A 68,358-nucleotide genomic window follows, 5' to 3' on the forward strand; every position below is an offset into this window, starting at 1 on the left:
AATGCTTGCAGGATATTAGTTCCCTGACCAGGGATTGAACCTGGGCCCTGGCAGTGAAAGTGCTGAGTTCTAACCACTAGACCACCAGGAAGTTCCTAAAACATCCTTCCTTTAAAGAAAATAGTGTCAGTTACAGGAAAGAGTGAAGGCATGAGCAGTTCAGGTGATGGTAAAACCCAGGAATCTGGGCAGTGGGTTAAATCAACCAGCCTGTAGGAGCACAGCCTTGTAGTTTGTCTTCTCAGCCAGGGCCTGGCTTTCAGCAGATCTCCAGTCACACTGCCTGAGTAGTGATCAGAGAAGAGGTGGCGTCTTGCTCCGCTGCTTTGCATTCAGACATCTCTCTGGGATTCTGACAATCTGCTGTAGCCTCTTCTGCCATTCCTGAGCCCTGTTGGACAAGGAAATTCAGAGATTTGTGAGGTTTCTTCTGGTCCAGGGGCCCCTCTGGTCTAGAGAGATCTAAGTGGGGGGACTTCCCTGGTGGTCCAGGGGTTACGATTCTGAGCTTCCACTGAGCGGGGCCAGGATTCGATCCCTGGTTGGGGAACAAAAGTCCCACATGCCACGGGCCAAAAAAAAAAAAAAAAAAAAAAAAAAGAGAGAGGTCTAAGGCGGAGGAAGGTGAACTGAGATAGATTCCAGTGGGGCCATGGGATGAGGGTTGGTGTGCACAGGGGATTTTAGTAGATCAGAGATTTCTGGGGTCCAGGGGCTGGGTGTGGGGCAGGGGAGATGAGAGGAGGAAGGACTTGCAGATGGGCAATAGAAAGGAGTTCTGAGACAGGCGAGCTTGGGAAGTATTATACTTGGGAATGGGAGCTGGAAAGAGAGGGTGGGGCCTAGCCTCAGCCTGGCCTATTGGATATATTCTCTGGGCCTGGAGTTCTCAACCTGAGTCAGAATCATCAGGCCGGATTAAATATTTAACTTGGAGGAAGGTGTGTGGCAGGTGAGACAGTTCCCCACAGCCTGATGAAATGTAGTCATTCTGTGAAGGAGGGGGCAAAAAACAAAACCCCTTTCCCTTTGGTGGTTAGATGGGAACTTCTGCAAGATCCAGTGAAGCATTTCAAAGTTCAGAGACACCAGAGAGAGGGGTGGCTGCTGGGGAAGGGAGCCTGCGGCCTCTGAATGTTGGGGGCTCTGGCCTTTTCCCAGGTCACTTGGCTGCCCCAGGACAAAGTCCTGTAACAGTCCTGAAACCCCATTTGGGGACAGGGCCAAGCCCTCAGGGCAGAGGGACCCAGGGTCAGGCAGGAAGGAGCCTCATAATTTCTTCCATCATGTGATTTCTATCACCACGATTGGCTTCTTGCTTGTTCATTCACTCAAGAAACATTCATAAGCACATACAACGTCTCCAGCTGGGTGTCTGGCTGTTAGCTGATGGCTGTTAGTGAGAGAGGCTTAGGCCACGGGCTCTCGGGACATCTCAGCGTGGTGGGGAAACAGTTCGGATAGAGCCCAGATATTCTTGGCGCAGAATGATACTTGCTTAGAGAGATAGCATTCTGCACATGTATCCTACTGCCTGGCCCTTCGGTGTCCTACCCTTGCCTGGCTAACTCTTTACAGCCCAGTAAACAGAACTTTCGCTGTCCTTCTGCCCTAGCTCTGATTACAGAAAGCTGGGAGTGACGAGATCCCGGTGTGGCGGATGGAGAGATATCTCCCGTACCAGACCTGGAGAGCTGATGGAGCACCCATTAGGAGCCAAACGCAAGTTTGTTGCGAGAATGAATTAATAACAGCTGACGCTGAGCGCCTGCGCGCGGCGGGGGCGTGGCCCGGGGCAGGGGCGTGGCCCGGGGCGGGAGGGAAGGAGGCGGGAGGCCGCCGCGGCGCGCGCAGGCGTTACTGGTCGCGCCGGGTCACGTGAGCACGCAGGCGCAGCGCCGCGCAGCCCGCTCGCTCACACAAAGCCCAGACGCGGAGAAAATGGCGGCAGGGGTCGAAGCAGCGGCTGAGGTGGCGGCGACGGAGCCCAAAATGGAGGAGGAGAGCGGCGCGCCCGGCGTGCCGAGTGGCAACGGAGCTCCGGGCCCGAAGGGGTGAGTATTCCGCGGCTCCTTGTCCCAGGCCGGGCACTTTCGCGGCGGCCGGCGGCAGCTCCGTCAGATCCGTTGGCGGCCTCCCACCGGCTCGGCCTCGGCCGGGCTTTCCCCCGAAGGGTCTCCAGAGGGTGGGGGCGGCCCAGGCCCTGAGGGTGAAGCCGGGCGGCTCCGGGAGCGCTTGTGGGACCGCTTCCTCCTCCCAGGCCTCGGGCCTCAACTCCCCCGGTCCTTCCAGGCCGAGTCCGACCCCGATGCCGAGGCCTGAGGCCGGGCCTTTGCGCGCGGTGATAATGGCGCGCGGGCCCCGGAGCCGAAGAGCCCCGGAATCCGCGACCCGCTCGCCTGCCGGGTGACCTTGGTTGGGCGCGTGGTTTCACGTCTCTGGGCCATCGCCGGGGGCCTCAGTTTCCCGATCCGTAAAGTGGGGGGAGGGGAGGGAGTGCGCACGCAGGACCTCGCGCGCAGGCGGTCCTGGTAAACGGTAGCGGAGGCGGGTAGGTATCGGGAAGGACCGCGAGGCCGGCTCCGGGCGCCTCTCCCCCCTCCCCCGCCCTCCCCGCCGGGTGCGCGCCGTCTCCCCCCCCCCCCCCCCCAGCCCCGGCCCCGCGGGAAGTGCCTCGGTCGGAACCGCCCCTCGCCCCACGCTCCGGTCACAGCTCAAGTCCCTCACCTCCTCCCCAGGTGCGCAGTACGTATTTGTGGAGAGATCGGACCTGCTGCTCAGTGTTCAGCCGCAGAAAGTGGAGGGGAGGGAGTAAAAAAAAAAAAAAGGAAACGTTCTCTTCCGTGTTCCAGGGGAAGAGTTTCCATCATTAGGCGGGTTCCCCTGTTTCTGAAGTCCGTCACTGTTTCGAGTCCTGTTTGGAATTCTGTCTCGGGTCTTAGGTTTTCAAAGTTTACTTAAAAGCTTTAAAGTATCATCTTGTGTCCACGTGAACCCCACTCATTCTGATTACAGCCGTCCGGCAGCTGTCGGGGAAGGAGAGGGGAAGGCTGGGCACACGCACATTTGATTGCCTAGCCACGTATTTTAAAAATTGTGGTAACATACGTAAGGTGAAATTTACAGTTTTAGCCGTTTTTAAGTATGCGATTCAGTAGCATCAAGTGCTTTCGCGGTGTTGTGCAGCCATCACCACTATCCACGTCCAGAACTTTTTCATCATCCTAAACAGAAACTGTAGCCATTAAACGATAACTTGCCATTCTCCGCCTCTCCTTGGTTACCTGTGTCATACGTTCTGCCTCCTGTGAATTTGCCTTCCCACAAATTCTTAACGCGCATAGAGTTCGTGGGGATTAAAAGTGAATGTAGTTAAAGCGCTTTTATTAGTGAAGTCACTAAACAATAGCTATATTGTTAAACTTTTTCTCTTAGGTGGGAAGGAACAAAATACTGTGGTTACTGGTCCTTGGAAATCAAGAGAAAGGCGTCTTAGAAGTATTCCCAACCCTTTATTATTAAAAACTCTGGAAAGAGACGTGTTCATTTAGACTTTTTTTCATTACCTGTGTGAGGGAGCCTGGTAGGATTTTTGAGGGCCATATTTGGAGGTCTTTAAGATACATTTGTTTGCTTTATTTCTTTTTTCTTTCAAAGCAGTTATCACAGGATGGAGTGCTGCTAGAATCGTGCTAGGTGAGAATTTGTGAGTTATAGATTATAGCATCTGGGGTACATTTTTGAAATTTCCCATTTTCCACTGTCCATTTCCCAGTGATCTTTGTGACTGATTCATTTGACAAACATAATACACGGACTATTAGAATCTGAAGGTTTTAGAGCTAAAAGAGCCCTTGTTGGAAAGAACCTCACTCTAGGATTGCTTAATAGAGAATATTTTAGGAAGTTAGGAACACTTAGATATGTTTCCTAGGGCCATTGGAAAAGTTTGTGTTGGGTTTTTTTTTTTGTTTTTTTCTTAATCACCAAACTTTTAAAGCAGAGTTCTTTAGAAAATGAAGTTGACCCCCCCCCCGGGGGGGGGCCTGCACGCTCACGGGGGGAGGCCAACGAATATTTTTGTAGTAAAATAATTGTGCTGTGGTGGAACTGAAAGGAATTATTAGGCAGGGTGCATGGAGGGGCTCCGGTCCCCCCAACCTAACCTGCTGTGGGTGGCCGGGAGGTGTTCCCCCAGGAGGAGGATGAATGATGATTGGAGAGAGGCAGAGAGGAGTATCCGAAGTCTAGGGATTTTGATGTATCTGATATAAGTTTATAAAGAACTGAAACTGCTGGAGCGCTGGGGGCCAGCTGGTGGGCAATGAATTCCAGACTAAGGAATTTAGATTTTTATCTTGAAAGCCTTTGAGGGATGGGAAATGAGGCTGGATTCTTCTTAGCTTTGTCTCCACCAGTAGTGGAGTGTGCTGTAAACCAAAAAGGCATTCAGACAGCAACTTTGATGAGGACCCCAGATAGGATAGCTTGTTTTGCAGTTCCTTTTCTGCTGGGTGTAAGAGAAGGATTAGTTTTATTTTGATGAGAAATCTATTCCATCTAAAGACAGTCAAGATTCAGTGAGTATATTAGTCGGGGGTAAAAAAGTTCATTTTATATGACTATGTAGGCTTAGGTTTGATTTTTTTTTTTTTTTTAAACTTTAAACTTTATTTTTTTTAAAATGAAGGTTGCACTGTACGTTTAAAGTCAGTGACTTTTAACCTACTCCACTTTCAGGTTAACCTGTGGCTGAATCAGAAAATTGAGAGATTGGCTGTTTTAAAAATAAAAATTCGTATTTAGTATAAATTCCTGGGGATGTAACGTTAGTGTTAACACTGTTTTACAGTCAAGAAAAACTTCTTGTTTTTTTTTTTTTTTTAATTGAGAAAACTCACCTTAAGGAAATTGACCCAAAGAATCTGGGGGAGGCCATCTTGACTCCAAGGCCTTTGCTGCTTCCATAAACACCACCCTAGTAACCTCTCACTAAACACAGTTATTTGAAGCGGGTTTTGTTTTGTTTTAAAAAAACAGATTCTCTGTGTTTTGCAATGGTTGGAGCGTTTGCTGTATTTTAAGAACTGATTGTATACTTGATAATAATTTTGAGGCACATTGGATTGTGAGCTCAGGATTAGAATAGGGGCTCTTCGATTGTTTGAATGCATGCTGCCAGCTCTTTGCTTTCACTTCGTTCTTTGATTTTATTGAAGGCTAGGCAGGGAGATACTAGTCTGCAAAGATCAGGTTGCTTGTTTCACTTAGGAGTTCTCAGATGGGCTCTCCCATTACCATGTTTTACAGTCATAGAGGTGAATGCCGAATTGCTCGTTTGGTAGTCTGTAATGAACACAGTGCCTAGGTTTCCTCAGCCACCGCCCGAGTGGGCTTATTTTAAAGCCTGATCAGTATGTATGGTGGTGGAAGACAAGGAGTGACTCATTCTCCAGAAAATTTTTGGTTCAAAAATATATCGTTGTCACAGTTACTGTGCCAAGTCTCTCCTTTAAACTTGTGAGTGTGGATAGTAACCTCCTTTCACAGATGAAGGAACTGGGGCCTGGCAAAGAGCTGGTGACATTGGGTTTCAGACCTAGATAACTCTACCTCCTAGTCACCTGTAGCACCGCTTCCCTAGATAACTGCAGTTAACATTTACCAAGCTGCTTTTTGTTAGGCAGATTGTTGATTCTCACAACATTCCTTTGAGCTATATGGATACAGGTTATGCTGGTTTTGCTGATAAAGAATGAGAGGTAAAGAGCTTGAGTCACGTGGGTAGTTAAGTGGTGGACCTGGAGCTAGAATAGTGCTATGAATAGTGCTCTCCACTTCTTAAATGCATTAGGGGAAGCTCAGGATTGAAAGGATTTCTGTGAAGAATCATTTTACATAAGGGATGGTTCTCAAGGGAATATGGGAGTGGGGGAGTCTTTTCCCTCAGGAGATGTGGTCAGAATTTCAAAGTACTGGGGTTGCCATTTCAAACTACGCTTGATTGAAAAACTCAGAGTAATGAGAGTATTATACATGGGAATGCCGTGAAGGCGTAAGAGAGAGGTAGGGGTTCACTGTTTTACATAGTTTCAGCCTTTTGTAGAATAGGCACTCAATCCTTTTTTTTTTAGTTGTGATCTTTATGTACAGTATAATTCTAGTATGGTGGAGCAGTGGCATGGTAAATTGTCAGTTTTCAAAGAATTCAGTCAGTGAAACAATTCTAATGCCATATTAAATGTAATTAATCTTATTTTAATGACTTGCAAGGTTCTTTCAGATATTCTGGGCTTATCTTTATCGATGTGTTATGAATTAGGTTGATAGAATGTCAGGAAAAGTTTTTAACCGTACTGGGTCTATTTAGAACTTCAGGTGGGTGATGGGGTGCCAGAATCAGATGGGGTGTTCATTGGGAATGGGAGCCAGTTAGCAAGGCATTTAGTCGGGCTCAGGTAGCTTCAGTTTCTTTGCAAGATTACAGATTTCTTACTTTATATAGGAGTTAGAAGTCAGGTTATATTGGGGTTAGGTTTGAATTTTAAGATAGGAGTGGAAACTTTAGAAATGTGTTATTGGGAAACTTTAAAAATGTGTAATTGGCACAGTAAACTGCACAAGTAGAAGTGTACAATTTGATACCCTCACTGAATCAAGATAATGTAATCATGACCCCCGTAAATTTTTGCTGCCCCTTTGTAATCCTCTGAGTCCGCCTTTTCCCCCACGCCCTGGCAACCGTCGGTTTGTTTTCTGGCAGTATGCATCAGTGGTTCTCAGTGGGGTGATTTGTTCTTTCACTTCAGGGATATTTGGAAATGTCTTGGAGATATGTTTGATCTTCAAGTCTGAGGAATGGGGCTGCTACGGGCCTCTCTTGGGTAGAGGTCAGGGATGCTGCTGAACATCCTGCAGTGCACAGGGCAGCCTCCCACAACAAAAGCATTATCTGGCCCCAAATGTGAATAGTGTTGAGATTGAGAAAACCTGCCATAGGTTAGTTTGTCAGATTAGATTTTCTCAAATATAGTTTTATATGATGAAATCATACCATATGCACTCCTTTTTAATCTGGTTTCTTTGAGTCTAATTATTTTGAGGTTCATCCATGTTATGTGTAGTTCATTACTTTCTGTTGAGTAGTATTTCAGTGAATGGATATACTACAGTTTGTTCATTTACCTGTTAGTAGACATTTAGATTTCCAATTTTGAGATATTACAAATAATGTTGCTGTGAACATTCATGTATAAGTTTTTGTATGGGTATATTTATTTTCTTCTGGATAACTATCTAGTTGTGGATAATGTAGGTGTGTTTTAACATTTTAAGTTCTATAATCTAAATTGGGTATTTAGGATAAAGTAGTTTATTTCATCAATGTAGCTAAATTATAATCTACCTGTAAAAAGGTGCTTATAAAAGGTTTTCACGGGGCTTCCTAGGTGGCGCAGTGGTTAAGAATCTGCCTGCCAATGCAGAGGTCACGGGTTCGATCCCAGCTCCAGGAAGATCCCACGTGCCGCGGAGCAACTAAGCCCGTGTGCCTAAAAAAAAAGGTTTTCACTTAACTGTACATATATTTTAGGGCTACAAGGATATTCCCCTAATTTTATCCAGAAGATAAGTGAGAAAATTGAATTGAACATTTTAAAAAATGGGCTTTTTTTTTTTTAAAGGCTGCATTGGGACTTTGTTCCTGCCCGAGGGCTTTCTCTAGATGTGGCAAGTGGGGGGGGGGGGCTACACTTCGTTGTGGTGCAGGCTTCTCATTGCAGTGGCTTCAGTACTTGCAGCACATGGGCTCAGTAGTTGTGGCACATGGGCTCTAGGGTGCACCGGCTTAGTTGCTCCATTGCATGTGGAATCTTCCCAGCCCAGGGATCGAACCCATGTCCCCTGCATTGGCAGGCAGATTCTTAACCACTGCACCACCAGGGAAGTCCCCCCAAATGGGCTTTTCTTAAACTGTGACATCATTTATACTTGGATATGTGTCATGTGAGGTTTCTTTGAGGGTGGTTCTCTACAGTTCTGTCAAGAATAGAGTTGATGGTGATTATTAGATTTATGAAAAGTTCAGTTTTTTAAGAAACTGAAAGTGACCCCTTTCAGGGATAGTTCTTACCCCCTTTTACTTGGGAGGAAACTTCTCAGAGAGAGGAAATGATTAACCAGAGAAGGATTTGGGTACAGTAGTGCAGTGCTCACACCTTGAGCATAACCCATATGAGCCATGTGATGTGGATTAACCCCAAACCAAATCCCCAGCTTCTGTGGTTAGATTGGGTACTTTATTCTTAGCAGTAATAATGCAGGGCAGAATATGCCGTAGACACTTTGTTACCTGCTTTGTCTTGTGATTAGTTATTTATACATTTGTAACTAATAAGGTGAACTGAGCAGTGTGTGAAAACACAGGCTGGAACCATTACTGTGTCATGGACCCTGTGTCAATGTTTTTTTTCTCTCTCTTTTTTTTTATCTCTTTATTGGAATATAATTGCTTTACACTCTTGTACCAGTTTTTGAGGTGAATCAGCTGTATTTATACATATATCCCCATATCCCCTCCCTCCCGTGACTGCCTCCCACCCTCCCTGTCCTGGCCCTCTAAGGCATCACCCATCATTGAGTTGATCTCCTTTGGTTATACAGCAACTTCCCACTAGCCATCTTACAGTTGGTAGTGTATATATGTCTGTGCTACTCTCTCACTTCGTCCCAGCTTCCCCTTCGCGCACCCCCCCCCCAACCCTGTGTCCTCCAGTCCATTCTCTGCATCCTTATTCTTTCCCTGTCACTGGGTTCGTCAGTACCATTTTTTTAGAATCCGTATATATGAGTTAGCATACGATGTTTGTTTTTCTCTTTCTGGCTTACATCGCTCTGTATGACAGTTTTTAGGTCTATCCACCTCATTACATATAGCTCAATTTCATTCCTTTTTATGGCTGAGTAATAGAATGTTTTTCAGTGTAGATTGTAGACTATTTGGGTTTCAAGAGAAACCAGTTCTAAAATGTATTCCTACCCACAGACCCTCTGTAGGCTAATGAAATGTAGATTGATTTACGTTTTATGAATTGTTGTAACACTTCCTCCTCATCTGCCGAGGGTAAGATGCATGCTCTGTTTGGTGGACTGGTGCAGGGCTTTCACATGGCGTAGACGGGTGGACTGTGCTTGTGGTGTGCAGTCAGTCTGAGGAGGGTGTGTTGGGAGCCTGGGTAGACAGAGTAAAGAGTTTTAGGAATCTGGGGATCGATGTGGCCCTATTCCCCCTCCCCTGTCGGCCAGCCTGTTTATTGCATGTTGGCATAGTTCAGCTCATGCTTTGCCTAGGGTGATAACTTCACTGGGTTACCACTTGGCGCACTTGTGTTTGGATATGAGGGGCCAGTAAAAAAAAAATACTTTGGAGACTACCAAAAGTTGCTAACTTTAATTTTCCAAGTGCACTGGAAGTCCTTCAGCTGCCATTGATATTTGAACACCCCAACACAGGGAAGACTTATCCTAGAATAAAGATCAACGCTTTACTTTAAAAAAGGTGGTCTTATAAATCAGTATTGTAATGTTGACTTTTTGTTTTCTTTCCGTTTTTTGTCGTGAATCACAAAGTCTCAGCTAGAATCTTTAGTTTGGTTGTCCCTGGATTCTCACTGGTGGAAAGCATAGGTCTTGGGAATCAGAAAGTGCTGGACTTAGTGCCCTGAGAGGACTTCCTGTGGCTCCTGGCTCCCCAGTTGTTCCTGGTCAGGTCTCACAGGTCTGTGGTCAGAGGGGGCTCAGTGTACAGCCTCACTCAGCCAGTGCAGGAACTTGCCCTGCTGTGCACACGCTGGCTGGTTCCTGGGCTGTGTGGCCTGGGCTGTCAGCCTGTCTGTTTCTGTGCTTTGGAAGCCTGCATTTCTTGTGAAACTTTTTTCATGCCCAAGCTAAACCAGATTTGTTACTTAGAAATGTTACTCCATGGAGGAACCTAACACACAAAGGTAAATAAAAGAGTGTTACAGGAAAGGCCATGCCAAAAAAAACCCACCCTTCTTTGCCAAAGGTGGAATTGTTTGCATGCTGTCTTTTACCTACCAGGGTTGCTCAGACTTCCTTTCCCTAGCCTCAGAGTAATAGGGTTGAGTAGTAGAAAAATGGTTTCTTTCCCTTAAATTTTTAAAAAATTTGTGGTAAAATATATGTAAATTTTGTCATCTTAAAATGATTACGTGTACAGTTTAGTGGCATTAGGTACAGTGTTGTACACTATGGCAGTAGCCACTTGCCATTTCCAGAACTTTTTTTTTTATCATCTGAAACAGAAACTCTGTAGCCGTTAAACAGTAACTCCCCTGTTCCCACCTCCCCCCAGTCCCCCGTAACCTCTATTCTTTTTTTCTCTATGTATGGCTTATTTCATTTAGCATAATGTTTTCAAAGTTCATCTGTGCTGCAGCATGCGTCAGCCCTTCATTCCTTTTTTTATGGCTGAATAAATAGTATTCCATTGTATGGATCTACCACATTTTATTTCATTCATCTGTTGGTGAACACTAGGGTTGTTTTCACCTTGAGTAATGCTGCTAATGGTGTACAAGTACCTGAGTCCTTGCTTTCAGTTCTTCATACCGTAGGAGTGGAATTGCTAGGTCCTATGGTAATTATATGTTCTAACTTTAAAAAAAAAATTTTATTTATTTATTTATTTATTTGGCTGCGTTACGTCTTTGTTGCTGCACACGGGCTTTCTCTAGTTACAGTGAGCGGGGGCTACTCTTCATTGTGGTGTGCGGGCTTCTCATTGTGGTGGCCTCTCTTGTTGCAGAGCACGGACTCTAGACGTGTGGGCTTCAGTAGTTGCAGCACATGGGCTCAATAGTTGTGGCTCATGGGCTCTAGAGCACAGGCTCAATAGTTGTGGCACACGGGCTTAGTTGTTCCGCGGCATGTGGTATCTTCCTGGGGCAGGGATTGAACCTGTGTTCCCTGCATTGGCAGGTGGATTCTTAACCACTGTGCCACCTAGGAAGTTCTGTTTTAACTTTTTGAGTAATTGCCAAACTTTTTTTTGTAGCAACTGCAGCATGTTAAACATTACCACTTAAAAAAATTTTTTTTCCACCCACAGCGAAAGACACTTTTATTTGTAAAGCTAAAATTGGTTTGGCCTATGTGTACCACCTCATTTCTGTTTCATGAAATCTTATAAATCTCCCTTCTCTTTTCCTGTCTTGGAATAAAAGCACCTCGTCAGGGAGTTGGCCCCTCTCCCCCACCTCTGTTAGAGCTCCACAGGAGTGTGCGAAGGCCTAGGAAAGCACACTTGTCTTGGGAATGATTTTTTGATAGGTGGATTTTAAGGAGTGTACTACTGCAATTTTCTGTTCTATGGACCACTTTAGTTTCTCTGTCTCAAATCAGAATCAATATGTCTTATGCTATATGTAACTTTGTGTGATGCTATATGTAACTTTGTGTGGGATTGTAGACTTGGAAAATCAAATATTGTCTTTCATATTGTGCTAACATACGGACCTTTTCTCCCCCTCTGTTTTGAATTCAGTGAAGGAGAACGACCTGCTCAGAATGAGAAGAGGAAGGAGAAAAACATAAAAAGAGGAGGCAATCGCTTTGAGCCATATGCCAACCCAACTAAAAGATACAGAGCCTTCATTACAAACATACCTTTTGATGTGAAATGGCAGTCACTTAAAGACCTGGTTAAAGAAAAAGGTAATGGTACTGGTGTTGAGTAGGGTCAGAAGGTTGGTGTGTCATCTTCTCTGTGGCTAATTCCTTGGTTATTTTTTGTCAGTGGAAGCTGTTCTGAGTAGAGCATGTGTTCTCTCCAGGCTTGAGAGTTAAGCTCCCCCCATCCACCCTACTTATTTATTTATTTATGTATTTTTTTGTGGTCATGCACTTGTGTGTCAAATAGGGTTGTTTGTTGGGCTATGAATGATTTTACTGGCTTAATATGGTTAATAGGGCTTCAAATAAGCTTGAGGGGAGCCTCTTTGTGTTAAGGAAATTTTTTGAGTTCCTCATATTCGGTGGGAGAAATTTTTTTCTTTTCCATTTTTGTTTTAAAATTCTGGTGGGAAGGTAGTTTGTTTAAATTCTGTGGATGTCTTCCTGGGATCAAAATTTGGTAGCTGGAACTTGTGCTGCTCAGATTCTAAATTATAAAACCATAGCTTGTATTTAAACTGTTAGGTTTCCCCACCCTGGGGAGGCAAACAGAGCAGATTGGCAATTGGATAGCTCAAAATAAAGCATCTGCTGTGTAATTTGGTGCCTTTAGGCACACATCAGTCACAGCCCTGGTGTCCAAAGTCTGGCCTAGGGCTGAGGAAGCAACTGAAGGAAGCTCTGCTGCCACCAGGAGGTCCTAGGAGGTTGGTTGCCCCCATGGTCCTCTGCTTCACCCCCCCTCCCCCCAATCCCCCATCCCGTGCACACCACATGTGTCCTCTTTCTTTTCATACTTGTTCTTCTTTTATCGTCTTTTCCTGATTCTGGGTCCTGCTGGTGGCACACAGGGCTAAAGAGATTGCTCAGCCCTGGTTTAAACAAAATTATTGGTAGAGAACCATTTGTCTGATGCCTTGAGGTCTCCCCTCACCCCTACCCCCAAGGGAAACCTAGATTCAAATTATTCTTAAATGGAGTCTTTTTGAAGGACTGAAAGGTACTGGTTTTTCTGGAGCATTCATAATGAAAAGAGATTTGAGCTTGATTTGTCAAATGATTAACATTTCAGTGACAGATGCCACTTGGATAGGCCATTTTGATATGTGTACTGGTGCTCCCAGCATTGGGTTTTGAAATTATGAATGGCCCACTGCCATATTGTCCCATCACTTAATTCACCCATGACATGCCAGAAGCAGTAGGCACCGTGACTTCTCTGTACAGTCATGTAGGCTGCTCCCATGTAGTATTTCTCCAGGTAACATGGATGGAAAAACGTTTTGGTGTGAGATTTGTTTTCCTGCCTTGATCAGCCAAATCATTCCTGCCAATGCTCCTAGGGCAAGAGTGAAGTTTCTTCTTTTTGTCTGAAGGGCGTGTCATGTGGCATCCCAGATACAGTGTTCTTGGTTTTTGGGACTGCTGCTTCAATAAAGCTTAGAATTTCTGTACAGTACAGTTGGGTCTCATTCGAATTAGTTTTTGGAATAACCCCCAAATTTGTGTTCTCGTGATTTGGTTGAACCGCTGAATTGATCCTTCCATTGATAATAAGGTATAGTAGTTCCAAGAACCAGGAATGTGGCTTTGAAAACGCAATTGTTAGAATTTTGTAAGAGATTGCAGGCCAAATTATTTTTCCATTTTTAGGAGTGTGTGAACCAGTTTTGGGACATGATGGATAAAGTAGGTGACATTTTTACTGCTTTACCATTCAGTAATTCAGTTTTGGAAGCCTTAAAGCTGGTAGCAGCAGCAGCCATGACGTTTCTGGATGTAGAAGCAGTTCACCTCAATTCCCTATTTTGCACTGTATTAAGTGTGGAGCCAGCCCGGTGGTTATTCGGATACTTCCAAACTGGTTCTCATATTCCCCTGGCATACTGCTACGAATGCCCTGGCTCAGCCCTTTCAGTGTATTTTTGTTGGTGTAATTTAGAATTACAGGTGTGCAGTAAATCAGTTGTTTTTAACAAATCTCAACATGTTCTTGTTTAGAGCTCCCCTGTACAGGTTATGTTAATTACTCTTCTGTTAAATTATGAGTATTGGATTGTGGATAAAGGGATTCATAAGAGAAAGGTAATTTTTATGGTAAATGTTATATTCAGTATGTGAAGTCTAAAGAAATACTGTTTACATACATATGGTTTCTTAAAAATGTCCTTATTTTCATTTTTTTTTTTTAATATTTTAATTCATGTCTCGGTGCACCAAAAATATGTTTCAATGATCATTTGAAATCTGAAACATTTACTTGAAATGTGTTGCAAATGTTTTAAGGTTTTTGAAGACTTGTTATTGCACAGGAAAAAAAAGTTGTGGATTGAGGCACTTACACTCTAAAAGTATTAGTCTCAAGATAGTCTCTAAAGTGGGCAAACCACAGAGATTTGGGCTGTTATAATCCAACCACTCTTTATCAGTCTGTATTTTCAGACTCTATTCCTGATGAAATCATAGTCCTGTTGTTCCAGGAAACTAGTGGAATAGCTAGAATTAGTTGTGCTCGGCTTGAAGATTTGAAAAATGCTCCATCATTGCAGCACTGCCTGTAATTGCTGCCTCTCAGGACTCAAGTAGTAGCTTTGAAACAATGGCAAGACAGGAGCTTTTTTTCTAGGAAGAACCATGCCTGAGAGTGCCTCCTGCATCCCTTCCTAGTTCCCAATCTATTCTCCCTCCTTGGATGCCAAGTGCGTATTCTCCATGTGTGTTACATTCAACAGCATTCTAGGGGATCCTGTCAATATTGCATGTATTATGTGAACACTTATGCCACTTATGCTTTTTCCCCTGAATGGGATCACAAAGCTTGTTTGGTGGCACTCGCATGAAATCAGCATTGCTGACTTTAAAGAGAAAAGGTATCGAGAGCTTTGTTTTGTTCTGTGCCAGTCTGCTTCCCCGGCCCCTTCTCTAAGTTATCTTTCAGGGACATTAAACAGCTCACAGAATTGAACTCGATCTTTCCCTGAGCTTTCTCGTTCTTGCTCTGAGTGTCCTGATGGAGCAAAGGAAAGGTTTCTATTGTCTGTCCTGTTGATCATGCTTATTTTTAGTGGAGATATTACATGGAACAGATGACTGCTGTGAACACTGAAGAGTGGATTGAAACAAAAGTTGAGAGCCACTGTAATAGGCAATTTGAATTGGAGATTGCCAAACCAGGTGTGAAAGTGACTTAACACAGTCTAACAGCTACCTAATTTTCATCACTTGACAGATACTGGGATACACATCTCAGAGTGTTTAACCATAAGGTCTGGGTGAAAAATTAAGACTTCTGTGATCAAAAGGTGATTGATCTTGGGAATTCTAAACTTAAATAGTGTTGTGCTACGTTATGGAGAAGTCCTGTGTGGATGAAGAAAGCTTGTCATTGGGCTGTTGTTCTCCTGGCCTCACCAGGGAGCCAGCAGCATCAAAGTGGGACAGCTGCAGCCAAGGCAGGACTGAGCTGCATGAGCAGTGAGTAAACATGGAGCGCAGTTTGAGGAAGAAGGAAAAGAAGGTCAGTGATATAGCTCAATCAGTCTCAAGTTTAGCAGCAGTCAGTTTAACTTGTGTAAGTAAAGATTTCTTAAGCACTTAATCCTTCAGTTTTTATTGAATGCATCACTCTTAAGTCTATTTCAAATTCCAGCTGACAGAAAACTGAAGCCCAGAGGGCAACTATAGTCCAGTAGTAAGTCTCCGTTGGCTCTCAAGGTAATCCACATTGTGGGTCTATGGAGCAGAACTTTATTTTCAGTAAAAGTCCCTACCCAATCTGCGTGGCTCCTTCATATTTTCTTTTGTTGGAAATTCAGCCTGCATTTTGGAAAGGCCTGTTGATGCTAAAGCATTCATATCTGTGGGTACTTGGGTTGAACCTTAATGTGCAGCCTGCGTGGTTTATTTGTTTGTTTTTGGTCGAGTTAGAGAGGCAGTGGTTTGCTGTGGCCCATGGAATTAGGAGCAAGAAGGTGCTTAATCATTTTCTAACTTGTCCATAAATTGAGTAATCATTGTATAGAATAATTATTTTGCCATGTTTCAAGTTGTCTGTATATTAAAGAAACAAGCTTTCCAAGTTAAAATTTGCGTTTATTCCACGGACCTCTCCATTAGAGTGGTTACCTGAGAGTCCACTGAGTGAAAATAACATGCCCTGCTTTTAATACCATCCCCCCCCCCCCCCCCCGTCTTTTCAATATGAATTCTCTTCAGTGAAGCTTTAGCCCCTGTACTGTGTGTGTGTGTTCATTTCAGACTTGAGCAGTAAGTGAAGTGAGAATACAGAAACAAATACTCGATATAAGTATGTGCAAGAGTGTTAACTCAGAGTAGCTCCAAGGGACTACCTGAATTCTTTTGAAGTAGCTCATTTTCTTATTCTCATGATGTGTTTTATTCTTGAGGTGATATTTTTAATAATTCACCTAAATGTTGGTTGTTAATGAGTTCTTGGAGCATTTGAAAATAAAGGTAGGTGATAACATTTGGCATTCGATTTTTCAGTCTTCGTTTTTTCATTTAGATATTTTGGTGTTTAAAGCTGCAGTAGAATTTGTCTTAGCAGCCTACTCTTGGGATTCCATGGATTCCATCCATGTTCAGGAATGAGTGGAGCAGCAATATTTTTCATTCATACCTGCAAATTCTATGTCTGTGAGACTTGCTGCTGCCAATTAAACTCTTCCTCTCAGTCCTAACTGATTGGCTCTGGTTGATTTGCTCATTTAAACTTCATTTCATTGAATGTGACCAGACTATGAATAGTTGGTAAATTTTGCCTTCAAAGTTTTGTTGGTAGTTGCACTGACTATACTAAACAGGTCTTTAATAATGTAGAGCTAAAGGAAAGGTAGTTGTTTAAAGGTTTTATTATCATCTTCCTGTAAGGAAGTATGAATTGGTAATTGTTGCAGATCGTGTAACAGTGATTTGCTTACATCTCTGAATTGTGGTCTTTCAGGGTAGAGATAAGAAAATTATGAATTTTATGAGGAGCATGGTTATTATTGATGCTACTCGGGAACAGCACTCCCTACTCACGGTAGAGCTGCAAGGCTCACCTAACCTGTGGCTAACCTGATAGGGTGGAGGTTTTTTTAAATGTAATTTTTTGTTTTTAATAAATAACTATGCCGTTTGGGGAAGAAGAGGGGACATTTTAAGCAGGGTATTGGTGCAGAGGATTGAAGTTGGATTTGTGCTCTCTCTAGAATGTTAAGTAGAAAAAGTTCTAATTTCTAAACCTGGCTTTTTGTTAAAATGGTTATGGCCATGGAAAAAAGTTTGCTTTGGACATGCTTGGTTTCTGGGTTGCAGTGACTTTTGATAAACACTTTTTGATAAATCAGTGTCTTAATGGGCCCGAACTAGAAACTTTAAAGATGCAACAGTTTGAATTCTGACAACATAGTTACAGCTGTCAGAATTAGATACTGTGATTCTTTTAGTTATTTTTATGGTTATTAGGCGGTAGTCACAGTTCTAGGAAGTAAACTTGGGGTGGGGTCTCTTCTATGTCTTGACACTACTCGGCATTTTCATCAGCGTGGAGAATAAGGGCTGTTGGTCCTCAAATGGCTGCTGCTGTTGAAACATGGCTTTTAACATGGCCTCAGAAATGACCACAGCAGTTTTGGAATTGCTTTACTTTTGTGTAAGGGTAATAGAAAGCCAATTTGTATGACTGTCCCTTGGCTGTGATTATTTTTCAGTTGTACATACTCCAAAAGTTAAACTATACCAATCCCTCCTAGTTCGTTTCTTCATTTCTTTGCACTGATTCTCCTTCCTGTTTTGTGCACAGTGCTGGTTTGGTCTGTAATATTTCAGGAAAGGACAAGGGAGGTGAGGTTATAGATTTAAACTTTGAACACTTGGCCTTCTTGCTGTCAACTGCAGTGCAAGTATACTGCCAATAAATATGCCCTTCAAATTTTTAAAAATTTATCTTATTTTACATTTCAGTCTTTCCTTGGCATATTAATTTTAAAATTCTCACAATAATTTTAATATCCTTTGAATAAAGGAATTAGACTGAGAAGGACTTGGGGCCAGTAAGAGGGTTATTTTTACCCTTGTACTGCTAAACCAAATTGAAAACTGAATGAGAAAAGGCTTTACCATCATAAAAATAATCCTTAAAGAGAAAAAGATATTTCTTAGAACAGAAGAACTTTCTTGACTTTGGGGAGCCTGCTTAGGTATTGTTTCCTCCAAGTTAACACTTAAATTTCTGAGTTCTTTTTGGTGTGTGTGTGTGTGTGCCATCTTGAAGTTCAGCAGCCATTTTGGTGATTGTCTTGGTGGGGTCTAACATCTGGTTGTGGTGGTCATGAATTGGCAATCCAAACCTTGAGGAAAATCTGCGGAATGCTTTGTTTCCCCCCCTTTGTGTAGACTAGCATCCTGAGTGAGTCTATGTCGCTGTTTAGATGCAAACTGAGCTCTAAGTTTGCATTTATCTGTGTCCTTTAATGGGAAGGTTGAGAGAGCAGCCTGACCCGATTCACTGAAGAGAGTCCAGATGCTGCTCTGGTTTTGTGACAGGATATTTACACATCCTATTTGTGATAGTTGTGGAGGCTAGTGCTGTGTGCAGGACCAGCCACAGAATTTCTGGGGCCTAGTGCAAAATGAAAACCCAGGGCCTCTTATTTAAAAATTACTGAGACTTTCAAGATAGCAACATAGCGTTAAACCAAGTACATGGCCCTCAGTGCAGAGCCCCATGTGGTTGGGCAGGTTGCACACCCATGTAGCCGGCCACGCTGTGTGTGCGCCTTTGAGCATGTATATATTATACGTATACAGATCTTTGTAGTTAGCATTTGAGCTCAGTTCAGTGGCATTGCAATTTGTGTGCTGTTTACCTGCTTTCAGTAGTAAGAGTGTATTTGTAAAACTGTTTTCCTCCCTTCCCCAAAAAAGTGAATCATGCAGACTTCTTTCCTGTAGGTTTGGATTGTCTCTAGTCATGAGTATTTCAGACAGGGAAATTGATATGGAAATCTGTGGAAATAGCTTGTTTGAAGTGGGAGGAAAATCAAGGACATATTGTTAACAAGTTTCACCTACTTTACTGCACACCTGTAATGCCTAGTGTGGTGGTTTAGAGAATATGGAGTGTTTCTGGGCTTTCTTATAAGGCAGAGGCTCCATACAAGGTTGCTGATGATTGTTCTAAATTCCCATTGTTTTCTTGGCTTTTCTCCCTTGGTTTATGTGTCGTCTGGAAACTGATTTGTAGTTGGTGAGGTAACATACGTGGAGCTCTTAATGGACGCTGAAGGAAAGTCAAGGGTAAGTGTCTGAGAGAATTTCTTCTGTGGATTTACTACATGAAAAATGTAACTGTATGGTGGCGTGGAATCGAATGAAATCAGGAAGGCAGTGAGTGCTCATGTTACAGTAGCTATGTTTGATTTTGCCAAACATTCGAGTGGGGTGGGAGGGGATTTGCAAACGGGAGTCCCGCTTTTCCAAATGGCTGGCCAAAGAGCTTTTTGGTATTCTGTTTGGATGCCCAATTTGGATAACTGGGGACCAATTGCAGCATTGTCTCTTTGTTAACAGAGGAATTGGCTGTGTGTGAATTATGCATGGAATTTTAGCGGTGGTATATTAATGTAAAACGTGTGTTCTTGTCTAGAAAATGTTACTTTTGGTTGTTTGCTGAATTTGCAAGTTGTGTGAACCAAAGATTCTGAAAAGTTGCCTTTGTGCCAGTAAATTGTAAAACAAATACTAAAACTTGAACGTTTAAAATTGGCCTAGTTTAAAGAGAAAATTAACTATTTTCTGTCGTGCAATAGAATGGCTTAGAATAATCCAAAGGATGAGCTTACTTTATGGAAGGGATGGATTTAGGAGGAGTACGATAAGGAATTGACGGAGTACAGAAGGAAGCAGATCTAAAGTTTGTGTGATTTCTTGGAGAACCTGAATTTAGGTCTGCTCATTATAACTTCAGCAGCTATAGTGCAATGCTGGTAATGTGAAGGAAGAGGAGATTCTAAGGAGCTGAGCTCTTATTAAGGAATGCCAGGCAAGACACTTCTGTCAGCTTCCCCTTAGGAGGGTTAATTTGAAAACTGTTAACAGAAATCATATTTTTAATTTATAACTGTCATTGAAAGTTACTATTTTTTTTTCTTTTCTTTTTTTCCCCTTGCTCTTCTGACTGGTCTGTGGCTTCTTCCAAAGGGATGTGCGTAAGTATTGTCTACTTACTTATTGGCAATTGTGCCTTCTAAGTTATAGGACTGGTTTCACTCATTTCCTTTTGACTCTTCGTAGCGTTGTTGAATTCAAGATGGAAGAGAGCATGAAAAAAGCTGCTGAAGTTCTAAACAAGCATAGTCTGAGTGGACGACCACTGAAAGTCAAAGAAGTAAGCCCATGAAACACTGTGGATACCATTTGTAGTTGTCCAGCTGTCCCTTTTTGGAGTTAGGAAAAGACAGAAATAAGAAATAGTCCTTGATGACATGTTACAGAGCAGAATAGCCTGTTGTCGCTAACGAGGAGGGTCAGTCACAGGCTTCAGCAGTCATTCTTGTAAGAACTTTGGGATAGTGGCTGAGCACATCTTGAGCCACTGCTGATTGCCTTCCTGACATCTCTGATTGTCTTAGGCCAGCCTGCCTTGGTTTTCTCAGGGGCACTCAAAAGGAGCCCATGGTTTTTTTTTTTTTTTACTCTGTGTGTGTGTGTGTGTGTGTGTTTTAAGTTATTCTACATCTACAGTTTTACTCAGTCTGAACCCTATTCTTGGCCCATCTTTTTTTTAAAAAATGAGTGTAAATCCTTTTTCATAGCTAATCCAAATCAGGTATCTTCTCTCTCTGGAGGGAGTTGGGAGGTTTTTTGTTAATTCAGTCCTTCCTTGACTTACTTTTACCTCTTATTCTTGGAGGAAGGCCAGTATATGCAGAAGTCAGAGAGGGGAGCATGGTAGGGCTTGAGTGAAGGTGGTACACAAAAGGGCAAAAGAGTTCAAGAGTAGTGTCAACACCAGAGATTCATAAACCTTTCCAGACTTTACATGTGAGTCAAATGCCTGAATACTTGAAGGATGGAGCACCTTGGTGGTCTAGAGCTGTGTTTTCAAACTTTTGGGAAAAATCATGAGTTGGGGTTGCAGAAATTATAAAACCCCATTGAATTAGTGAGATTCAACTATACCAAGCCCTTGAAGATCTTATTTCAACCTGGAAGTTCTAACTAATCATGTCATCTGTTCCCCTGTCCCTTTTTCTGTCTTTTACTTAGTTCAATTGAGAGCTAAATTTTATACCCTTCCTTTCTTACTTATTCTTTTGGCTGGAATTGTTCCTGGCCTGGTGGTTTAGTTTTACTTCATTTGAATTTCTTGTTACAGATTTTGAGAAATGGTTTCCAAATAACCTCTCAATGTCTGAAGTCTTGGGGCTGTCACTTACTGTGGGAGCATGGCTGTAATTGTCACTGGGTGGGTTAAATGTAACCCTTTTGTGCTTGTTTTAGGATCCTGATGGTGAACATGCCAGGAGAGCAATGCAAAAGGTGATGGCTACGACTGGTGGGATGGGTATGGGACCAGGTGGCCCAGGAATGATTAATATCCCACCCAGTATCCTAAATAATCCTAACATCCCAAATGAGATTATCCATGCATTACAGGCTGGAAGACTTGGAAGCACAGTATTTGTAGCAAATGTAAGTACACGGAAACATTGTTTCATAAAGTTTGATTTTCTGCTTTAGACAAACCTTGTCAGTGTGTTATAAAATTACTTCTGACATGTGAGAAGAAAAACTTAGAAGAGGGTTATGTTATCTTGATTTATTTAAAAAATCAGCCTTGGGGTGGGCTTTGTCCCCTAATGACCACTGCAGTCATAAGTCACACAGGCTTGACCATGGTCCTGTTGGGGCCATGTTTATGGAGTTTTGCTGGTGTTTATAAAAGTAGATGCAGGGTAAGGTGTATAAGCAGAGATTGTATATTGGCATTTCCCTCTTGTTATGTCTGGGTGAATGGTAATACTTTGTCATTTGCAAAGGGAAATATTTTTAAAAGAAAGTGGATTGGGGTGGATGATGGTAAACCTTAGCTGGGGAGCAAAATTTATTAGTATTCACAAAATAAGCATTAATTTGAGAGGTATGAGGTGACTTAATTCTCATTTCAGAGAAAAGACAGTAAATAGTGGTCAGTGCAGACCTTCATAATCCTGTTTGAAAAATTATACTGTCATTATTTTCGTGACATTTTCTAATGCTTATTTTCCAACCAAAGCATATTGCATTCATGTAGTAGAAATTTTTACAATGAGATTTTCCTCCCCTTTCTCTTGACCAGCTGGATTATAAAGTTGGCTGGAAGAAACTGAAGGAAGTTTTTAGTATGGCTGGTGTGGTGGTCCGAGCAGACATTCTTGAGGATAAAGATGGGAAAAGCCGTGGAATAGGCACTGTTACTTTCGAACAGTCCATTGAAGCCGTGCAAGCTATATGTATCCTTTTATCGGAATTCAACTCTTGGTGAATTTAGTTTGGGCTAAATGTTGTATTAATAGTAGGGGTTTGTGTGGGGAAGTGATAGTTTTGTGTATTAGTATTTGCTGTGTGACGAGAGAGACTACATTACTGTGGATAATACTAAGGGAGTACGATACTACGTAGGTAGAAGAGTTGGTTAGGAAATAGGCACGTGTCCATTAGTGGTCTTTTCCAGTGTTTTTTGGGGAGTTTGGTTTGAAGGGAAGATTCCAAAGAAAGTGCCGCTGGAGAGAAATTCAGTGTTTCAGATGTAAGTGCTTATAGGGCCCTATCTCTCCAGTGGATTGACATTCTGGAAGAAGCATTCTCTCTGACCCTAGGTTGCTCACCCTGGAGTGACAGCTTTGTAGTGGCAAGGCGAATACCACACGTGAACACTGTCACTAGACTCAGGCAAAATTGTCACCGAGTATATTACCCAGAAAACATGGTACTTCAAAAATGGTAGAACACCTGGCTTATTGGACACATACAGAAAACTGATGTAGGTGCTTTTAAGAGGAGGATGGTTTGGTGAGAAGTGTAAGGTTTTATGAATGAAGCTCCACACCTTAGAGGTAAACTGAGGTTTCCTTTTTTTTTTAACCTTGGGTGTTGTTTTTTGTTCTTTTATGCTTACTGTAGGAACAAATACTTGCAAGTATAAACAAAAATCAAAATTGCTTGTAAATTCACCACTTAGAGGGACTGGTAGCAGCAGTTGGAGTATTTTTCTCTCAGGTATTTCTTTCTTGCTGTGCCTGTTTTTAGAATTGCAAGAAATAGCCTTAATTGTAATATCAGCTATGTTTAATGGCCAGCTGCTATTTGACAGACCAATGCACGTGAAAATGGTAAGTTAATAGGATCTTTTTCTCTTTAATATACTCAAATAAGTTTAGCAAAAATGTGGGTTTATTAAAAATGTACATACCCATAGCCACTGTACTGTATTTGTGGATCAGTCCAGGTTAAAGGGTGCAGTACATTGAGCAGATTTATGACAGAAATCACTTTTTGCTCATGCAGCTCTTCAGATATTTTTTCCTTTGCACAGTTACTGGCATGGTCAGGAGGTCACTTGTGTATCTGCTTGAGCAGGTGATCAGTTTCAGAGAATGGTTGTATACACAGATTTCCGATTTTAAAGTTCTGTTGAAGCATTTCAGTATAAACATTAGCCCAGCTGTGGCTGTGCCAAAGATGCCAACGATAATAGTATTAATTATTAATACAAGCATGACTGAAACGTGCTGAGGGCAGTCTAGTTAGGACTCAAAATCAGGAATAAAATAAAAGGAACTATAAAGGAATTTTTTAGTTTCTTTAAATATTCAGTTTAGTTTTTCGAATAGATAATTGTTTCACATGATTCAGAAGTCAAAAAGCGTGAAAAATTTAGTGTAAGAGTCTTGCTCTTACTCTCTGCCCAGGTCTATCCCCCACAGTGGTATGGATGTGTATTTCTGTCTTTCCCCCTTTACACAAAGGGCAGCAGCTCTCCCATATTCCTTTTATACTTGCGTACTGTTCTGTAGCATGGGTGTATCATAACGTATCTCACCAGTCTTCTGCTGTGAGGAATGATTTCCATCTTTTGCTGTTGCTAACAGTGCTGCAGGGAGTACTGAGATTTATTCACCTTCCCTTTCAGGATGAGAGGGCCTTACCAAAGGGAGATTTTTTCCCTCCTGAGCGTCCACAGCAACTTCCCCGTAAGTGTCTCAATTATTATGGCTAAGATTTTGAACTTGATTTATTCTAATCAGAAAACTACAGTTACCTTTAAACTTGTGCCATTTCATCTGCAGTTATCTTGACCATTCTTGAGTAAAATATTTAAGAAGGTTTTTGTTTTCTGTATAGATTTTTCTGGGTGAAAAACGAGCAGAGAGATTCACAACTTAGGAAGGATTGTTAGGTTTACAGTGTGGTGAGGCAGGCTGCCCAGGTTGGAGAGGCTGTAGTTGGGAAGAAACAAACTGCAAAGGGAATTAAAGCCAGGTTGTGCTCGGGTTCAAAGAGATTGGTACTACCATGTGGCCCAGCAATCCCGCTGCTAGGTATACTGTGAGAGAGCTCAAAACTTACATCCACACAGAAACTTGTACACCGATGTTCACAGCAGCATGATTTCAGCTGATGAATGGATAAATAAAATGTGGTAAATCCACACAATGGAATATTACTCAGCCATAAACAGGAATGAAGTACTGATACACGCTACAGCATGGATGAACCTTGATTCCATCTGTAGGAAATGTCTAGAATAGGCGAGTCCACAGACAGGTGGATTGTGGTTGCCAGGGGCTGGGGAAAGGGGTAACTGGAGAGTGACTGTTTATGGGACTGGGATTTATTTTGGGGGTGATGAAAATATTCTGGAATTAGATCATGGTAATGGTTGTATAACTCTTAATATACTAAAAGTCACTGAACTGTACACTTTAAATGGGTGAATTTTATGGTGTGTGAAGTACTGCAATCAGAGTTTTTATATAGTGTTATTTGCAGCATCCATGTGAAAATCTGCCCTAGGACAGGGAAGCCTAGTTGATTGATGGTCACCACATGAATGGAAGCAGTGTGTAATAGTGAAGTCCTAGGCACTCCATTAGGCAGGCCCACAGAGGGGAGTGCAGCCTGAGCACAGATAGCAGTGGGAGTGAGAGCCTGTTGCAGCATGAGGATTGGGGTGCAGGCAGGGCTAACCTATAGAAGGAAGACTGGGGGATGGGTGAGGGCAAGACCTGCTTGTGCTGTGCTAGGGAGGACTTTCCCCCAGGTGAGGCTGTTGAGGTGGAGCTGTTTGGAGGGCCAGCCAGTGCCTCCTGTCTGGAACAGTGGCTCAAGCGTAGGGCTCAGCCATCAGAGATTGAATTGAGTGGCAGCCTAGACTAGAACACTAACCCTTTGCAGTTTAGGATTACAGAAGCATAGTAGAGACAGATTTTGAGGGGAGGTCGATGGTTTTAAGAATAGAAGATGGCTTATCTGTTGAAAGTTGACACTATTTAGAGAAGGACCCCACTTCCTTGTCATAATCAGTGTGATCACTTGCAGTAATTACCCAGGAAGAGGGCGATGGCTCTTGTTGACTTTGTGCTGGAGGAGGGGGGTGAGGGCTGCTTGGCAGCCTCGGCTGACACTGGGCTCCAGGGAGCCCATTATCTGTGGCTTTCGGTCTCCCCAGCACATTTCAGAGGCTTGACTTCAAAGCCTTCAGTGATTTGGGGAGTAAGTAACCTTGGTGAGCTCTTGCTGCTGTCTCTCTGCTGTTTAAGAACAGGGATTTTAATCAGATTAAATATCCGGGAACTGGTGTCAGGTTTTTTTTTTTTTTAGTGAACTTTGTTCCCGTTTTAAAAATCTCACCTAGTCTTGGTTTAAGCCTCCGACTCATAGTCACCCAGAGCATTGCAAGTGTCATATGCTGTCAGGCCTTGTTGGCTGTTTTGAGGTCAGTCTGTATTCTTGCTCTCCTGTTTGTGGAGCAGGGAGTTGAAGGTGGGTTGGGTACCTGGTTTAGGAAGCTTTCTGGGTAGAAGATAGGTTCTTTGAATACACTGGCTTCATTGTTATTAAAACCGCCTGCAGTGGAGTCAGAGAATAGTGTAAGCCCAGGGTGTTAATTGGCTGGTCTGTAGCATTGTTTTCCGTGAGAAAAATCCTTTGGGTCCCCAGGTTGAGAGGTGGGGGTTGGGCATATTTGTACTGCTTGCCACCTGATGTCTCCAGTTGCCTTCTTTGATTAAACATTTCTCAGTTCACGATTTAGGGAAACGGGCTCACGATTCTCATTGTGTGGTTTGTTCATAGTTCTTCTCTGTAGTTTTCACGTGCACTGATTTTTAGTTCCCCTTGTTTTATACATATCACACACTCTAATCCATATCGTTTATGAAAGCTTATGCCTTAGAAGGGAGAGCTCCCAAATGCGCCAGTGTTGAAGCATGGATCCGGCCCTGGATTTGCTGGTGGAGGTGGGTGGTGGGATGAGCATGACTGCTACAACACAGTAAACAGAGGCTCTTTTTGCCTTTGAGAGTCATGGTTTCCTAAGTAAGTGGAAACTGACTTTCACTGACTTTCTCTTTTCCTTTCAGATGGACTTGGTGGTATTGGCATGGGGTTAGGACCAGGAGGGCAGCCTATTGATGCCAATCATTTGAATAAAGGCATTGGAATGGGCAACATAGGACCCGCAGGTGAGAAGTACGGTGTGACTTGACTGGGGATTTCTGGGGAAGTTAAAGTTATTAAAGTTAATTATTGGGATAATTGGACATTGAATAGTTCAAATGGAATGAGGCTTTAATTGGGGCAAAATTAATTCCATCCTTATTTATATCCTTTTTTTGATAAAGGCAGTATTTTGTATTTTTACGAAGTTGAATGCTTTTTTCTAAAGCTTGTTATGCTTTGCATTTTATCCTTAAAAGATCATCTGAGCTGAGATGCTCAGTTAAGCCTTTTGATAAAAGGAGGCAAGCCAGAGAGTTGGTCTTGCTCAAGGTCACAGTATCAGTTAGTGACAGAAACTGTAGGTCTCCTGATCGTGGGACCTCAGCACTGCCATAGTCTATTACCCAGACACCCTTGGGCTCTTACCTGGCGTTGACATGGCTTCTAGAGATAGGGGCGTTGGTGGATGCAGAAAGACTTGGAGGGCCTTGTGGCAGGAGAGCATAGTTGTCATAGGCCACAAGGACAAATGATGCACAGTATTGTCTTTGTTTAAGAAGAAAAGAAATAGCTAAAGAATAAAAGCTTTGAAGTGTAGAATAAACTTTGAACTTCACTTTTTAGCATTTTCATTTTTATGCCATGGGGCATTCATATATCATTTTAAAATATTTCATTTTTATGACCTCACACTTCGTCTTTCTTGAAATTCATTGAATTGCAAGATGGATGACCTGTATCCTACTGTGGTCAGTTCTGCGTATCCTTCATCTCCCTCCCAGATTAAACTCTTGGGCTGACCTAAACGTCTTGGCCCATCACCTCAGGTGGTTCTTCCAGTCTGAACACTATATCCCCTGACTGATACCTCAGAGGAAGGGCTGGGGTTGAAGGAAAGGGAAGCCTTAGTATTCTTAGGAACTGCTCTTTATTTAGAGAGTTTCACCTTTAAAAGGGAGTTTTAAATCTACTTCTGTTCCCTAGTCTGTACCTGATATCCGTATTTCATGTTTGAAACTGTCTAACTTGGTCATTTAATGAAACTGTGGACACTATACAATTCTGAGTCACATGGTGATTATTTTGTTAAAGGCTCAGTTTTCTTGGAATGTACTAGTTTGACAGTTGAAATGGAAGAGTCACCACTCCATTTTTTTCCCCGATTATTAAAATATATTTGTAGTCGGATATTTTTGCTCATTTGCTGGTTTGGAGTTTCTTGTGCTTTTTAAGATGAAACGTTACTGCTTTGACATAATTTTAGTTTGCATTGACTTTTTCTTTTTAAGGAATGGGAATGGAAGGCATAGGATTTGGAATAAATAAAATGGGAGGTAAGAAATTTAAAATGAAGTACAAATATAATTTTAGGTATGGTTTCCCCTCTTTTTTTCCCCTCTTCCTTTTCTCTTAAGTCCTGCATGAAATTCTCACTTCGATTTCCAAAAAGTTTGAGTCTAGAAATTACTTTTACCTGTTGATCCTTCTAGTGGGTGTCTTGGCTTTTGGTTCTGGCTTTCTCACCAACTAGCTCTGTGACCTTGGGCAAATCACTCCATCTCTCTGGGCCTCTCTTTGCTTGTCTCTTCATTGAGGGGGTTGGATCAGATCAGGCTTTTGAAGATAGTGATTTTTAAGTAAGGGCACTAGCCTTTTTTCTCTAAAAGCCCTTAAACGTGGTAGGTTTCTGGCAGAAGATGCCCTAGGTGAAACTTGTGAAAACATTTTTCTTTGCCTATTCAGTTTGAGTCTTGTTAGACTGGTGCTAAAATGCCAATGTCTCTTTCAGGCATGGAGGGACCCTTTGGTGGCGGTATGGAAAACATGGGTCGATTTGGATCCGGGATGAACATGGGCAGAATAAATGGTAAAATTGATGTTTCCTTCTTGCTTATACCTACCCTTTGCTGGCTGTTGGCTCTGAGGTGACCTTTAGGCAGCAGACCCATTTTTAATTAGTGGTTTCTCCCTTCCACTTTTGTACTGAATCAGATATCTCTGAATTGCCTTAGTTTGTATTCCAGAAGCTAGACTTAACGGTATGGAAGTGTTAATTCTCTTAGTTACTAAACTGTTGAGGTTTTCTGTGTTTGAAATCTTCCCGGTAATTGTCCAATAAAACTTCAGAGCTTTCCTATTGCCTCCAGCACATCTCCCCTGGAGTGCTGGACTGGGTGAGTTCATCATCATTTCCTCTGATGTCTCCAAATTGTGAGCAGAGGCATTCATTTAGTTTAGCATTTATGTAATGCAAAATTTGGAGTACTATTATTTAAATCTTACAGCCCTCCCAACTTAATAACCGAAATATAATTATGTCAATTATAAAAATAACAACGCTGTGTTATTTCATTCAGTCCTTGCAAGAACCACATGATGTGTAGGTACTGCTATCCCCATTTCATTGGAAATTGAGGCCCAGAGTGACTTGCCTAAGGTCACATGGCTAGTAATGGTGGGATTTGGACCCAGGCCTTCTGGCTCCAGATTCTGCCTTAGAATTGCCTCTAGCACGGTCGTCACCCAACCTCCCCAACCTCCACCCACCCCACCAGCTGGGCTGTAGAATGCCCTGAGAAACTTGGTGTTTCTGAAAGTCTGTCATTCTGAAATCCTTTGGGTATGGGTGGACTCTTTGACCCACACCTGTGGGAATGTTTGTTTTTGTTTTTACCTTTTTAAATTGAAGTATATTCAATGTACAGTGTTGTGTTAATTTCTGCTATATAGCAAAGTGACTTAGTTATACACATAAGGATTTGGGTTTAAATGTTTCTTTGCTGGTCTGTAGTAACGTATCATGTGAAGTTAGTATAGGGCAAGCAAGAATGTTACTAGGATAGATACATTAACTATCAAACTGGAAAGAGAGCTATTCCTGATTGATAAGCTGCCCTTCTTCATGGAGTGCCTTGTTCTAGATGATGATAAAAAAGATTCAGGAAGATTCTTACCATTAATCAGGAATGAAGGGACAAAGGTCTGTGTTTCCAGTGTGCTTTCACGCTTGCCTTTAGCTCATGTGTGCGTGGGGTTTGTTTTTTTGTTTGTTTTGTTTTGCTATTTTTAGTTGCAGTACCCAGGCTTCTCATTGTGGCTTCTCCTGTTGCTGAGCATGGGCTCTAGGCTGGCACGTTTTAGTAGTTGTAGTACATGGGCTTAATTGCTCCGCAGCACGTGGGATCTTCTTGGGCCAGGGATCGAACCTGAGTCCTGTGCATTGGCAGGTGGATTCTTAACCACTGTGCAGCCAGGGAAGTCCATGTGCGTGGAATTTTTAATAAAAAGTGAGAGCTGGAGAAGTCTGGCTTAGTAAAGTGTTTGCTCAGAACAGATGAGCCATTAGAAAGGAGATTTGAGTAGGATTCGGTTGGGTGGATTCAAACTGTGAATGTAAAGTCCACCATTGTCATCTGTGCATCTTCTTAGTAATCATAATGCTAGCCTGCTTCCACATTTGTAATAGACTCATTTACTTCACCGAAAGTATAGGGGCTCCAGCTGCAGTTTTTGTAGTTGGGCACTAAAAGGTGTCCCTTATATAGCACCTGTATACCTGATATTTCTAAGGAGCAAGACTAATAAACTAGATTTTCCAAGGACCTCTCAGTATGGAAAGGAAACAGTGTAATGCACATTTTAAGTCTTGCTTTTCAAGGAAAGAATTAGCCAGTGATAGGAGTCATAAAAGGGTTTCTCATACAGGTGACAGTTGTGGCAGGGCTTTTCCCCCACAGAAGCTAAGACCTTTGTTTTTAAAAGACGGTGTGAAGGGACTTCCCTGGTGGTTAAGAATCCGTCTGCCAATGCAGGGGACATGGGTTTGATCCCTGGGCTGGAAAGATCCCACGTGCCATGGAGCATGTGGACTGCAACTGTTGAGCCCGCATGCCACAACTAATGAAGCCTGAGTGCCTAGAGCCTGCACACCACAACAAAAAGTAGCCTCTGCTCGCTGCAAGTAGAGAAAGCCCCCGTGCACCAACGAAGACCCAACACAGCCAATAAATAAATAAATTTTTAAAAAAAGTGTGAAAAATAACAAATACTCCTGCGGTCAGTGTAGAAAAAAATAATGAAGTTACCAAATCCCATTATGTAGAGGAAACCACTGCAGTTGTCAGAGAAGTCATGGTGTTTGTATGCAGGTATCTCTCTCTGCTCTGGTGGTTGTGCTTGTGATTGGAGCATGGGCTTTTACGTTGGATTTAGGTTCCAGCCTTTGCCTCATTCCTTACTGGGCATGTGATCTTGGTTGAATTTCTAAGTCATTTGAGCCTCAGTTTCTTTGTAAAGGGGCAGTGGTGGTGGAGGGTAACATAGGTGTGCAGGCTGGTTGTGAGGATTCCGTGAATTAATTTGTACAAATAAAGTCCTGGGCAGGGCATGGCATGTGGGAAGTGCCCCAGAGGTGGTACCTGCTGTTGCTGCTGCTGCTGTAACGTAGGCAGGCTCTCCTACGACCCACCTTTGACTCCACATGCACTGCAGCCTCCCCACACCAGTTACTGCAGTAGCAGGTGCTTGTGAACCCATTGTGTGACTGTGATGTAAGCTGGAAATTAGTCCTTAATGGATTAAAGGTAGGTTGTTTTCAGGGATTCATTTGAGGTGACTTTCTCTTTTAAGGGATAAAGGACGAAGGATGGTTTTAAATGCTGACTTGCTGGTAGCTGTTGTATGTTTATAGTTTCTCTGTTTTTCATGTCTAAAACATAATGGTATTCCTGGAAAGGCCTAGGGTAGTATTTTTCCCACAGAGATGGAGTGTGGCATGGGTGGAAGATTTGAGAGAGACTTTGCCAGAAATGAAATGAGAGTGTCTTGAAGCTTTGGCGAGCCCCTTGGCAGAGGAATGGGTAAGAAGGCCCCACTGGCCCCTATGTGGGCGGGGTCAACCCCATGGGGGTGCAGGCTTACCCCGATGTTGGGAGATTCTTAGGCAAAGTCAGCTATTTTTCTTTAGGCTTTTAAAAATTTGTATGTTTTCTAGATCTAGATACAAACTTTTGGGGTTTTTTTGGGGTTTTTCTTGTGTTTTTTTGGATTAATTTACATATTGGCTGCATTGGGTCTTTGTTGCTCCGCGAGGGCTTCTCATTGTGGTGGCGTCTCTTGTGGAGCATAGGCTCTAGGCTCATGGGCTTCAATAGTTATGGCACACGGGCTCTATAGTTGTGGTGCATGGGCTTAGTTTCTCCTCGGGATGTGGGATCTTCGTGGACCAGGGATCGAACCCGTGTCCCCTGCATTGGCAGGTGTATTAACCACTGTGCCACCAGGGAAGTCCTGGTCCTTAAATTTTTTATTGATATCAATAGCACCATTTTTTTTAGTCTTTTCAGATGGCTGCTTTTTCCCCATTGGTGTAAGATGTTTTCTTGCTGTGGAGTTGAAACTGTTGCATTTACATGACATGACTCTCTAGTCATGGCAGAGATTTTCAAGGCCCTGCTCAGTTGTGGGGTGTGTCTCCTTAGTCCAGGGGCCTGTGGTGTTCCAGTTAACAAGGAGGATGGTGTGCTTGCTGATTCATTTAAAAGAGATCTTGGTGAACAGAAGTTTCCTAATGTTGGAAGGCCTTGAGTATCGGGCCTGTCTAAATAGTAGTTTTGGGTAGTTTGCAAAGCAGTTTCTTAATTTTCTGTGGATGTCTTCCCCTGTTTTGAGTTTAAATGTTTCTGAGAATCTGTCAGCCTGATTTCTTTTCTCTTAATTAGTGTGGAACAAGGAGATTGTCTGTTCCTGGGCTCTGAAGTTTATTTCTCTCAAAGGAGATTTAGAGCATGGATAACTTCCCCCCCAGCACCCGCCCGCCCCAATCTTAACCAGCTTCTCATTCTGTGCAGATACTTGGCTGCTAGGTGTTAGCCTCAGAAGAGTGCTCAGCCTCTGTCTTTATGGGACACCTTGGGCTAGGTGTGAGGATTTTAAGCTTTTCATGTCTAGTTTGTATGAGCTGAGCTATAGTCTTAGAATTTATGAAGGCTCTAGAAAAATTTGTCATTCAGCTCATCGGTGAGACAGGCTTCTTGATTCTGCAGATTATCTCCAGGAATCCCATCTTCTTTGTTTCCTTCATGAAAATCAAGAATTGCTAGAAACTGTTTCTCTCAGAGTAGATTGTTGACTTTCATTTCATTTGTCCCCCGACAATGGTTAGGAAAGTTAAGTGGTTTTTCTTGCATTGGAACTAACTGGTAGTGAAGATTTACTTTTTCTGTGCTTGCTTGATATGACTATAGCTTTATTCTAGATTGTTCCACAGCTTTAGAATTCGGGGCTGAGTTCATAATCTGTATGTGACTAGGTTAGTTAAAAGTTTCTTATTTCCATGACTAGCTTTGTTCTTATGTCTTGAAATGGTAGGGTATTTAAAAAAAATTTTTAATGTATTGTCATTTGGCTGGAAATACTAACTTATGGATGGATACCTGCAGTGAGAAGAACAAAATGGCACATGACTTTTCTCCTATAGGCGCTTTCTCCCACTCTTGAGCCTTCGATCCTTCTTTGCTCTGGGTGCTTCTTACCTCTGTGATGAGGCTGTCAGCCTTGTCCCAGGTCCTGTGGTGGCACAAGAGGTGGACTGGTGAGGTTATTTCATGTGGCAACAGGAAACATGTCCTGTCCTGGCCTGAATAACAGAACGTCAGATGCAGGCCTTGCTATCTCCTGCTTCTTTGGCACCTTCTTTGTGATTGAGACTGTGTCGTCTGTTTGTGCTAAGGCTCCCTGAAGTGACCATGGGCAAGAGCAAATGTTCTCCTGCTACTTATGATCAGACCCAGGTTAGCAGAGCAGTCTTTGTACCAAATAAAATCTTTAAGTCAGGTTTTCAGAGTAGTTGCCTGGATTATTTTCTTCAGCTTCAGTTCTTGGTCTTTTTTTCTTTTTCTGTATTATTTGCTTGACAGTTGGATTATTTAGATGTGCTGCTTCTGTAGTGCCTCCCTATTCAGTGTCCCTTCTTTCATATCAAGGCAATAGATCTTTGTACTTTTTGTGCAAACAACTGTACTTGGTGCTACAGGGATATAGGTAGTTATGTGGTCCTTGACCTTGAAGGATGTGGTGTAGCAAAGGAGACGATGCTGAGAGCGGCTCGGGGCAGCACCAGAGGTCAGCACGTAGAAGTGGCCTAGATGGTTGATAAAAGTTTTCTGCTCAGAGAACATAGCATCCAGGCGGAGGCGTAAGAAGACCATGCAGGAGATGCAGTTCATGCTGGAGGGGCCGGACTTCAGCATGGGGGGCGTGAGCTGCTGGCCCACAGAGAGGGCTGACAGCATCAGGTGCAGAGGCTTGGAGATGTCAGTCAGCTTGGTGCGGGAAGGACAGATTAAAGTTCTGAGTCAGAGCAGGGAGGGAGGCCTGTGAAAATAAGTTGGCCTTTCTCTTCAAATCAGTGGTGGGCTGATTGTGAAGTCTTTTTTTGGAATTGGTTTGACCCAAGTGCTGTTTTAGGAACTAGAACCTAGTCCCGGGCGTGTTGAGTAGGCTCCCAGGCATCATGGAAGAGTAAGCCCCCGTCTTGGAGGTCCGTTTCTTGTTGCACTTTCCCACCCCCTTCTTTTAGCAGGTAATTGTAGTGCTGGAGACAGCTGCACGGCTGGGGTTTAACTCTTCACGGTCATGGTCTTAATATGAGATGTCCTCTGTGGCTGTTGTCCATGTTGCTCAGCACACTTCAGGACCAGAGAGGGAGTGGGTACAAATTTCTTTTATATAGTGAAAGATCTGGAAGAACCTTAAAAGCTAACACTAATGATAGCATTAGACAAACTTGAGAGGTTTGTGTGAACTGCCAGCAAGCAGGCGTCAGTGTTGCTGTTTTGGACAGTTGTGTGTGTTGGGGTTTGTTTACCTGAGGCTTTGTCTGTCACTTGGTCACCATCACACTTAGCTCCTTCCAGGCAGGGCTCATAGGCTCAGTTTGCTGCAGTCTTCCCTTGCCTGGCTGGTTGATTAGTTCATATTTCCAGCACTGCATGCGGTTGCTACTGGTTTTCAGGGTTTGGGCTCTAAGAGTAGTAGCTACAGCAGTAGTTTGTTGAAGGATAACTGTGAGGTGCTGATTGGATCTGGGTGGGTGAGTGCACGCTTCAGTCTGTGAGTACTAAGGGTCTGGACCAGCTTTAGAAAACTGCTTACTGGCCCCATTCTTGCTCTAACTTTCCAAGTTCAGCTTGTAGGTGCATTTCCAGAGGCCCTGCCAACTGGGCCTCAGACTCTGGAGCTACATACATGGGACCCTAGCATATCATGACCCATCATCAAGGACTCTTACACTTTTCCAATAAAATGACCTTGTCTGTGTGTTATGTTTCTCAACCCCTACCCTTTTTAATATTTTAATTAGTAGTCCTGCTTTGGAATCTGTAATAAATTTCTATTACCATAGAGGAATTTGGCTAATTTTTTTTTCTTCCTGATTTCCTTAGAAATCCTAAGTAATGCACTGAAGAGAGGAGAGATCATTGCAAAGCAGGGAGGAGGTAGGAAACGCTTAGTTTTGATGTTTTGATTTTTAGGATAGGCTTGTGTTACTGGGGATAGTAGAGTGTAGTGGTGAAAGCATGGGCTCTAAAATAGATCGCCTGGGGTGGGGAACCAGCTCTGCCGCCTCCTTAGCTGTGTGACATTTGGCAAGTTACTGAACTCTGTTTTTCGTACTGTAAAATGGGGATATAATGGTACCTACCTTATAGGGTTCTTCTGTAGAGTAAATAAGTTAATGCATAAAAGAGGACCTACATATGTGCTGTGTACATGTAAGCCATTGTCAAAATGTCCATGTAATTTTGGGGCTTTCTTGTTTATAGTATATAAAGTTGTAAATGGTTAAAAAATATTTTACCTGATTATAAAAGTGTGGACACCTAATCATAACAAATGTTTGCTATATTCACATGTACTCACAAAAATGCAGAAAATTATGAAGAAAGTAAATACCTGAAATCTCACTGCCCAGTGATGAATGCTGTAGATATTTTGGAATATATTCTTCCATTAATACACTTTTTTAAATGGGTACCTAAAACTCAGGGTACTTATTTCAGGCTTTTTTTTTTTTCCCCTCTCATGGCTCTGAGTATCTTGGCATTTCCTTGGTAAATCCACTTGCTGGAGTTATTTCTGTGGTGGGCAGATTCTAGAACTCCACGTGGGTACTGTTTCTTCCTAGTTCTCTGCTGCTATTGGCATCTGGAGTGTCACCTACCCTCTCTAGGTCTCTTACATTTTTTATAGTTTCTGAGATATTTCTGCTCTGAAAGTTTAATATTTTTAAAATTGTGTTTATATTTTGCCACTTGGTGCACTATTATTCAGTCAAGGAAACAGTCACCAAGAAAGGCATGACTCATGCAAGGTCATGGCATTCAACAGTTAGAGAATCGAAGAAATAGCTGAATTTCCTCTTCTTGAATTTGCATATTGGCCTGTGCTGCTTGATTCAGTAATGGGCTGGCTGAGGGCTCAGCTGCCCATTTTTTGGAGGCAGGTGGTGGTGGTGCTGAAGCTTGAGTAAGAGCAACCCTCGGGCTCTACATGCAGAAAAACTTAGTGGGTAGTGGTCTTGGTGGTGGAGCCAGACCCTCCTTCTCCAGAATTGCAAGCATCACTGTTGTACTGCTGACCTGCCAGCATGTGTCCAGCTGAACCGTGGAAGTGAGGGACTGGTCCCAGGCCTCTTCCAGAATCTGCTCTGCAGTGCCCTCAGCTTTTTTCCTCCAAAGCTAGTAAAGTTAAACACGGCAGAGTCGGTTGGTGGTTTCCCCGACAGAGTAAGGTTTCCTGGAAGTGGCTGACTGTGTTCTTTTATACATGAGGGTCTGTATTGGTGTTGGTGTTTGTTTTCTTTATCTCTTCCTGATTGCATGGTTGTGTAATAACTTCTCTATGCTGTGGAGGTGCTAAGGAGATGCAGCCAGACTGGTTACCAGCAGGGCATTGTGGAGGGACACGTTGGGAGAGGAGGATAGAGGTTGTGAGCAATTTTGTCACCATCATAAGCCACGTAATCCGTCATGTCAGGCGACCATCTGAGTGGGGGGTTCTGTCCCCCGGCCCCCTCCTCCTCCAGAGCTTTTATCCATGTCTGGTGGTAGGGAAACTACACAGTTCTCAGAAATTGATGCCTGTTGTTCACAAGGCTTGTCACAAGTGTTAGCACTTTCAAAGTAACGTGGAGAACATTGTTGATAAAAGTCCTCTGGGTAGGTTTTTTCCCTTTTTAAATTTTATTATGGAAATTGACTGTGGCAAAGAAGTAGGAAGAATGATGTACTCACTACCCGGCTTTAACAGTTGTCAACATTTGTGGGCTATCTAATGATAAGTTATTGTGGGACTTAATTTCTGATTCGTGGTTGAGCTTGTGAAGTGCCCAGGCCTCTGTACCCAGGAAGCCCTCCTGGACAGTGTGCACACTGGTCCTCGAGTCCCTGATGTATGCCTGTGTTTTGTGTCTCTGTTTTAGGTGGAGGCGGAGGCAGTGTCCCTGGAATTGAGAGGATGGGCCCCGGCATTGACCGCATTGGGGGTGCCGGCATGGAGCGCATGGGCGCAGGCCTGGGCCACGGCATGGATCGTGTGGGCTCTGAGATTGAGCGCATGGGCCTGGTCATGGACCGCATGGGCTCAGTTGAGCGCATGGGCTCCGGTATTGAGCGCATGGGCCCACTGGGCCTCGACCACATGGCCTCCAGCATTGAGCGCATGGGCCAGACCATGGAGCGCATCGGCTCTGGCGTGGAGCGCATGGGTGCCGGCATGGGCTTCGGCCTGGAGCGTATGGCCGCGCCCATTGACCGTGTGGGCCAGACCATCGAGCGCATGGGCTCTGGCGTGGAGCGAATGGGCCCTGCCATCGAGCGCATGGGCCTGAGCATGGAGCGCATGGTGCCCGCAGGCATGGGGGCAGGCCTGGAGCGCATGGGCCCCGTGATGGATCGCATGGCCACCGGCCTGGAGCGCATGGGCGCCAACAACCTGGAGCGCATGGGCCTGGAGCGTATGGGCGCCAACAGTCTCGAGCGCATGGGCCTGGAGCGCATGGGCGCCAACAGCCTGGAGCGCATGGGTCCCGCCATGGGCCCAGCCCTGGGCGCTGGCATTGAGCGCATGGGCCTGGCCATGGGTGGCGGTGGCGGTGCCAGCTTTGACCGTGCCATCGAGATGGAGCGTGGCAACTTTGGAGGAAGCTTCGCAGGTTCTTTTGGTGGAGCTGGAGGCCATGCTCCTGGGGTGGCCAGGAAGGCCTGCCAGATATTTGTGAGAAATGTGAGTGGCTCTTCTGGAACTTCTCAGTGGTGGTATGCACCAAGGGAGGAGGGAGGCAGGAAGCCGGCAGGACCGGGTGGTGGCAGGTTGGAGTCAGAGGGGCTGCCCTCAGAGGGAGAGCTGAGTAGTGTGCAAGGCCACCTTCCACTGTTCCCAGAGTTTGTTGGTAGAATGAGGGGGGAATGTGAGAACTTATGACACTCGGGCGGCAAAAGTAGTGGATTTTGTGAAGTCTTGGGCTTCTCTGACTACGCAGTGGAGAAGACAGTGATGTGAAGAACTCGAGTTTCTTGAACTCTCAGCTTGATGAGCTGCTAAGTGACTGGCGTGACAGTTCGGGGCGGGGGCAGGGGAGTGGCGGTATCTGAATTACCTTTACCAGACTGACCACCTGTGGCTACTGTCCAGTGGTTCTGTGGGCGGCTCACCACAGGCAGCTGTGCGTTCTGCTCCCTGCATGGTGCTCCCACAGATACAGACACGAGGGAGTAAACTTGCTGTGCTAGTTCAGAACCTAACCCAGACAGACCTGTTTGGTTCTCTGTCGATCAGCTCAGTGTTGAGGTCAGCCTGTTCCTCTGTGTGATGAGAGGTGTTAGAGGTACCCTGAGACAGTTGATGCTTGTGCACTAGGATTTGGTTGAGTCACTCACCAGTCTCCTTTTCCCCCTCAGCTCCCATTTGATTTTACATGGAAGATGCTTAAAGACAAGTTCAACGAATGTGGTAAGTATTTGTGAGGCCTCCTAGGTGCTTCCTTGTGTTGTGGCTTGTTGGTGCTGCATTGGAGTCACGCAGCGAGGCTTCCATCCTAGTCTTCATAGACACCTTCCATGACTAGAGGATGGGTGGGACTTGCCATTTTTCTGCCTGCGCAAATATTCAAGCAGGTTGTTGGGTTTCCTGTTATGTGTCAGACACTTTTTCACCTGTGTTCTCATTTCATCTTTGTTTTTCTTTTTTCCTTTCCTTTTCCGGTTTTTGAAAGGAGGTAGTGTTGCCCCATATTACAGTCAGGCGAAGTCACATTCCCAAGATCACATGGCTTCTAAGTGACAAAGCTAAATAAAAGAAATATATCTGAGACAAGGTTGCTTTCCACAACAGCACCATTGGTTTGTGCCTCAAAGAGCACTCGCCCAGCAGGTCCCACAGGTGAGGTTTCACAGGCTCTGGGCACGCAGTAGCTTGTGTGTGGTGAGGCTAAGGGTCTCTCTTGAGTGTGGTTTCCTGGCACACCAGGCAGCCATTCTGGAAGGCTCTCTCTGTGGCCAAAAGGAAGTTTAGTTGTCTCCTGGTGAGTCCCTGCCCCTCACCCCCACCACCTCTGTTCTTTTAACCGTGTCAGCTTGGGAGCCCCAGCCCTAAGCCAGAGGTCTGGGTGGCTCCCTGGATCAAGGCTTCCTCAGTGTTTTCTCATTTCCTTTTGCTGCAGTGACTCAGATTTCACCACTATCACTGCTTCTCCTGGTTCTTCTCTCAGGTCAGCTATTGAGTCATAGGCTGCCTTCTTGCCCTGTCCTTGCCCTCTCTCCCCACTCCTAATAGTTCCCAGGTTATAGTGGATATTCTGAAAAGTCAGATTGGATCCTATCACTCTCCCCTGCCATACATGCCTGGGGGTGTCCCTTTGCTGGCAAGAGAAAGCCCATACTGTGAGCCCCTGTAAGACTTAGTGTCACCCTAAGCTGTTTTAGACCCTTGCTGTGAGAAGCCCTCCAGGATGTTGGCCTTCTGTCAAGCAGAGTTGATGGCCCTAGAATAGTGGGTGCCAGCATCGGCTACACGGGTTTGCTTGGCTCTGTGTTTCTGTGGCTCTTCCCTTGTCGGTTGTTTCCATGGTGCTTGACACATACCTGGATGCTTAACCACCAGGCGCTTGAATGAATATGTGTAACCTGCTTACTGATTATTACAAAGCTTGTGTTTGGACAGTACAGAGGTGTCCGTGGTATTGGCAGTGGCCTCGTAAATGCAGTGGAGCAGCATATTGAAAGTGAAGGCTCTGTAAAATTTGCCTATAAAGTTGGCTTCACACACCATCTATTTATATAACTCTTGAGAGTAAAGGTGTGCATTTGAAGCCACCAGGAATGCTTATCACGGGTCAGATTGTTGTCCTCTTGGCAGAAGAATGGCAGCGTGGCTGAGGGCCATAGTAGCTGGGTTCCAGCCTCTGTGTTCTGAGCATTCATGCGCCAGGCACGAGGGCCGCTCTCCCTTTTGACTCTGTCAACCAAAATCCAACAGGTGATCTGGACTGAGTGGAGCCCAGACTGAGGCTGAGCTCTGGGTTTGCCTGATGAGTTGTGGTCTCTTCTTCCTTCCCTGTGCCCAGGCCACGTGCTGTATGCCGACATCAAGATGGAGAATGGGAAGTCCAAGGGGTGCGGTGTGGTTAAGTTTGAGTCGCCAGAGGTGGCTGAGAGAGCCTGCCGGATGATGAATGGGATGAAGCTGAGTGGCCGAGAGATTGATGTTCGAATCGATAGAAATGCTTAAGCAGTTGCCTTTTTTAAACATCGATACCAGACCTCTGAATTTGTATTTTTTCTTGTTAACCATTTTGATTTGTTGGCTGGATGTATAAAGATGTTTAAAAAATTCAGTTGCTTTTTGGGGTAATTTGAATTACTTTTTTAATGACTGGGGTTCCATTTGACTGTTTGCATTGAGATTGCAATGTGCGCAATTTTTTTTGTAGTTGTGGCATCTTGTTGACATCGAATATGACTTTGATAATAAATACCAGTTCCTGAAAGCTGCTTGCTTCTGCCTGTGTGTTGTGGGGTAACCACCCGAGGTTAGGGGAGCTAGAGCCACTCAGCCTCCTTTCTGCCCTTAGAGCTGTGGGCCCTTGGGGTGGGAGGCCACTGGCCCCAGCCACTTAAGAAAAATCTCATTATGGGAACCGAATCCTGGGTGGACCTCGGTCCCCCAGTGCTGATCATGGTGCACTTGTCTGTCAGAGCCATCCTGTCTCCCCTGGTGCAGTTGTTCTGTGGGGGCACAGATGCTGCGTCAGGCTCGTTTCCAGTTTGACTTTTGTCTCAGTCTGCTCTGGTTGCTGTAACAAACATTTGTTTCTCACAGTTCTGGAGGCTGGGAAGTCCAAGATCAACGCACTGATAGATTCAGTGCCTGGTGAGAGTCCAGGTCATTCGGCTGCGCCACGCAGCTTGTGGGACCTTAGTTCCCCAATCAGGGATTGAACCCGGGCCCTCGGCAGTGACAGTGCAGAGTCCTTAACCACTGGACCGCCAGAGAACTCCTCAGACCTTTTATAAGGGCACGAATCCCATTCATGAGGGCTCTGTCCCCGTGACCTAATCACCTCCCCCAGAGGCCCCACACCTCCTAGTGTCATCACGTTGAGGGTTAGTTTTTGAACGCAGGAATTTTGGGGGGCAGCAAGGACACGAACATTCAGTCTATAGCAGGTTTTCTTTGCTAAAACAGACCAGGTAGGGTGCAAGTTTCTGAGCATATTTTGATCTGTCAGAGGTTTAGGCTGAACTTGATACCTGGACTCTATCAGAAGTGGGTCATGTTCCCCGCAAGATGTGACCTCGTACATAGGTCCACGTGGGCTGTAGCCCGTGAGGACCTGCAGCTGCCGCTTGTCATGTTGGATGTGGAGGGTCGCAGTGTCTCCCTCTCCACTCCGGCTGGCGGCTGACATGGGGTTCCATCACAAGGACTCCCACCTCAAAGTCTAGCAAGGTGCCAGCTCCTGTGCCACCTTTCCCTGCCCCTCTTTTCTCCTTTCTGGCCTTTATCCTTGAGGGGCGAGATCTTGGAGGCGGGGGCTGACCCCACAGATTGCCCCCAGTGTTTGATGGTGGATCCACTGTGTGGTACCCATGAGAAGGGAAAGAAAAGACAAGAAGCAGGAATTGCTTTAAAAGAGGGGCTTTATGTGGTCTGTGTACGTGGTCAGACAGGAATCTGGGCAGTTCTGTGATGGCCAAACTGGGATCCAGGGCTTCTTGGGTTAAGAGGTGGCTGGGCTGGTGGGTTGTCCTGGGTCCCCACACCTGTAGGCCTTATCGTCCCCCGGGGAAAGGTTGGTTATCCAGAGGATCTGCCGAGGAAGGGTGACTTCCAGTGACCCTTTCCCCATAAGCAGCCTCTGGAGGAGTGGGATGGGACCTCACCCCCTCCCAAGACACTGGAGTCCCTTCCAGTCCACCCTGAGCTTCCACATACATACCCCAGGAAGCGACATCGTCATACACCTCTGTTTCCCTGGTTGAGAGCACAGTTAGGTCAGTAAGGGTCACCCAGACCCACGTTACCCCCAAATCCCCCACCCCATCGGGGTCAGCACTCACAGGGGCAGTAGAGCTGTTCTGGGCACATAGCCATCTGTGCAGAGAGAGAGCAGGGGTGAGTGAGTTCTCTGTCCTCCCTGGTGGTTGGCCCGTCTTCCCGAGGCTGCCCCTGTGGGGTGACTCACACTTGCCCTTGGTGTCCCGGCAGAGCATCTCCTCCTTGTTGGTGAACTCAATCACCTCCAGGATCTCCCCACGCCGAATCCCCAGGTGCTTGCCACCCCCACGACGGGTCTTCGCATTGGGGTCGATCATCATCCTTGTCTGAATCACAATCTCCCCCTCAAACTGGGGTGGCAGGGGTGGGGGAGACGTTAGAGTTTTTTTGCTCTTGCTGCCACCCCGAGAACCCCTGGCTTCTCTCTGAGGATGGGATTTGTGGGGCCTTGGTCAACCGGGGCTGAGCCCACCCTTCCAGGGACTCTTGCTTTGCTTGGGGTTTGCACCTTGAACTTCTTCCGGAACTCCCGCTCAGCTTTCTCTGCTTTCCGGATCTGCCTCAGAGACTTCAGGTCCGTGGGCGGCAACTGCTGTGGCTGGGGGGCCTTCTCCTTCCTGAGTCCCCCAAGGAATTGGGTGCTCGTGAGCAAGACCTGCTTCTCAGGGATCCCCTTTTGCTGTCCTCCCAGAGCTCAGCCCCACCCTGTCCCACTCCCTTTGCCCTCTGGTACCTGGGCTCTGGGTCTTGTGGTGGCCTCCAGAGGGGTTGCTGGGTAGACAGCACTGCTTCTGGGAGAGTCAGAATGCTGAGTTAGGGCAGGGACCGTTGGTTCGGCTTCTGGATCTGGGGGGCCTGATCTTTCCCTTGTCAGTTCTCAGGACCTTGGTCCCCCCGCCCCACCCAGGCCTTTCTCATGGGTCGTGACTTCTAGTAGATTGCCTTTAACTCCTGCCACAGGCCCAGTGTGGCAAAAGCTGTTATCACTCATCTCAGCTCTCCTGATGCTTGTCATCCCAAGTTGCTTGCTGAGGAGGAAGTAAGGGTTCAGAGAGGTAACACAGCCTCCCCCAGGTCACCCAGCTGTAAACGGTAAAGGCAGGATTTCTCTGTAGGCTTTCTGAGGCCGTTTCGTGCCTGCCTCTTAGAGCAGGTGGGGTCCTGGGTATTGTAACGAGATCTGGGTCAAAAAATAAGGCGAAGAAAAATATTTCCTAGGAGCAAACGAAGTGGGCCTCTGAGGAGGGGGGCTGTTGGGCTGGGGTTCTCTCCTGGCCTGGCTGATGATGAGACTGGACTGTGAGGGGTCTCCCAGGTGAGGGCCGACTACCCCGCAAACGACCAGCTTTGCTGGTGTGAGCCCTGCTGGCCAAGGGTGTGACTTACAGTGAGAGCCTTGTGAACGCCAGGTGAGCAAAGGATCCAGAACCCAAAGCCCCCCAGCTTTTTGCAGTCAAGTTCAAGAATGACTTGAAGTGCCGCTCTGGACATTTCAGGCCATCAGACCCTTCCATCAGGCTGCCCGAGGGGCAGCTGCATGGTGCCCTCCCACCCCTGCAGGCACTGAGTTTGCCTCCAGCCTCAGCCTCGCGTTCGGGTAACAGTGCCACCCAGAGGCTGCCCAGGCCAGAGATGGTCACCCAGCTGGGAGCCGTCTTAACTTCACCCCCGGGCCCCTACAAACCTGCCGCAGCTGGAGAGCAGAGCCCTGGGCACCGCAATGGGGGGAGACCCTGGTGCCCTGTGTCCCCAGCTTCCTGGCAGTGTGATCCTGAGAAAGAGCTGGGCCCGGCCCCTCCAGAGGAGCCCCCGGCTGTGCAGCGAGCCTCTAGTGGAGCCACCACTGCGCCGAGTGAGGCAGAGAGTGGGAGGGAGAAGCCCAGAGTCCTTCCAGTCGGGGACAGGCTTGGAAAGGGCAAAGCTGCCTCTGGGACAGTCACTGAGCCCCACACAGAGATCTGGGGAAGCATGTGGTATTGGGTCGGCATCTTGAAGAATGACCGGTACAGAATGGAGAGGCGGTTGGTTGTCCAGCGCCTGGGACAGTGTGCAGAGGTGGGGATGTGCCGAGTGGAGTTGGGGTTGGGGAAGGGGTGGGCCATGCCTGAAGAGCTGCTAGAAGTGCAGTGGGCGGATGTCCACGTCCACATCCCCAAGAGTGGCTCCCCAGACCCAAGCCGCAGAGCCTAACTAGAGAGGAAGCAGGAGGGGCCCTGTCAGGAAGCTCTGTGCTAACAAGGGTGTTGCAAGCAGCCCCTGGGGGAAAGCACAGGAGAAGCAGAAGGGGCCGGGGAAGGAGTCGTAGCTGTAGAGGCAGCAGGCTTTGGAGAGTGGGCTGGTGAGAAGAGAGCAGTAGCGGGGATCCCAAAGGCACCTCTAAGGAAACGTTACCCTGCCTGCAGGAGACCCTTCCAAAGACAGGGCCGGGAAGCAGCCTGGGAGCTCCTGTGCACCGGCTTTGTAACCTGGGGCAAGTCACTTCTCATGTCCTTAAGCTTCTACTCCCGTAAAACATAAAACGGGCAGGACACTGCTTTGGGGGTGAGGTGCTGGCATGGGAGCCATTTTTGGGGGTGAGGTTGGTGAAAGCATTAGCCCTGAGCTGGGCCTGCCTGGCCTTCATCCTGCTCTCCAGCAGCAGAAGTGTGGAAGAAAAGAGAGAAGAAGGGTCTTTGGAAACCCAGAGCACAGAGAGAGATTTGCCTGAGACTGCAGACCTGGAGGGTCAGCTACACCCCGTCTCCAGCCCCTGCCTCTGAGTTCAGGCCTAAGTCCTGCCTGGACATCCCTCAGGCACCCCCAACACCACGGGTCTTGGATGGAACCTGACACCTGTCCCTTACTCAGGGTTGCCTTCACTCCGCACCCTGGTGCAGGCTCAACATTTGGGCCTCATCCCTGTCATGAGCTCGCTTGCTCTCCTCTCCATGTCTTCTGCCACCTCCCTGGGACACACCTCTGCCCTGGTCACACCGTGGCCCGGCTGCTGGCCTCTGGGCTGCCCTTCCTCACACTGTTCCGCCCTCCAGGAGCTGGCGGGACCTTTCTGTAAGGCCCTTCCTCCTTTGCTTCCTCCCCTGGCACTGCTTTCAGTCCTTCAGGGATGTGGATTGCCACTTGGCCTCTCGCTAGCAACATGGCAGAACACGCCCCTGTGAATGTTCCCCAGGTGCCTTGACCGACTGGTCTGGCTGAGGGCCCAGCCCCATCACCAACAAACCTCTGCCCTTGGGGCTGGGGCTGGAGTCAGCTGTGGGCTCCACGTCGTCGTACAGCTCGTAGGCCTCATCTGGGTCCCTGTGGGGATACCTGAGATGAGGATCTCCTTCGGTGCTGTGACCCGTGCCTGCGCCCCCTGACTCCCCACACTCACGGTGGGATGTCTTTGGGCTGTCGAGCCTGGAAGTGGAGGCCGGCAGAAGCTGCGGAGAGATGAGAGCAGAGGGAGGGAGGCGGACACTGCCAGGGAGTCTTGACCCCCTCCTTTCTGCCCGGGCCACCCTCACCCACCTGTGCTTGCTGCTGAGGTTCTCCAAAAGCTCTGGATGTCCCTGGGGCCTGGGGGCAGTGGGGGCTTGGCTGGAGGGGGGCCCAGGCTGCTGACCGAGGGCAGAGGCCTCCGCCGGGGTGGGTGGCCAGATTTGAGGACCGGCCTCGAGCCTCCACTGCAGGCTCGTGATCTCTGCTGTCTGGCTCCAAACCCTGGGCTGAGGAGAAACCTGGGGCTGGAGCCTCCCATGGCAGTGGGCAGTGAGCTCTCTGAACAGGAGCCAGGGAGTGGGGGCTTTCTAGGGAGGTCACCAAGGAACTCAGACTGTGGGTGCTTCTTGAGCAGAGAACTGGGATCAGGCTGTGAGAACTTGCGGGGTGGCCCCTGACCCCCGGGCTGCAGAAACTTCTGGGGGAGCAGGCTGAACTCGGGCTCCGAGGATGTCCTAGGGAGGTTGCCCAGCTCAGGATTCAGGGGCTTCTTGGAGAGGGCTTTGGACTCGCACTGCCGTGGCCTCTTGGGAATCACACTGACTTCGGGCTCCGAGGTCGTCCTGGTGAGGTCACCAAACTCAGGCTGCGGGGGCTTCTTGGGGAGGTCACTCCGCTGAGGCCGTGGGATCTTTTTGGGAAGAGTACTGAAGTTGTGCTGTGAGGAGTGGGGGTGGGGCTCTCCGAATTCAGGCTTTGAGGGGGGTGTTGGAGGGACCTCACTGGACTCGGGATGCAGCAGGGACTTCTTAGGAAGATCACTGACCTGAGGCTGCGGGGGCTTTCTGGGGAGCACACAGAACTCAGGCTGCGGGGGCTTCTTGGGAAGAGTACTGAAGTTGTGCTGTGAGGAGTGGAGGTGGGACTCTCCAAATTCAGGCTTTGAGGGGGGCGTTGGAGGGACCTCACTGGACTCGGGATGCAGCAGGGACTTCTTAGGGAGATCACTGACCTGAGGCTGCGGGGGCTTTCTGGGGAGCACACAGAACTCAGGCTGCAGGGGCTTCTTGGGAAGAGCACTGAACTCGGGCTGCAAGGGCTTCGGGGTGGCCTCATTGGGCTCAGGCTGCTGGAACTTCCTGGGGAATGCACTGAACTTGGGCTCTATGGGGAGCCTGGGGGTGTTGCTGAGCTCAGGCTGCGGGGGCTTTTGAGGGGCCTCTAGTTGTGGGAGCTTCTTGGAGAGTTCACTGGACTCAAGTTTGCAGGGCTTCTTGGGTAGATCAGTGAACTCGGGCTGCGGGGGCTTCTTGGGGTGCTCGCCTAGCTCAGGCTGCGGAAATCTTTTGAGGAGTTTGTTGAACTCGGGCTTCGGGGATTTTTTGGGGAGTTCGCTGGTCTCGGGCTGAGAGGCCTGGAACTTTGCTTGAAGGCTCCGAAAGTCCTGATGACTCCCCTAGGGGACATAGAGTCAGGCAGGGACTCATACACACGGGGGCCTTGGAGGGACGGACGTGGGGACGGGTGGACATGGTCACGGACACGCATCCCCTTCCCCTGGCTCCTGTTCACTTAGCTCCTCTTCCCCACCTTCTGCCCTTGGCCCCGTTTGTTGGCAATAGAGTCCCATGTTTTTGTCTCCAACCCCACCCCCGCGTGTCCCAGGCTCTCCTACCACACCCTCTGACCTCGCCACTTAGGCCCTGGATGCACACCCAACCTCACCCCTCCAGACCTGGGCTCCTGGGGCCTGTGGCTGCCATAGCCCCACTCCCAGTCAGTGGAGCATCCCTGAGCTCCTCCTTCCACCCCCCACCCCCATGTTCCCATGCCCCCAGGCCCTTCTTTTCTCATCTCAAAATACATCTAGAATCCAACCACTGGTCACTACCTGCACCACTGTCCTGGCCCAGAGGAACCCGCCCAGGGGAGGCAGCATCCTCTGTTGCCTGAATTATTTAATAAGCTCCTCCTTGGTCTCCTGCCCCTCTCCCCGCGCCCTGACTCCATACCCCCATCCCTGATCAGTCCCCCCACAGCAGCCAGAGGAGGCCTGTTAACCCTGAGTCGGCTTGCACTCCTCTGCTTCAGGTGTGGCCGTGTTCTTTCATTTCCCCACAGTGAAAGCTTAAGATCTCACGAGGGACTTCCCTGGTGGTCCAGTGACTAAGACTCTGCGCTCCCAATGCAGGGGGCCCAGGTTCCATCCCTGGTTGGGGAACTAGATCCCACATGCATGCCGCAACTAAAGATCCCACATACCACAACTAAAAATCCTGCACGCCACCAAGTAAAAAGATCCAATTGGAAACAGAGTTCCCACATGTGCGGCAATGAAGATCCCGCATGCCGCAACTAAGACCCGACACAGGCAAATAAATAAAAAATAAATAAATATTAAAAAAACCCCAAAATCTTACAAAGGTCCTTAGCAACTTGACCTCCCCTACTCAGTCACCTCCTTGGCCTCCCCCTCCCGCTTACTCCCCCTCCCCCATCTCCTGCCCTCTGCCTGGGACACTCTCCCCACCCAATGGCTCTCTCCTCCTCCTCCTCTTCCAGGCCTCTGCTCCTGTATTCCTTATTAGAGAGGCCTTCCTCCCAGACCACCCTAATTAAAAAAAATTGATTCCTCCTTCCCAGTATTCTCTATCCTTCCCAACCTGCCTGAGTTTTCTGTTAATTAGTACCTGCCACCTTGTATCATTCTATTTATTTTACTTAATACTTTTTTTCTGGGGGGGGATGCCTCGTGGCATGTGGGGTCTTAGTTCCCTGACCAGGGATCAAACCTGCACCCCCTGCCTTGGAAGCGCAGAGTCTTAACCACTGGACTGCCAGGGAGGTCCCAATACTTGGTTTTTAAAGGTATCTTGACTATTTGTGGGTATTTTTGTTTTTTGGTCTTGGTCTCTCTTTACTCCCCCTTCCCCCAGCCCCTGTGGAACTTCAGCGCCACAAGGGCAGCAGCTGGTCTGGTCACTGCTGTCCTCCCCGTGCCAGGCATGCGGGAAGATGTGCAGTAATGATTTGTGGAAATAAAGACTGTACAGGACACAGAGACGGGCATGTGCTCAAAGCCACATCCAGTCTGACCATCACGTTCTCAGGTGGATGCACATGGAGAGACACTGGGAGACCTGGAGGCAAACGTGGTCTCCCAGGCCCAGACACCCGGCTGACGGTCAGGGCTGCTCACCAGCACTGGCAGGCAAGCCCCCGAGCCTGGGCACATGCACCGCCCCAGGGACACGAACTCCGTCCCAGCTGCCGTCCTGACCGGCCCCACACCCTTGGCCACAGACACAGGAGACACACAAGTAGGCCAGGCCTGCTCTGACCGACAGGTTGCCCCAGAGGTAGCCCTGCCGCAGGCCCCCAAGCCCGGCTTCACTGGGGCGGGGGAGGGGTAGGACCTTATGGACTTTGCGCTTGTCTGGGCCTCACTCTCCCCTGATCCAGAGAACAAGGAAAGGTGCCTGGGGCCTGAAATGTCTCTGTGAAAGCCTCCCCCACCCGTTGGGTTGGGGCAAGGCTCCCAGGTGACCCAAAGGGCCAGAGAAGTCTGGGTCAGCGGGTCAGGCCCTGTGGAACTGCCGGGGTGGGGGATGGGGGCCGGGCAGCGGGTGTATGACCCACTTTGTCACCCACAGGAAGGCCCTGCTGCTCACCCTGGCTGCCTGTGACCAGGTTGCTATTCATGGGGGGAGGGGAGTCATCTGGGCAGTCCCACCTGTCCCCCTTCTAGTCGCAGCCTCAGCTGCACAGGCCCCTGGGAGCCTGAGCTGTCCCAGAGGTGGGTCCTTGCTGCCTCCTACCCCTGGGCATTTGTGTCGGTAACCACCTCCCTGCCCCTCTGCCGCCCCACTTTGGGAGTGTGCCCTCCAATTCCCCACCCCATGGCATCCCTTGCCTCTGGCCAGTGGGGGGGCTCTCCCAGGGCTTGGGGGCTCACTCACCATGGCTGCAGGTGGGTGACAGGCCACAGGGTGAGTGGACCTGAGCCGAGGCCGCTGCCTTCAGGAAGTGACTGTAGCTTCTGCTCCACGGGCCCCACTGCGGGGTGGGGTCTGCTGGCCAGGAGGGGAAGGCAGAGGAGGAAGGGGAGGAGGCGGGGACAGCCCCAGCCTGTCCTCAGGTCCTGTCAGGCGCGTCTTGAATTCCTGTCCTGCGCTGTGCTTTGTGCATCATTTGTCCGCAGACTCTGCTGTCCCCCTCACTCCCACCCCGTGCCCTGCTGTGTGCCGACCTCCCGACTCCAGGGAGGACTCGTGCCCTGAGGACCTCCTGCCAACAGAGGCAGGCCAAGGCCAACTCCAGCCAGGGCTTCCGCAGGAGGGGCGGGGTAGTTCTCAGTGGGGAAGGGGCACGGTCAGCTCTAGGCCAGGATACCCAGGAGTCGAGGGAGCCTGACGGGTGAGGCCCTCCTGCTGGCTCTTGTTGCCTCAATCTGCCTTCCTCATTTCACCACTTCCCTGCAGTCTGACTTCCAGCTCTGAGCAGGACTCAGGACTTCCCTGTTACAGAGGTAGATGTAACACGGGCCGAGGGCCGAGGTGGGAATGCAGATTTGGTGGTGGGTGGGTGGGTAGTGTCCAAGGTTCCCAGAGGGCAAGAAAACAGGAAAATAGGGACAGCTGGGAGGCCAGCGGAGAGGGGGCAAAAGTGGTGGGCAGGACCAGAGCTGTGAGGGTGGGAGGCTGGGCCAGACAAGGGAGACCCTGATCGTGGGGCTCAGTCCTCAGAAGGTCAGTGACACTGGGCTCATAGAGAAAGGGAGAAAACACCCAATGGGAGAGTGCAGAGCCCTAATTTCTCAGTTTGGCGACGCCATTGGGATCCCTTCAGGAGTTCACAAAAAGAAACGCCTGGAGATTCTGCCTTACTTGGTCTGGGGTGTGGCCTAAGCCTGGGGATTTCTTATGCACCCTCAGGGGGATTCTAACGTAGAGCTGAGGGGCACCCGTGCCCGCGAGTCAGCCTGAGACCCCAGTAAAGTGTGGGTTGTGCCTCAGGTGGGGTCTCAGATTCTGAAACACCCCAGGTGATGCCCAGACTGCTGGTCCAGGGATCACACATAGAGTAGTGAGTTTCCAGAAGGATCCAGATGAGACAGCGACGGAGGCTGGATGCGGCATTCCCAGCAGGAGCCCTTCCTTCGCCTCTGCCACCAAGGCCACAGACAGCAGTCGGCAATGACCCTGCCTGTGTGTCTGTTTTAAGAGCACCGCTTGGGGATTCTGGAGCCTCTGTGCCTGTGTCGCTGGCCCTGAACAGACAGACATGCTCTCTGGGTCACATTCCTGGATGTGGGTCCCCCTCTGAGTAGGAGTCCTGGGACTTCCTTGGTGGTCCAGTGGTTAAGACTCCGTGCTCCCAACGGAGGGGGCACAAGTTCCATCCCTGACTGGGGAAGATCCTGCATGCCTCGTGGTGAGGCCAAAAAAAAAAAAAAAAAGAGTAGGAGTCCTGGGATACCGGGGATGAGGACGTCTGGGTTCTGGAGAGGTTCAGCCTGTTCAATGTGAACCTGCAGTCTCTGGCCAACCTGCCCCCTGTGGGGTGGCTGTGCAAGGTGGGTGCTGCCTGGACACACTGGCCCCTCATTCATTCTCCCTTCAGACCGACTCCCCTGGGCGCCCTCTGCTGGGCAGAACCAGGGCCCTAAGAAGACTCAGCTTTCAGGCATCCTGGAATTGGGGTGGTGGTGGAGGGACCCTCCGTGGGGAGGGTCATAGCTTGGTTGGCCAGAGGGAGGTTAGGGGCTGTAGGAACCCAGAAGGGCTAGTGGGAACAGTAAGACTTCCCAGACAAGCAGACGATAGATGGACATGACTTGGGCAGGAGTGAGGGTAGGAGGCAGTTTTCAGAGTAACCTAGCTCTCCAGCCCTCAGGGCAATTTCAGCTTGCTCCAGAGGGCAGCGAGAGGCCCAGGGGGGTACTGTGGACCCACTGTGCCCATGGGAGGGGCTGTTTCATCTGTGTGCGTGATGGGGTTGGCGGGGTGGTACCTGGACTGAGATGTTGGCTCTGGGTCTTTCTGCGAAGGTCCTGACAGACTGGGAAGTGGCACTGCCTGGATTTGGGGATAGCTGAATGAGGGGTTTGATGGGGAAAACTCCTGGAGGCTGGGGTACCCTGGTACACTGGAGACAGAACACCAAGCCCTGGAGATGCAGGAAAGGGTGGGTCTAGGGCCATATTTCCAAGGGTGTCTAGGGGCCTTGGAAATCTCCCCCTTGCCCCTCTTACCATCCTCCCCATGCAGGAAAAGGGGAGACTGCCCTTTGGGCCTTGTTGCCCGGGTTTTCTCATCAGTGGTAACTGTGCCCCGAGTCCAGGGTGGTACAGAATCAGTGTGACCTGGAAGCGGGCCTGGCTAGAGTCAGGGCTCAGTGAGTTTACCCTCCTAGCCTCACCTCTATCTGTAAAGTGGGCCTCCTCTCCAGTTTCTTGAGAGGGTCCCAGGCAGCTGGCCACAGGCTTGGTGGCTGGAGGGATGTGAACTGCTAACACTTCCCAAGCCCCCTCCCTCTCTCCCCGTTCCTCTTTGAATCCTCACAAGAACTCCAAAGGGTGAGCCTTCATGACACCCATTTTAAGGACTAGGCAAGTGAGATGCAGAGAGGCGGCGTCTTCCCCAGGATCACCCAGTCGTGGTTCCAAGGCTTCTGGCTGAGAAGGGGGCGGGGAACTCATGGGGGCCTCAGGGTTCCCTCATGGCCCGTCTGGCCCTACAACTGTTGAGAGTGACAGCCGCCTCAGTGGGGTCCTGGAGGTGCTGGCGGAGTAGACCCCTGGCCTGAGCCACCTGGGCCTCAGCTGCGATGTCATCAAGGACACTGGAGCCCTGAAGCCCCTTGTGAGGCCAAGGGCGGTGGGGCAGGCAGGCAGGCAGCCTGGCTCCTGGGTCCAGGCGGGATAGGTCCTAAGGGTGCCCAGATCTCGCTAGTGCCCTTCCCAGCGGAAACAGAAGGGCCTTTGGAACCTGGAGCTGTTCAACTTTGAGGCGCCACAGCAGCTGCGCTAACGGGAGCAGGTGTTTGAGTCCTTACCCCAGCTCGGCTACCTGGACGGTGATTCCGAGGAGGACTAGGGGGGAGGATGGTAAGGGGGGACAAGGGGAAGATGTGGGGCCTGGGGACTCCACCCAGGGGGTGATGAGTGTCTTGCTGGCCGCAGATAGAGGACAACTCTGATGACCTGGAAGGTGGAGGAGGTAAGGAGTGACACAGGGTGGAGTGGGGCTGGGGACTTGGTCCTTGGGTTCTTGCTCACAGGATGTCTATGTTCCCCAAGGGGAAGAGGAGAGAGATGGTGAGTTGGGTCGTGAGAAGAGAAGGTGGAGAGTTTCAAGATGGGGACTTATGGGCTACTAGGAGAACAGGATCTTCATCCAGAGAGCTGAAGGGAGCTGTGGGAGTACTAGGCGGGAGAGGGGCACAATCGGAAGAGACCCGTTTCCACGGTTGAGGCCTAGGCTAGGGGACCACGGGGTGGAAAGGAGCAAGATGCAGGAGGTAAAGCCCGGCCCTGAGGGGTGGCTGCCAGCAAAGCGTGGGACTTCCATACCCTGGAGGCTTGACCCTCAGGGTTCTGGGGACAGCAGTGTGGGACAAGATTTTGAACCCTGGACCCAGCCTGACTTCCCAGGAAGGAAAAGAAGAGGACCTATATGGGGGAGGGGTGAGAAGGGAGGGAGCCCAGGCTCTCCAGGGCTGGCCTTGACCCACCCTCCTCCTCAGAGCTGGGGCAAGGGAAAACAGGCAGCTGAAGATGAGAGTCCAGAGGACAGCGAGGAAGAGGAGCATGACGATGAGGCCTGAGCCCCGACCTGCCACACAGTGCCCAGCCTTGGGGGCCCTGGCACCACCCTTCTACTGCTGGGATTGCCCCACCACCCTGTCACCTCCCTGAGAGTCAGCGCTGGCCTCAGGATCTGGGGGCTCCAGCTGGGCGCTGCTGACTCCTGGGACTTTTTAAATAAAACTGAAAACTTCCATCTCATCTGGTTTCTGGAAGTGGTGGGACAGGACAGAGGGCCACCTACAGCTGTCCCAGTGTCGAGGTGACAGGGGAGGTGGGACAAAGGGCTGTGAGGGGAGGCCTGCCCCCTCCGGAGGTGGGAGCACATTGGAGGGACAAGGGACCCAGACACAGCACAGGCGGACTCATCTGCCTCCTTTATTGTCCCCCTACCCCGACGATCGCAGGCAACCCCTACAATTACAAAACTACCCACAGCCGACCCCCAACGCGGCGGGGTTCAGAGCGGCGAGAAAACCGGACACTCCCCGTCTGGCAGCAGCGGCGACACCTTGGGCGCCAGCGGACCCGGGTCTGGGTGGGGCAGAGGAGGGGACGCCTGAGCCTCGGCCCCGCCCCTCGCCTCAGGGCCCCCGCCCTCCCCACCCGCGCGCTCCCGGGCCTTACCCGCCGGCGCGTCGGGGCGCGGCTGCCCGGGCGCCGGGGCCGCGGGGGCGATGGGGCGGTGGTCCTCCAGGTGTAGGGTCATGGCGGGCCGCGAGGCCGTGGAGAAGGCGCACTGCATGCACGAGTAGCGGCCGCGCGTGTGCTCCCACACGATGCGGCTCGGGGCCGCGTGCCCTGCGGGCAGGCGGGACCCCGTTAGCCCCCGGCCCTGGGCGAGGGTGGGTCGGACCTTCCCCCGCCTCCCCATCAGCTCCCGGGCGCCGGGGCTCTGGACTGGCTGATCCGTTTCTCTCGGGCGTTTCCCCATGTATTTGGGGCACTAAACTTGACTTTGCCGCGTTCCCCTCTCCCATCCTCTGAACCAGCGTAGGGGGGAAGGACTCGGGAACCGGGCGCGAGTTTTACACGGAAACGCCGGCGCAGATAAAGAGCAGGGGCCGTAATTTTAAGGCAAAATCCTGTATTTCGGGGGTGGCATTTCTGGCCACCTGGGAAGGGAGTGGGCACCGCTGCCTCCCAGTTTCCCCTACGCCCCGTAGGGCGCAGGAAATAAATCCCCTCCACCCTCCCTGGTGATCACCTGCACGCACCTGAGGGCGCATCGGAGCCGCCCTGGGGTCTTCGCGGGCTGCCGCCTGCACCTGCGGTAAATGGGCGGGTCAAAGTCAGAAATTAGAGTGAGCCCAGCCCACCCTTCAGGCGGCCCTGTCCCCACACTCACCTTGGCTCTTTTTCCAGACGGCAGCGCTGGAGGCGGGCGGCCCGGGAGCGGCAGCCAGAAAGGGGCGCAGGCGTGGGGGGCTTAGGCCAAAAGGCGCGGGGTTCAAGTAGGGCAGGAAGGGCCCGGTGGGGGCAGGGGCCGTGAACGGCTCGAGCAGCGGGAACTGCAGCCCAGGTGCCGACGCAGGGTCGGACTCCGGGGGGCGCTCAGGCGCCGGTGGCTCCTTGTCGAGGGCCGGGGGCGGTGGCGGGGCGGGGCTCTGCGCATGCTCCGCGCAAACATGCAGATGCTTGAAGAGCGAGCGGTGCGTGCGGAAGCGCAGAAGGCAGTTCTCACACCTGGGGGCGGCACAGGGCTGGGCTGGGTCTCTTGGGGGACGAGGGAGGGGCCCATCCGTCGTAACCTGGGGGGCCGCCGCTAGAGGGTGGTAAGGGAGCCTAGGCCCAAATAACAGATCCCCCGTCTGCGGGGGAGGAATTTGCCCTAACATCCCCCTACTGTGGTCGCGACCCTTCCGGACCTTCCAGGTCGGAGCCCTGGGAAGATGAGGAAGAAGTCTCAATTGTGACTTAAGTGATCAGTTTTCCTCTTGGGACGTAGAGGACTGGGCAGAGCCGCGCCTCATATGTCCCCCCAACCCCTTCCGAGCCCCGCCCTCGGGGCCCCTGGGACTTGCTCTAGCGACCAGTCTCTCTTCTGGGCAGAAAAGGGTAAGGGTTGCCGTAGGTCACGCCCACTTCCCCGACCTAACCCCCTTGACCAGGAAGGGAGAAAAGCCTGCACCCCTGGTAGCGGCTGTCAAATTAGTGGTGGGGGGAGCTGTCTGGGGGTCTCATCACCGAGCACCAGCAGAGGTCGGGGTGGACAGGGTCTCACTTGAAGTAGCGATTGGGTTTGTAGTGCAGCTTTCCGTGTGCCACCAGTTCCTGCATGTTGGGGAAAGTCTCCGTGCAGCTCAGGGCGGAACACCGGAAGAGCTTGCCTGGCAGGGCAGGGATGAAGGACAGAGGAGTGGAGTGGGGAGGCGAAGACTGGCCCGGAGGCTCTGCCTGCCTCCCGCCCTAACCTGCCTCCCCACCATCTACCCTGGTCCTACCTTCCAGGGACTGTGTGGGTGGGCAGTGGGTACGCAGATGCTGTGCCAGGTCTCGAACGCTGGGGAAACTGAGGCAGCAGCCAGGGCTGGAGCAGGGTATCTGCTTCCCTGCGGGATGCACAGAAGGGGGAGGAAGGGTCACTATCCCTTCTCCATCCATGCTGTCCAGGGCTCTGCCCCAGAGAGGCATATATGCGGCTGCATTACCCTGAGGTTTTCTCACTGGGGCCTTTACCCTCTGCCTCCCCCACTAGAGGGTAGGGGCTGAGTTGGCCTGGCTCCTCATCGTAGCCACAGCCTGGCATACACTTGGGGCCCAGGAAGTGGTGATTCCCTCTACATGGGTCCCAAGTTTGGAGATACTCTGTATTCTTCACTTCTATTGTTCCAGGCCTGTGATCCCCAAGAAGGCCCCATCACAGGTCACCTGGTGGTGGGCGTCGTCTGGGAGGCCGCAGGTCCTCAGTGGTCCCAGAGACAGTGCTGGTCGGGCCAAGGCTGGGTCCAGGGCTAGGATGGCCACTGTCTGGGGCTGGGGAGGCACGCTGCTGGGTCCCTGCAGGTCCCCCACGTTCCCACACTGGGGGTGTGGCTGCCTGGTCAGAGCCTGGCTCCTCCCCCATGGAAGAGGAGGTGGCTACAGCAGCCACAACTGGGGACACCTCCTTGTTGGTCTCACTGGAGCTGGGCTCTGCAGTGGCCGGCATGTCCGGGCTGGGCCCCGAGGGTTCCTCCTCCTGGTGGAAGGAAGAGGTGGAGAGAACCACTCTGGGCCCAGGGTCTGCCTGGGCCAGCCAGGGGGAATTCCTCCACCCCACCAAGATCACTGGGCATTCCTGAAGCAGCAAATACTCTGGAGACGTCACCCAGTCAGCCCCCATCCTAAGGAGTGGCAGGGGGTTGGGGTGGATTTAGCTCCTGCCTCCTGTGTCCCCATGCTCTGGGAGGGAGCTGCGAGGTGTTCCAAATGCAGAAGGTTGTATCTTTCTAAGAACCTGCTATATGAAAGAAGCAGGCCTTTGACCCTAACTTGGAAAGATGGGAGACCCCGTACAAGGCAGGGGCGTGGCCCAGAGGGAGTGGGCGGGGTAAAGGCGGGGCTCTGAACTGCGCGCGGCTAGGAAGATGCTGGAGGGGCCAGAAGTGGCCAAGTGGGTTGTTTGAGGACGGAGATATATCTACCAGCCGGGCTCGGGCTGTGCAGGCGAATTGGAGGTGCTGGGGCCCCAGACGTATAAAGATAAGGGGACGGTGCCCGAGCCCTGTAGGCGTGGCCCAGTCGAAGCCAGGCCCGGAAGTAGGGGGTAGGGTGCTCCCCGAGTGACAGCCAGCGGCGGGCGAGTGCCCGGATGTGGGGGCGGGGTCGGCCGGCGGCTGTGTGCTCTACAGGGCCGCTCCCCGCCAGTCCCCGCTGGTTCGCCGCGTCCGCGTCCCCGGCGCCGCGCTCACCATCCTCGGTCTGGTTCGGCCTATTGTTCCCGAGGCTCCGGCGGCTCAGGCTAAGGCTGCGGCGACTCCTTCGGCGGCCGCGGGCTCACGATCACGTCAGCGCCATTTTTCGTCTCCCAGCTCTCGCGAGAATGGGGGCGGGGCCTGCGCACAGTGCTCCGCGAGGAGGAGGGGCCTGAGATCCGGGATTGTCCCGGACTGCTGAGAGTGTGCTGATGCGGATTTGCAAGCGGAGGGCAGTCATAGGGTGCACAGATTCTGTACGCAGAGATTTAGGAGTAAAATCTTGAGGGGCCTCTGTGTTCTCCTCTGCAAAATGAGCATCTTCATCCCCTCCCGTCCCGTCACCATGCCTCGGGATACGGGATAAACAGCGGTTCTCTTTTTTGAAGAGGTGGTGTTTAGAGGGCCGCCTCTTTGGAGGGAAATTGTCAATGGCCGTAAAAATTTTCAATGCATTTAGTTCTGAAGTTGGAATGGGTCTGTTGAGAGAGCCAAGTGCGGGAAGCAAGCTAACTGTCCGTCCTCAGGACACCGGAACGTGTGTAGCCTAGGGATGGAGAGGTGTGTGTTTTCAGGAGGTTGGATGGAGAGCTCTGGGTACACCGGCGTGGCATGAGTCACCAACTGACGTTCCTTGAGTGCCTACTGTGTGATAAGCGCTGGGGACCCAGAGGTGAACAGGCCAGACCAACATTCCCGCTCCCAGGGGCCGCTTACGTTGTAAAATGGGGAAACAGACAATGAAGAAAACGATCTTACGTTATATTAAGTGCTACAAAGGAAAAACAACAACAAAAACAACAACAGAAGGATGTGATGGTGATGGTCAGGGAAGCTTCTCTGTGAGGTGACTTCTGAGCTGTCACCTGATGGTCAGGAGGGAGTTATCCAATGGAAGGTCAGGGGACTACAGGTCTCTGGGAAGAATGGATAGCTTGTGCGAGTGGTCTGAGTTGGGGAGGGACAAGCTTGTCTTTCTCAAGAAACAATGAGGTGATCAGCTCACTGCTGAAGTGGAGTGGAGGCAGGGAGTGGAGGTCAGAAAGTGGACATGGTGCAAGGAAGGTCATGCAGGGACCTTGTGAACTGTGGAAAGAGGCGTGTGGTCTCTCTTCTAGCCATTGAATTTTTAGCAGGGGGAGGTACACTGTCTGATCACTGGCTGTGGTTTGGAGGACGGGTCATTGTGGGGACTGTAAAGTGGATCTTTGATCTCAGATCTCTATAATACATTATTTAACCATTCAAGAGGTATTTGTTGAGTTCTGCGCAAGTGTAGGCTTTATGTACAATGTATTTCCATTTATGTACATAAAATGTACCTATCTGCTTTTTAAATAATTAATTTTATTGGCTGTGTTGGGTCTTTTTTGCTGTGCGCGGGCTTTCTTTAGTTGCTGTGAGTGGGGGCTACTCTTCATTGTGGTATGCAGGCTCCTCATTGCCGTGGCTTCTCTTGTTGTGGAGCACGGGCTCTAGGCACGTGGGCTTCAGTAGTTGCAGCATATGGGCTTGATAGTTGTGGTGCACGGGCTTAGTTGCTCCGCGGCATGTGGGAATCTTCCTGGAGCAGGGATCAAACCCGTGTCCCCTGCATTGGCAGGCGGATTCTTAACCTCTGCGCCACCTAGGAAGCCCTACCTATCTGCTTTTATAGGCCAGGATTACCATTGGGGAGGAGACATTAATAAATTGGGGGGGACAGGAATTTTCGAGTGAGGGGAAGACAGATTTTTCACACTTCTGGGCTGTTTGAATTTTTTTTTATTTTTTGGCCATGCTGTGCAGCTTGTGGGATCTTAGTTCCCCCATCAGGGATTGAACCTGGGCCCACAGCAGTGAACGTGCAGAGTCGTAACCACTGGACCGCCAGGGAATTCCTGTGGGCTGTTTGAATTTTAAAAAACTGTTTTCTTCTGATTATCATTAATACGGTTAAAAACTCATTAATTAAAAAAACATCATTTTGATGCAGGATGGAGGGGGATGTGTGTGTGTGCATCTGCGTGCGCATGCACGCAGGGGAGGTTGGTGCAATCTGGGGAAGGGTGGTGAGAGGTCTCAGGACAGGGAACCAAGAAAGGGAGAGGAGGGGCCCAAATTAAGAAAGTTTGTAAAAGAGTCAACAGGATGTTGCTGAGTGGGTGGGGCCAAGATGACTCAGGTTTGCAGTCCGAAGATGCTATAACCTAGATGTGAGATGCTGTCTGTTAGATGTCAAACCCACTCATCCCCAGTGCCACCACCAAACCTCACCCATCGGTCCTGCCCGGAAGGCCCCAGTTCCTGCAAATGGGGTGCCTGCTATGGCAGTGGGGCCACAAAACTGTACCCCAAAATGCCAGGGTTGGGGGGGCAGCCTGCATAGTGAGTTCTAGGGCAGAGAGGGGAGACAGAAGCCTTCATTCCCCTTCAACACCAGGAAATGTCCAGCTTATGAGGTTGTGGCTCACACAGTCCTCCCCGGGTCTGTCCTCCAATCTAAGTCTTGCAGAAAGACATGCACAGTGGTGGCTGGGCAGTGGAGGGGCAAAAATCAGAGATAGAGGGAACCAGGAACATTCAAGAGCCTGGCTAAATGCTTTCGTATAATGACTGGCTAATAAAAGGACAGTTGAGACCCAGTTGCAAATTTGGGATTTTTTTTTCCAGTCACACTCAGCTTCCCAGGTAGATGTGGATCCTGCAGAAGGCTCTGCTGACCAGTCTTTCTTTGATATTTTGCCTCCCATTCTCCAGGTGGGGTAGGTGTCCTCTGCCTGGAGTCCTCCCATGACAGCATAGATCACTCTGTGTGGTATTTGCCATCAAAATTTGCTGACCCTTTTCATCCTTCTTGGCTCCTCCAGCAATGCCCACACTCTCTCTGCATCCCCCTCCCCTGCTGCAGCCCCTGCCCCTTCTCTGGCTCAATCCTGACCCTGCCCCATCTGGCTCCATCTTTCCCAGACTGACTGCTTTTTGTGGGGCTGAGCACAGAGGGGGTGTCCATTTGGAAAGTCGGGCTCAGACCTAAGGTTTCAGCTGCACTTGCAGGGAGGTCTGAAAGACTCAGAATCCAGCGCTGATTTGGAGACAGCTGGGGGGACCAGGAGACAGCTGGGGGGGACTGGTAGCCAGGCTGACCCCCTCTTCACCATGACAATAAGTGCAGAAAGCCAGGGCCCTCGAATGTCAGAATGGGTCCTGACGGCAGGTGAGGGAGGGCTAAGAAAACACAGTCGTGGGGTAGAGGTCAGGATTCAGGGGTGACTCGGGATGGATTATGGGGCGGGGGCATGTGAGACCTGCCTCCTTTGTCAGGGTCCAGTAGGGTTCCAGTTTGGTTTGAGGGGTGTGCAGTTTCAAAGCTGACAAGATCCACCGGAACATTTTCTGCAGGAAAGCTGGCATGCAGCTTCTGGAAGCTGGCAAGTGAGACAAACTCAAGCCTTGTGAGGGGTGGGAGCGTATCTGAGTTCAAGGCTTGGCTCTGTGCAATCTTGGGTGAGTGACTAAACCTCTCCAAGACTCTATTTTTCCATCTGTAAAATGGGGCATTCGCTGTTCCTACCTCATAGGGTTGTGAGAAGGTAGTCCTTGTTGTTGGCACTCAGTAAGTTAATTCATGTTTTCACTTGGCACATATTTATTGCCTCAGTGGTGAGAGAAGGAGGGAAGTCAAGCTTGTCAAGGTCTCCCCGACTGTGCCCAGCACTTTGCCTGCAGGACACAACTCACTTCCTGCTCACAAGGCAGCTGGGAGGTAGGTTCTGCTGTTAGCCCTGTTTGACACAGGAGGAAACAGGTGTGACTTGGGGGGAGGCCAGGGCCCGGGGGTGGCTGCAGTGGTGACCCCTAGATCCAGAACCTGGGCTAGGCTGGGCTGGAGGCCACAGGACTGGACCTTCTGGCCAACGCAGCCAAGGGAAATAAGACCCGCATTGCAGGGCCTGGCTTCTGGCAGGATCCCGGGCCCCTGCCCCACTCAGATCTTCTCCACGTAGTTTCCTGGGAAGAGGCCCTCCTGGCCATGCAGCCGGCCTTTCCACCAGCCCGAGGAGTCTGCGGGAGAGAAGACAGTATGAGGCCACGCCCAGCCCACCTGGGAGAAAGCTTTTCATGCCGGCTCTGTGTCTTGTTTTTTTGTCTTATCCATCTCCACTGGCCTGGTATAAGGCAGAGGCTAAAAAGAGATGACAGAAGGGGCATTCCCTGGAGGTCCAGTGTTTAGGACTCTGTGCTTTCACCGCCGAGGGCCCAGGTTGGGGAACTAAAATTCCACAAGCTGCGTGGTGTGGCAAAGAAAAGAAAAAACATGTCTTTTAGGGGACTTCCAAAGAAAAAAAAAAGAGAGAGAAGACAGAAGGAAGGGAGACGGCAACACGTGGGTTTTTCTTGCCACTGGCTCACACTCTGACATTTTCTAGACCACTCACTTGTGCTCTTCTCTCATCCATCTCCTCCTATAGGTCCCTCCCCATAGTGCCCATGGTGGATGCATGAATGACCCCTAAGGGGTTCCTCATCCACCTGCAGAGGGTGCTGTTGCATCCCAGGCTCCTCTAGGGTCAACCCAGGGGCAAGGTAGGAGGTCTGGAGGCCTGGGCCATCCAGACATGGCCCATATCCTACTCACAAGGTAGGTTCTGCTATTAGCCCTATGCTTGACAGGTGAGAAGAATGAGGCTGGGGTACTGGGTGTGATACAGTGATGCTAGGCTCCCAGGGTGGCTTAGGAGGTGACCTTCAGATCCTGGCTCCTCCCATTTCTGCCCTGGCACACACACCTTCCATGAGGATCTCGATGACCTCGTTCACGTTGAAGCTCAGCTCATCCACATCTTGGCCCACGTACTGGTACAGTGCCCGGCACCTCGGGCCATGTGTCCGTGGCTGGGGCTTAGGTCGGCCCACGCCCGGCACAGGTCGCTGCCCCACACTGCGTTTCCTCTGCATGCTGTAGGCACATGGGGGCACTCGTCACAGCTCCGGACACTTCCCCACCCCCAGGGGCCGCCCTCCCACACCACCTACCCAGCCACGCCCTGGTCAGGCACGTTGAGGAATTCTGTGTTGTGCTCTGAGGGGGGCCGTGCCCGCGGGCGTCTGCTGGCCCCTAATGCTGAGGACGGAGGGCCCCGTGGTGGCCGCTGGGAGCCCCCTCCGGATGTGAACTCCAGGGGCAGGGGGCCCCCTCTGGCAGAGGGAGGCACCCCATTGCGGTCCAGGCCTGCAGCAAGATCAAGGATGGGGGCATTTGTCAGGGTGATGCTCGGAAGTTTTGGGGGAGGACTTGGCTCCAAGTTCCCTGTCTGAGGGAAGAGACAGCTACTCTCAGCCTAGTATGGTAAGGACTGGCCTGGCAGGACAGACCCTGGGGCTAGGAGGGCCTAGAGGGAGACTCTGCAGGGGTACGGTTTTCCCCAACCCTCTTCCGTAAGGAGGGCTTTTGTGGGTGGGTCCTGGAGGATGAATAGGAGCTCTAGTGGGGTAGGAATTTGGGAGACAGGCAGAGCAAACAGCCCAAGCAAAGGCCTGGAGGTAAGAACAAATTTGGTTAGTTAGCAAAATAAGATGTAGCTTGCATGACAGGCGTGTAAGTTGGGAGGAGAGAAGAGGTCAGTGGTTGCTGGGATCGGATTCTGAAGGGCTTTGAATACCAAACTAAGCTTTGCCTTTATTCTGTGGGAGATGGGGAGCTGTGGAGAGTTCTGGACAGAAAAGAAGAGATCTAACAACTCTGCTTGTTACATCCTGTTGACAGGAGGTCTGGCTTAGGCTTGGAGCCCACAAGAGACAAGGAAGACACTTAGTGGGGGTTGCCTCTTCACCTCTGGGGGGCCCGGGAGCTGCCCGAGTAGGGGCCTGGGCCGACCTTCGAGGTTTTCCCTGGGCCATTCCCTTCCGTGTAGGCTCTGAAAGGGAAAGGGGAAATTGAGTGGTGACCAGACTAGGTTCTTGGCACCGCCCACAAGTCCAGTCCACTCTGTGGCTCCGCCCGGGGCCCCGCCCCCCGGCTCACTGGCTCTCCCATCAGGAGAGCACCCCTTAGTTACCGGAACACTGGTTCCGCCCAATAATTGGCCCCGCCCCTCTAGGACCTACCTCTCATTGGCTCCTGAGCCCGCCCACTCCAAGGCTCTCCCCATTCATTAGCCGGCTCACGGGTGGATTCCCTGGCCACGCCCCCTTCATGTTTCTCGCCCCCTCATTGGTCACCTCGCTAACCCTGCCCTCTTCATGGCCGTGTTCTCTCTTTAGGTCTCTCAAGACCCGCCCCTCCATGGCCCTCACCCACCCTTGGTCCGCCTCACTGGCTCCGCCCCCATAACCTTGATTGGTCCCTATCGCTGGCCCCGCTCTCTGCATGGCCCGCCTGTTCCTGACTGCTTCTTCATCTCGGTCTCCCGGTTCTGCGCAGACTCACTGGAGCTTTTGGGCAGTCCGTCACCCACGCTGATCGTGAGGCCCCGGCCACTAGCCTTGAGGACCGCCACGTCGCCGGAGCCACGGGAGAAAGTGACGCTGCGGGTGCCACCTCCGCCCCAGCCCTCCTTCTTCACCCGGAACTGTAGTCTGTGAGGATAGGAGGAAGCTATGGGGGTCCCCACCCCCACAAGTGGGAGTCACCTCCCCATCCCATCCTTTCTGGACCCGGGCTGGGGTAGGAGGGGACGAGGCATGGGCTCATTTCGGCCGGTCCGTGAGGCGGAGGAGGGGGCACTGTGCCAAGCCCAGCCCGAGGATGGTGCGGGAGGTGGGGGTCGTACGTGTCGCTGAAGGTGAGGGTCAGGGGCCTCCGCACCAGCTCCTCGAAGCGCTTGCACAGGAGGCTGACGAACTCGGTCTTGAAGACGCTCTCCAGGAAGCTGTCGGCCGCGTCTTCCTGGAGGATGAAGAAGTCGTCCTGCCGCGTGCTGGGGGAGGGGCGGGAGGAAAGGCAGGTGAGAGTGATAGGTGAGGCTGGCAGGACTGACATTTGAGATGTGACAGAGGAGGGTCAGGTAAGAGGCAAGTGAGGGATGACACAGGTGGGGGAAAACGGGAGAGGTGGCAAGGAGCTGGAAAAGGTGGTAATAGAGAAGGATCAGGTGAGGGGACAGGTGCTGTTGGCACATAAGGATGAAGGACAGGTGAAGGTGACAGGTAGGTCCAAGAGAAGGTTGCAGGTATAGCAGCAGGTAAGATGTTCAGGGTGACAGATGGAGTAACAAGAGGGCAGCTGAGAATGAAGGAGGCTGGGGGGTGGGGGGTGACTGTGGGCCAGGTGGGGGCCTCACCTGAGGGAAACGCCCCTCAGGGCCTGGATCTCCAGCTTCTTCTTCAGGACCTCACGCACCTGGCCCTTCTCAGGTCCCTTCTTCACCTTCTCCCGCCCAATCACATACACAAACTTGGGCGTCAGGATCAAGTCCCTCTTGATGGCCTGTGAAGATGCAAGACCAGAGAGGCTGGTGGCAGGAGCCCTGGGCACAGGCAGCCTGGCCCCAGAGGAAAAACCCCAGGCAGAGGGGTAGTGCTGGCAGGTCAGGTGAAGGACAGGTCAGGTGAGGGTCCCTCCGTGTGAAAGTATATAAGTGGTTACTTTATATAAGACATAGGAGGTTAAGTAAGGGTATATTGGCTAGAAGGGTTCTGGGCAGTGAACAGTACAGGATAGGTGAAGGTATACCTGCTGGACCTGGGTACCCAGGCCTGATGAGAATTTACCTGTGCACAGGTATATCTGAGCCAGGTGAAGGTGTCTACTTGAGAAGTCTGTCTAGACTGTGTGCGAGTGTACTTAATGGATAGGTGTGCCCCAGATAGGTGAGGGTGGCTCTGTGGTCAGGGCTTCTGAACAAGGTGAGTGTATAATTATGGACAGATGTGCCTGGCCAGGTGAAGATGTATCTGATGGACAGATATTTTTGGGCTACACAAGGGCGTATTTGATGGACAGCTCTATCTGCGTTAGTTGAGCATATACCTGTGGGCAGATGTGTTTGGGCCAGGTGAGGGTGTACCTCTGGTGGGGGGGCCAGGCTGGGGCCAGGGTCCCGGATGTGGCCACCTGCTAGTGCCTCACCTTGAAGCGACGGTCGTATTTGTTGACCGAGTCAGCAAACTCCACGCGCTCTCTCTTGCCCAGGAATTGACGCAGCTCCGGCCGCTCCTCTAGCCCCAGGTAGTCCCCAACAAAGTTCCTATTGATGCTGTTCCGTCTCCGCTCCTTCTTGTTCAGCAGGATGTTGGAAGCTGTGGCGACACAGGGTGGGCGGCAGAGGTCACGGCCTGGCTCTGCCAGGCCCCTCTGTCCTCAGCCCCAGGCTCCCACCTGCAGCCTCTCACCTTCCTCGCGCATCTCCTCGTACTTCCGGACTGCCACATGGCGCCGCCAGGCCTTCTGGATGGTGCGGGCAAAGCCATCAAACTTGCGCTCTCGCATCTCCTCCAGAAGGAAGAGCTGGGCAAGAAGGAGGGCTGCTGGGTCCTGGCATCTCCCCAGGGGAAACAGTCTCCAGTTTCCCCTGAGCCCACCCCACCCACATGCTCTTGGACACATGCCCTTACAGTGTGGGCCAAAAATTTTATCTTCGTCCAAATGACCGGACCCAGGAGCCCCTCCCAATATGGGGCACAAAGTTCTGCGTTAAATGATAACTGTAGGTTTGATTTGCTGGGTTCAAATCTCAGCTCTGCCACTTACTAGCTATGTGGTCTTACTGGAACATCATGGTTTCTCATGCTAATTGAGCTGTGATATGGCATGTCATCCACGTGAGGTGCACTTCAGTTTCAGAGATGTCAGAAGTGCAAACCAATGTGCATCTTGGAAAACCAACAAAGTACTGTAAATATGAAAATCTGATGGAGAGGACTGTGATGTGACCGCCTACCATATGGTTGTGCAGTATACAACCTGCATACCCGTCCATGGCAGCCCTGGAAAGGAAGCTTTCACAGAAAGTAGAGAAAAGGCTTTTGAATTTTTTTTTAATAAATTTATTTATTGATTGATGTATTTATGTATTTATTTATTGGCTGTGTTGAGTCTTTGTTGCTGCTCACAGGCGTTCTCTAGTTGCAGAGAGTGGGGCTACTCTTCATTGCGGTGTGCAGGCTCCTCATTGCAGTGGCTTATCTTGTTGTGGAGCACGGGCTCTAGGAGTGTGCAGGCTTCAGTAGTTGTTGCTCAGGGGCTCTAGAGCGCAGGCTCAATAGTTGTGGCACATGGGCTTAGTTGCTCCGCGGCATGTGGGATCTTCCTGGAGCAGGGATCAAACCCATGTCCCCTGCATTGCCAGGCAGATTCTTAACCACTGTGCCATCTAGGAAGTCCCAAGGCTTTTGAATTTTAAGAGTCTCAACCCAGGGGCGTCCCTGGTAGCACGGTGGGTAAGAATCCGCCTGCCAATGCAGGGGACATGGGTTCGATCCCTGGTCCGGGAAGATCCTGCATGCCACGGAGCAACTAAGCCCGTAGGCCACAACTACTGAGCCTGTGCTCTAGAGCCCACGAGCCACAACTACTGATGAGCCCACGCTCTGCAACAAGAGAAGCCACCACAGTGAGAAGCCTGGGCACAGCAACGAAGAGTAGCCCCTGCTCTCTGCAACTACAAAAAGCCCGTGCACAGCAAAGGAGACCCAACACAGCCAATAAATAAAAATAAACAAATAAATAAATAAATTTATTAAAAAAAAAAAGTCTCAACCCAGAGGGGACTTAGAGGATAAACTATATTAGAGCAAGTCATCTGGAATAATAACTGGTGAGTATATCAGGGAAAGGAACCTACTGGATATGAAAATATTACAAATCTACAGTAATAAAAACAATGGTGCTGGTCAAAGAATAGAACAACCAGTTGGACCAGGACAGATGGCTGGGAAATGTAATTCAAACAGAAATTTAGTGACAGAAGGGACAGCATTGTCAATCAGAGAAAATGGGGAAATTGTTGAAAATAAAGAAAAATAATTGGCACTTCACCGACAGCGATTTCTCAAATACACAAATATCACATCATTGCTGAAAGTGTGACTGCCACTTTGCTGACCAAGGTGGCTGATGTCTCCCTGGACCCACAGGCTTCCCTGCCAGGACTAAAAGAACCTGCAGGTACTTGATTCAAACTCACTTTAAAGGTATATATCTTGGGGACTTCCCTAGTGGTCCAGTAGTAAAGAATCCATCCTTCAGTGCAGGGGATGTGGATTCTATCCCTGGTCAGGGAACTAAGATCCCACATGCCACAGGCCGACTAAGCCCTTGCGTTGCAGCTACTGAACTCGTGCAGCTCAACTAGAGAGCCTGCCTGCTGCAAGCTACAGAGTCCATGCGCCCTGGAGCCCACGTGCCACAACTAGAGAAAAGAAAACCTGCACGCCACAACAAAGATTCCGTGGGCCACAACTAAGACGTGACACAGCCAAAAAACAAACAAACAAAAAGTATATATCTTGGAGGACTTTTAAAGCTGTGAGTGTTTATAACTATTCATAAAGAAGTGGGGAGTTCTCACCAGAAAAAAAAAGTCACAGGTTCACATGTTACAGAGAATTGACTGGCATTTACATATTCTTTTGTTTCTCAGACCAATACTCTGGGTATGTGGGTCTGTGTGCAAAGCATGTTCAAGTAATGCCTTGTATAGGGTGTCTGAGGGCAGGTAAATGCATTCTGTGGTTTTCCAAGGGAATGACAGGTATGAGTAAAGGGAGACCAACCATGCAGAACTGAGGAGTGGGCCAGTCAACCAGGACAAGTGTCCTCCAACCTTGTTATTTCTGCCCAGTGAAGAGGATCTGTTTTCAGTTTGGGTAATGAAGCTTCCTGAGTTTTAATGGCATCTCCTTCATGCTGGGAAGGGCAGGGGTGGGGTGTGCCCCAAATCAGAGCTTGGCCCTGGTGTACTGGGTTGGATAGTATTCTCCCAAAACTCATGTCCACTTGGTGGGAACTTGTGAATGCGACCTTATCTAGGAAGAGGGTCTTTGCAGATGTAATCAAAGTAACATTAGGTTATGCTGGAGTAGGGTGAGCCCTAAATCCAATCTGACTGGTGTCCTTATAAGAAGGGGGAGGGAATACCCTGGTGGCACAGTGGTTAAGAATCTGCCTGCCAATGCAGGGGACACGGGTTCGATCCGTGGTCTGGGAAGATCCCACATGCCGCAGAGCAACTCAGCCCATGCACCACAACTACTGAGCCTGCGCTCTAGAGCCCGCGAGCCACAACTATTGAGTCCGAGTGCCTGCCGCAACTACTGAAGCCCGTGTGCCTAGAGCCCATGCTCCGCAACAAGAGA

The 68,358-nt window shown here is 49.4% G+C and overlaps 3 protein-coding genes across 18 annotated transcripts in view; 1 reads left to right on the forward strand and 2 right to left on the reverse strand.

Annotated features, from left to right (window-relative positions):
* Positions 1-1,887: 1,887 nt before the first annotated feature.
* On the forward strand, positions 1,888-40,447 carry HNRNPM (heterogeneous nuclear ribonucleoprotein M). Of its 6 annotated transcripts, XM_057708093.1 has the most exons (17): positions 1,892-2,054; positions 11,564-11,733; positions 18,941-18,993; positions 19,897-19,904; positions 19,990-20,083; positions 21,199-21,237; positions 21,355-21,390; positions 22,037-22,190; positions 23,020-23,069; positions 23,870-23,930; positions 26,322-26,423; positions 27,690-27,734; positions 28,190-28,267; positions 34,845-34,898; positions 36,884-37,686; positions 38,361-38,412; positions 40,025-40,447. In XM_057708093.1, the coding sequence occupies exons 1-17, from the start codon at positions 1,942-1,944 to the stop codon at positions 40,186-40,188; spliced, it is 2,076 nt and encodes a 691-aa protein (XP_057564076.1). In that variant the 5' UTR covers positions 1,892-1,941; the 3' UTR covers positions 40,189-40,447. The 6 variants fall into 6 exon arrangements, with proteins under 6 accessions (XP_057564075.1, XP_057564076.1, XP_057564072.1 ...); XM_057708092.1 differs by having other exon boundaries at positions 1,888-2,054; positions 21,199-21,390; XM_057708091.1 differs by lacking the exons at positions 1,892-2,054; positions 11,564-11,733; positions 18,941-18,993; positions 19,897-19,904; positions 34,845-34,898 and having other exon boundaries at positions 19,949-20,083.
* Positions 40,448-41,588: 1,141 nt separating this feature from the next.
* Positions 41,589-57,204, reverse strand: LOC130837192 (zinc finger protein 414). 11 transcript variants are annotated; one of them, XM_057710001.1, is made up of 11 exons: positions 53,813-53,823; positions 49,338-49,448; positions 45,469-46,834; positions 45,332-45,380; positions 45,179-45,255; positions 42,692-42,749; positions 42,467-42,575; positions 42,146-42,308; positions 42,021-42,054; positions 41,900-41,934; positions 41,589-41,770 (listed from the first exon to the last, which is right to left on the reverse strand). In XM_057710001.1, the coding sequence occupies exons 2-11, from the start codon at positions 49,338-49,340 to the stop codon at positions 41,733-41,735; spliced, it is 1,932 nt and encodes a 643-aa protein (XP_057565984.1). In that variant the 5' UTR covers positions 49,341-49,448; positions 53,813-53,823; the 3' UTR covers positions 41,589-41,732. The 11 variants fall into 11 exon arrangements, 9 of the variants coding, with proteins under 9 accessions (XP_057565984.1, XP_057565992.1, XP_057565990.1 ...); XM_057710009.1 differs by lacking the exons at positions 49,338-49,448; positions 53,813-53,823 and having other exon boundaries at positions 45,469-45,665; positions 46,205-46,624; XM_057710002.1 differs by lacking the exons at positions 41,589-41,770; positions 41,900-41,934; positions 42,021-42,054; ... (3 more) ...; positions 45,179-45,255; positions 45,332-45,380 and adding exons at positions 54,393-54,453; positions 54,534-54,871; positions 55,410-55,515; ... (1 more) ...; positions 56,057-56,366; positions 57,079-57,204 and having other exon boundaries at positions 46,561-46,834; positions 53,813-53,986.
* A 3,503-nt stretch (positions 57,205-60,707) lies between these two features.
* Positions 60,708-68,358, reverse strand: part of MYO1F (myosin IF) — a 36,688-nt gene continuing 29,037 nt past the window's right edge. The window contains 9 exon segments of the mRNA XM_057710058.1: positions 60,708-61,125; positions 61,851-62,020; positions 62,098-62,293; positions 62,895-62,978; positions 63,491-63,639; positions 63,834-63,980; positions 64,344-64,489; positions 65,132-65,301; positions 65,395-65,509. Of these exon segments, the coding sequence (XP_057566041.1) occupies positions 61,049-61,125; positions 61,851-62,020; positions 62,098-62,293; positions 62,895-62,978; positions 63,491-63,639; positions 63,834-63,980; positions 64,344-64,489; positions 65,132-65,301; positions 65,395-65,509 (1,254 nt within the window). The 3' untranslated portion in view covers positions 60,708-61,048.

This window comes from Hippopotamus amphibius, chromosome 15 (genome assembly GCF_030028045.1).
Source record: "Hippopotamus amphibius kiboko isolate mHipAmp2 chromosome 15, mHipAmp2.hap2, whole genome shotgun sequence".
Taxonomy (NCBI): domain Eukaryota; kingdom Metazoa; phylum Chordata; class Mammalia; order Artiodactyla; family Hippopotamidae; genus Hippopotamus; species Hippopotamus amphibius.

Bases quoted from the DNA above. Each gene is read 5' to 3' on its own strand.
- HNRNPM (XM_057708092.1), top strand. From the start codon at position 1,942: ATGGCGGCAGGGGTCGAAGCAGCGGCTGAGGTGGCGGCGACGGAGCCC. The intron at 20,084-21,198 runs GTAAGCCCATGA...TGCTTGTTTTAG, and splicing joins GACCACTGAAAGTCAAAGAA to GATCCTGATGGTGAACATGC. The intron at 37,687-38,360 runs GTGAGTGGCTCT...TTTCCCCCTCAG, and splicing joins GCCAGATATTTGTGAGAAAT to CTCCCATTTGATTTTACATG.
- LOC130837192 (XM_057710001.1), bottom strand. The intron at 42,309-42,466 runs GTGCAAACCCCA...CTGCCACCCCAG, and splicing joins AGTTCCGGAAGAAGTTCAAG to TTTGAGGGGGAGATTGTGAT. The intron at 42,055-42,145 runs GTGAGTCACCCC...CTCTCTGCACAG, and splicing joins CCGGGACACCAAGGGCAAGT to ATGGCTATGTGCCCAGAACA.